The sequence below is a fragment of the Xiphophorus couchianus genome, chromosome 11 (genome assembly GCF_001444195.1).
Source record: "Xiphophorus couchianus chromosome 11, X_couchianus-1.0, whole genome shotgun sequence".
Lineage (NCBI taxonomy): Eukaryota > Metazoa > Chordata > Actinopteri > Cyprinodontiformes > Poeciliidae > Xiphophorus > Xiphophorus couchianus.
The window spans coordinates 27,364,711-27,436,799 of record NC_040238.1 but is presented as its reverse complement, the minus strand read 5'-3'; the positions used below and the strand labels follow the sequence as shown (position 1 = coordinate 27,436,799).

General features: G+C 40.0%; 1 protein-coding gene and 1 long non-coding RNA gene across 3 annotated transcripts; both read left to right on the top strand.

Moving 5' to 3' along the window:
- The first annotated feature begins 27,691 nt into the window (after window positions 1–27,691).
- LOC114153426 (uncharacterized) lies at window positions 27,692–32,168 on the top strand. The gene is made up of 3 exons (XR_003597323.1): window positions 27,692–27,735; window positions 30,192–30,388; window positions 31,876–32,168. It is a non-coding gene; the product is annotated as an uncharacterized LOC114153426 (long non-coding RNA).
- A 12,524-nt stretch (window positions 32,169–44,692) lies between these two features.
- On the top strand, window positions 44,693–69,104 carry wscd1b (WSC domain containing 1b). 2 transcript variants are annotated; one of them, XM_028031972.1, is made up of 9 exons: window positions 44,693–44,952; window positions 46,746–47,340; window positions 57,837–57,951; window positions 58,938–59,122; window positions 64,337–64,458; window positions 65,907–66,096; window positions 66,600–66,764; window positions 66,853–67,053; window positions 68,235–69,104. In XM_028031972.1, exons 2-9 carry the CDS (start codon window positions 46,950–46,952, stop codon window positions 68,585–68,587), a joined length of 1,722 nt encoding a protein of 573 aa, XP_027887773.1. In that variant the 5' UTR covers window positions 44,693–44,952; window positions 46,746–46,949; the 3' UTR covers window positions 68,588–69,104. The 2 variants fall into 2 exon arrangements, with proteins under 2 accessions (XP_027887773.1, XP_027887774.1); XM_028031973.1 differs by lacking the exon at window positions 44,693–44,952 and adding an exon at window positions 44,977–45,494.
- Window positions 69,105–72,089: the final 2,985 nt, after the last annotated feature.

The window sequence follows — 72,089 nt, the reverse complement described above, 5'->3', positions numbered from 1 at the left end:
CGTTTGACGGACTGGTTTTAATGGAAAGCTGGTTTCCTGTATATCCATCTCAGTTTGTATTGAAGCAGATTGATAACTCACTGTTTTCTGCTTTGGGCTATCTTGTGAATCTGTCTGAATTTGCACAGACACCATTGAATTCTTTCTTTGTCTTTTCTCTGCGAGTCCTTTCCTCATCAGATCTTTCTGCAGTTTAAGTTTAGCATTTAGTTTTTGATTTATATTGAACATCTCATCAAGCTGTTGCATTAAATATTTCTGTACTTCGATATATTCCAATTCAGACTCCTTAGATTTGGCAAGACACGTACACTTTGCTTGACTTTTTGTCTTTTCAGAAGAGTGGGGCAAGTTTTGAATTTCAGTTAAACTCTCTTCTTCAACATTTTCTGCTGTGTGATTATCAGGAACCTTAGTTAAGGTCTCTGTCTGGTAGTTGTCCTTGGGCTTACCCGTAGATGTACATTTCTCCCCTTTTTCATCCTTTTTGGTGGATAGCTGTGTTGTGGAAATCACATTGTTGTTGGAAAAACTTTCCTTTGCCAAGGAAGCTGCCTCATCACGTTCTTGTTCCGGCACTGAAACATTTTGAGTTTCAATATTCTCAGCAATAAAACTTATATCTATGCGAGGTTCTGAGTTGGGGAGCATTTTCCAAATCGTCTTCCCTCCGCTGACGGGCAAAGCTGCCTGATAATTTTGTTTCTCCGGCAGAGGACCATTATTGATGTCACTGTTTTCAGAAAAAAATGTAAGATCTATGCAAGCATCTGACTCTGGGAAAGATTTCCATAACAGCGGCATCTTCTTGATGCGCTTCGTCTTTGTTGTTTGTTTTTCCCGTTTTTGATCCACTTTCTCCTGTGATCTGGAGATGGATTTCTTTTCAGTGACCAGTTCTGTTGTAGAAATTGCAGGTTCCTCTTTGCAAATCTCCTTCTCTAAGGAATCTTCCTGATCACCTTCTTCTTCAAGCAGAAAAGTGTCCTGCTTTTTAACATTTTCAGCACCAGACTTAAAGGGCTGTTCCTTCTCTGGTGTCTCCTTCTGTACAGAAATCGATTCCTGTTTGGTATCCAGTGAAACATCTTCCATTCCAGTACTTTCATCTGAAATCCTAAGATCAGCAGGGGCATGTTTCTCTAACCACATTTGAAATGGTATCATTTTATTCTTTTTGCACCTCGTCTTTGGTGGCTGTTCATTAGACTTAGAGGGCTGTTCCTTCTCTGCTATGTTGATTGTCTCCTGCACTCCAGCAATGGACTCTTCTTCACTGATCAGCGAATCGTTCTGCTTTTCAATATTTCCTGCAGAAATCTCTTGGTCAATGGGGACGTGTTCCTCCGACCAGGTTTTAAATGGTACCTGGTTCTTCTCATTGGACTCAATCTCAGGTGGCTGGCTGTCCCCTTTTTGATCCACTTTCTCCTGTGAACTAGAGATGGATTTCTTTTCAGTGACCAGTTCTGTTGTAGAAATTGCAGGTTCCTCTTTGCAAATCTCCTTCTCTAAGGAATCTTCCTGATCACCTTCTTCTTCAAGCAGAAAAGTGTCCTGCTTTTTAACATTTTCAGCACCAGACTTAAAGGGCTGTTCCTTCTCTGGTGTCTCCTTCTGTACAGAGATCGATTCCTGTTTGGTATCCAGTGAAACATCTTCCATTCCAGTACTTTCATCTGAAATCCTAAGATCAGCAGGGGCATGTTTCTCTAACCAGATTTGAAATGGTATCATTTTAACCTTTTTGCGCCTCGTCTTTGGTGGCTGTTCATTAGACTTAGAGGGCTGTTCCTTCTCTGCTATGTTGATTGTCTCCTGCACTCCAGCAATGGACTCTTCTTCACTGATCAGCGAATCGTTCTGCTTTTCAATATTTCCTGCAGAAATCTCTTGGTCAATGGGGACGTGTTCCTCCGACCAGGTTTTAAATGGTACCTGGTTCTTCTCATTGGACTCAATCTCAGGTGGCTGGCTGTCCCCTTTTTGATCCACTTTCTCCAGTCCTTTGGCGATCGATTCATTTTGGATCACCAGTGAGGCGTCCTGCTGTTCGATATTTTCAGCAGACATTTTTTGCTCCTCAGTTGCGTGCAGCTCCCACCAGACTGCAAATGACACCTTCTTCTTTTTGCGTTTGGGTGTCTTGGGTGGCTCTATTTCCTTCTCGACAATGTTGTCGGATGTAACCTCTTCGACTGTAGGCTGGTTGGACTGCATTGTAAACTTTGCTTGTTTTAGGTTGTAAGCTAAAATCACTTATGTAGAAACTTAGTAAAGATTTCACGTCAAGTTTGATGTAAATCTGCAAAAGAAATGTGCACCAAACAAAGTTGAAAATCTTACTGTGTACTGCTAGATAAATTCTCAAGCGAAATGTATCAACAACGGCTGCTAAACGGCTGTGATGAAAGTAGAACGATGTGACGAGCTTATATAATCGCTGGTGATGTCAGAATTCTGCCTTTGGAGTTATATTGTGATGTCACATTGTGATATCACAGTTTTGTTTGATATTCAGAGCGGGCTTGTCTGGTGGATTTTGTAATCCATCAGCCCGGATGCGCGCGCAACCTGACCCCAGAAAGAGTCAGTGGGCTTTTAAACTGTCACTGGTTGCCATAGTAACAGTATAAAACCAATGTATATTTTACAGCACTAGTAGTTTCCGCTTCTTGTCTGCTGTTTCCTACCTAGGTTCAGAGTTCTGCATCACCTAATTTTAGGTCTCAACGTGGTTTCAGCCCCTAAAAGTCTTGGTGTTTTCTTGGTCTCGATACTCTCTGATCTTGACCTTGACTTGGGCTCAGGTTAGGTGGTCTTTACTGCAAAACTAACCAGAAGTATTTGCATGTTTCAGCTTGTTTAGTCAGAGTAGATTTTATATTGACTGTCCGTTTCAGTTTATAAGAAATTAGTCAAACACTTCAATAAGCCGAGGAAGACATGCCGAGGAAGTCTAAAGCAAACCTTCTCTAACCTGATTTTAGAGAAATAACAAATTTGAGAAAAAATTGGGAACAACTCAATCTCTCACTCCTCACATGCGGTTCTGGTTCCTGACTGCAAGAACTGACGTACATAATTAGAACAATAATTCCATCAATTGAGACAATGATGGAATAAATAATGAAAGTATTAGAAGGCAGAGCAACAATCAGTTTCTAGCAGAGAAAAATGGCATACACAGATTGTTATTGGGCATCGTTTTAGAGTCTTAAATGATGTGAACACAATTTAAAAAGGTAAGTTGAAATATAATAGAAAATCAAGAGAGCTTTTCACCGGTGTTGCTCCTTTAATTGATTACAGTTGCCTATTTAACGCCAAGATCACCCCGGGCAAATTCCTTTTCTTGGCGAATTATACTAAACAAAGCACAAGGCACTAATGAGGATGCTGCAGCCTCTGCAGATAATAGATTATCCATGACAATATAGTGCAAAACTGGCTCATTAAGACAAGGACAATTTACCGCGTTATCAGCCACAGCGAGCTTAAAATAGCACATTAACTCATGTCAGCCAAGTAAAGCACTTTGATACATTTCTTAGACAGGCGAGCGGAAACGCACCAAGGCAGGATGGTGTGGGGAAGGTCATCTGACAGCCTGAGGTATTTATCAAAAAGCCTGTCAAATTACAGGGGTTCGAAAAAAAAGGACCGATGTCGGGATCCGGCTGCGAACAGGCCGATGATCTGTAACGAGACAGGCTCTTAAATGATTCGGAGGGGGTTGTGGAGTGTGACTGAGATTATACAGGAAATTATTTTGTTTATCCAAATGGGTTCAGCCGGGGAGCCCAGAATTGATATGAGACGACGATGAATATTTCAGCGCGCATTAGAGGCCATTTCTATGCAAACATTCACCTGAGTTAAATGTGCCTGTGAAAGAATGACGAGATACTTCTTCTCTAGTCAGATCTGCAATGAGAGAAACGCAGAGAAATCCTCCACTTTGTCTTGTTATGTCATGTCATGTTATGTTGTGCTTAGAACTGTGTGTTTAAACCCATGAACTTTTCCACACTTTGTCCACATTTTCCACAATTATCATTTTACTGGAATTTTATGTTGCAGACCAACACAAGCTGGATATAAATGTGAAGCAGAAAGGAAATGTCTTGCCCGGCATCGACATGGGACGGGTGGAAGCCTTCCAACAACAGTGACCCTACTGTACTGAAGAAGTGAGAGTGAACATCACAGTCAGATTCATAAAGCCGAGGAAGGCTTTTATGAAGAAGACTGTCGCGGCTCAAGACTCTCAATAGAAAAAAATGACTCTCACAAGAATTTGAAATCTGCTGCATCCCTTCCGCTGCCTGCTTGTGGCCCACAAGAGGAGAACATAAAAAAAACATCAACCGACCTGCTCAGGTGTGTCGGCCAAAGCAAAGTCACCCTGAGAGCAGACCTTAAAATACTAAAAGAAGTCGCCAAAAAAGTGCTGAAACGTCACCTTAGCAGATATAAGTCTGATATAAAAGTGTATGTCTATAAAATCAAAACGGAGGTTGTAAAAGTTTTTCGAGGTTTGCAAGTTGGAAGCCAAACTAAAGTATGGAACAGAAACAAAACCCAGTGTGGTTTTCTTCTTGTGAGGCCCATCTGTTTCATGGTTTTATGTTTTTCACTCCGAGATAAGATTCTTCACCGCATTGAGGTGCTGTAATGTGATTGGACGATTAAACATTTGTATTAACAGGTGTGCCAAAAGTAACGGTATGTAAATGTGCTGTTTATTCCTCTTTTGGACTGCTTATGCTATTTCACTAAAGGTTTAAATGATTTGTTGTTAACTGCACAGCAGAAAGCAAGATGGAGGCTTTTAATCCCCTTTTCTAACGTCCTGTGAATGCAGCGATATTGGAAGTTTAATCAGGGGGAGATCAAGATAAAGTTAGGCGTGTGATGATCTGAAAGGCTCACTCAATAACAGAGAGACCCTGAGGAGTTTTTAAAGGTTTTCCAGACTTCACACATCAAATGCATACTGTACATTCCCTGCATTTGTTTCCTCTAAAAGGTGCATCTCAATTGTGCGACATTTTCTTCCAGGTGCTTATGAAACGAGCATACGAGTTCTTTGTTTGGGAACTGCAAATTTGAAAACAATTTCTGTTTACTTTATTCTGAACACAAATCTCAAGGTGATGTGGAAGCAAGACATTGTAATTTGGCAAATAAGATTTAGTTTTTTTATTTTCCTCCCTTTAGATTACAATTAGCTAAAGCATTATGAATAAATAATTAAACATAGTTCTTAAATGGAAGAGTGTCCTCTGATTTAACACATGAAAGCATTTCAATTTTTTTAGACAAACAGCTCTACAAGCTTTAGAGCTGCAGTTTTACCTTCAAACTGTGAACGGCTCTTACAATGCGGCAGTTTCAGAGAGGTCACTTGTAATATCCAGGCTCCATTTAATGGATAAATCCTCCAAACGTTGCCAGGACAGGAGTTGTAGGAGTGGAAAAAGAAGCTGTTGTCATTTTGGGCAGCTAAAATTCAGCCATCAAGCGGGCAACGGCTGCCAGAGGGAGACGCCGGCCTCCGTCAGTCCCAGCAGTGGGAGCAGCAGGAGCCAGTGACAGCCGAGCCGTGGATCTTAGAGAAGCTGCTCCAGAATAGCAGCAGGGAAAACGGCAGGTGCTGCTTCAAAGATGAATGCGAAACGCCTAAAAGGACTGTTAAGAGAGGCTCATCCAAACTCTACCAACTGCTGCCTAAAATGTAGACAGAAAACCTGCGGGGTGACACACCTGCCTACAGTTTGCCTACTGGGCGCAAATATATGCTAAATTAAAAACCACCGAGAAACCGTAACAAGTGTTTTGTGTTTTTTGGCTGCTGGATTGTAACAAGCTGAGGTTTAAACCAAAAAAAAGAAAGAAAAAAAGAAAGAAACAAGTGGAGTAAATGAGGTGGTATTTTAAAGCTGTTGCTGGACTGATTCCTATCTCACGACATTATGTTGATATATGGAGGAACATGTGTTACACTAAGACAGAAGAATGGAAACAAATTTCATAAAACAGCAACTCCTGTCACACCTTTGAAGTTCGGTCATATTGAATAAATTAGGATGTGCTGCTGATGTTTGTCTCAAAGATTCTTACATTAGAATAAATTGAAATGATTTATTTGTCATTTCAAATAAGTTAGAAAATGCAATCCAATAAGGCTTTTTTTGTCAGATTAGTACCATTTGAAGATACCATTAGTCTGTGCATAAGTAATTTATGTAATGTGTTTCACTTATCAAGTTGAGTTGCTGAAATAAACGAACTTTTCAATAATATTCTAAATAATTGAGTCTGTATATGTGTGTGTCCTAACACATTAGAATAATGGGTGTGTTATGGAAGAATGGAGTAAAGTGCAATTACCACTGACTAGAAGGGGGTGAACATTTATGCAATCATATTTTATGTCTCATAATTTTTTTCTAATTGTTATTATTTTTGAAGAATCAATTTTCATATTGGCATTGAAGGGTTTTTTTGGGGGTAATTTTTGTTGAAAAAAAGAAAAAATAATTTTGATGTTCATGATGGATTTGTGATAGCAGTAAGAAAAAAAGGTAACACATCTAAGGGGGATGAAAGCTTTTTATAGGCACTTTAATGTGGCAGGGGTTTAAGAAATAAAATATTACATTTAGTTCAGAAATAAAAACCAAAACGGCCGGGATGGACTTGGATGTGGTATTGGCTCTTTAGACCTTTTTTCTGGTCTCAGCTGAAAGAGCTGCTCCAGTCCAAACATAGTAAATGACTCAGCTTGCCAACAGCCATTGCAACTTTTAGTGTGAAAGCATAAATATTATTTTACAGCATTTAAAATGAGACAAGGATTCACCTCGTGAGTGACTTCTTGCTGAAAACACTTTGATTTTTTTATTTGTTTGTCCAACTTTAAGGGAAGCTGCCAAGAATCACATGCAGGTTCCTGACAACGCAACAACCTGAAGAAGTCAATATTTCTCTCTCTCTATTGAATGTCTGAGATTTAGACAATTCTGTCTTAGCTTAAGTACATTAGTGCTGGCAGATAAACCATTATATGAAATGCAACATACGCAAAACAATTTCCAATTAACCCAAAAGAGATTCCTGAGGAACCCCAAAATTAAGTCTTGCTGCAGAAAGGAGTATCCCCCTTAAACAGGTTATTTTGGAACATGCACTCTGTTTTGTCCAAGTGACATTTCAATTGATGCAAAAAGAAAAATGTTGCATAAAATTCATATTAAAAGTAGATGAATGTGTCTGTCGCAGTACGACAAGATTCAGACTTTAAATGCAGAACTCTGAATGAACCTTTTTGGGACCGGCGGAGACAAACTGTACCTTTTAGCAACAAAGTCTAACACTAAACTTCGGAAAAGTTTTTCTGTCTCTTGAGGGATGGCATGAATATCTGACGAATGTCCTCCAGACACGTCATTCGAATGTGCTTCCGATGAGTACGGATATGGTCTGAAAATGAAAAACTGGAGGCGGTTGGGGAGTTGGTCCATCTTGCGAGGCTCCTGAAGCTTTTCTGTTTAATGTAGACGCTGCAAGCAACTTGCATAAATTTATGAGCAATCGAGAGTTTTTGTCAAAAAAAAAAAAAAAAAAAAAGTATTACAAGAATTTGAAATAGATTGTCTGTTGTTGTCCTAAGAGAGCAGAGGTTTATAATGTAGCCCAAAGTTTTGTGTTTGCCATCATTAAATTTTAAGATTGCTTAATAATTGCATCATCTATTATGAAATATTGCACATTAAAAAGCAGAGGAAGATGGACTACAATGGTTTTCATTCTTAATGTCTGAAGCCAAATGAACCGCTCCACGAATAAAAAAAAAAACTGATTACAACTGATTAAAAGTAGCTTAAATGATTTGTGAAAGATAAAACAAGGGACAAAACATAAATTCAATAGTTTACTATGGATCCATTAAAGGTTATCACAATTCATAGGACAAAACTGGTTTAAATTCAAGATTTTAGGTCATCTGGTCTTGAATTTCTTTCAGTTTGTTGCTTTTTGACTCATTTTAGCTGACTTCAGGCTGTCAGACACATTGTGTTTAAGTTATGTTATGATTCAATTGCTAAATTTCTGTCAGTCGTGTGTGTAGCTATGGAAACCGAACTCAGCTTTCACAGGATCAGCTGCACCAAGTAGTGGAAAAATAGGTTTGATGAAAGACAAATATTTGCAATGGTACAAAACATCTCGCATTTGGAGATTTGATATCGTCAAGGTGTTTTCGAAGAAGGGCTTTTCATTTGAGCTCTTTCGAATCACACACTGTGTGTCTCATTGTTGCATTGTCTGCAGGAAAGCTTTTCGCTTTCGCTCAGAAATTTTAGCAAACCTTATTGGATTAAAATGTTCCAGGGTTCAGCAGCCTAAAAAACGCGAAACAAAGAAACAAGCGCTCTTTAATTAAAAGCATTAATTGGATTCATGTTGTTAGAAAACATCCATGATCCGTTTGTTGGTGGAATGAACGGAAAATGTTTTTACATTAATATGCAGTGTGAGCCCACACTAATATCACATTTCTGCATGCTGTAATGAAGAACGATTGACTGGAGTGTTCTGCACTGGTTCTGCCTCTCTTTACACACTAATGGGAAAGTCTATCACCATTTAGGATTTAATCACCCAAGATTTCCCTTTTCTACTGAGCTTTTGGATGTAATTATAAGAGACGAATTGCACAAGAATGAATTCTGGTTGCAATTATTGCATTTTATTTATGTAAAGCCAATGATAATTTTCTGTTTCTGTGCTCCTGCCAAGTTAATTTGTTGTGGAAATTAGTGTTACGTGGAGTTAGTAATTTTTAGTAACAGAAGTTGCAATCTGCTCAAAAACAGAAAAAACAAACACGACACATGGAAAGATTGTGGGGGGGAAATCCTTCTGGTATGAGGTACAACTTAAAGGTTAATTAATAAAGTTTAGAAGCAGATATGTCAAAATTAATCAGAAATAAATTAAAAGTTTTTTTAACCACTTCTGGTTTAATACACATTGTTAAATGCAAGAACATTGAGAATCACATTCAGAACAATTTAGAGATAACAATATGCAACAGCACCATCCCTGCATGTCGTTGTTAATGGCTGTAAAGAGAAATTAAGACGATAATTATTTTATTTTTCAAATGAAACAAGGTTCACAATAAACATTCTGCGTTTGCATCAGGCCACAACTTTTTGTCTCGACTCCAGACCTTTATAAAACTTTAGTTCCCGTAAAACGAGATGTGTTGTACTAAGCCCCGCCTCGGATCCATTACATTTGTCCAAGAGAAAACGACAACAAACAGAACCGAGTTTTCTTCTGTGGGCTTGACAGCGAGCTCTCCCCTCGCATGTACACTTACCCTGATGAGCAGACTGAGAGGCGGCCATAGATGAGATGATGGTCAATAGATGAGACGGCCTGAAAGCATATCCATTAACAGAATGTAAGCTCGGTTCCAACAAGAACCCTCATTAGAAGATAGGTTTCGGAATTGAAAGCCATCTCTCTTTCGTTATGCTATCTCCTGATTCTTATCGTGGAGGAGAAGCAGATCGGAGGCACGGCGCATCCAGGGGAGGAAACTCATCTCTAATCTATTTAATTTCTCTCTAATGCGCCCAACGACCTTCCCACTTACACTTTCACAGGCGCGGTGTGCACCGTTGACGGATATCTTTTTATTCGAGTCAGATATTTCGCACCCACGTGTCACAAAGACGCTCGAGCCAGACTGCAACTGTAAGCGAATTGATGTGAAATAACATTTCTGTACAAATGTCTCACGGCTTTCTAAAATGAATGCAACTGTTATACCTCAAACCGTTTACACGTTCTGTTCCGTTCTGCCTCCATTTTCTGTGCAAATAAACACCAGTCCCTGTGTAGAAAACAGCTCAATATCAGCATGAAGTTTGGAGAGCCACTGACTGTTATTATGTAACCTTTGAACCTCACTTCAAGGATCCTGAACTGTCCCCTGAAGGTTAGCTGTGGAGAGTGTTGTCTAAGAAGTTCCCTCTTTCCTTTCTGAAAGGTGCAAAGCTGCTTTTGTTGCCTTCTAGAAAGGTTTCGATTCACGTGGATGAATATATGTAACAGTGTTTAGGTTTAGGTTGTAGAATCCCACTTGCTTTATCTGCATCAGTGCAATGGGGAAATAGCGCCCCCTCTCTGTGTGGCTGGTTATATGTTGCTGGCTCCTGTACTCGGTGCCAGTCTGTGAAAGCTGCACGAGAAGTGAGTTGCATTCTTCAGCACACAGTAGAAAAGTTTTAGCAACACATAAAACATAATTTTTATTAACTCAGACAAATAGTGTGTAATGAATATTTACTAGATGGCACCAATTTTTGTACTTTTAGTTTTGCTAATATGAAACACTTCATGTGCTAAGTTAAAAGCTGACATGACGCTCTGTTGTAGTGTGCTGAGTGAAGCTGAGCCTTTTTTCCAATATGTTCTCATTCAGGAAATAAACTGATCACCCAGAAACTCCTTGTCTTCATTAAACACATCTACACAACGCAGAGTCGATGGGTTACTTGGTACAGTGGAGTGAAGCAGAACCCGGTTACATATACTTCTGAAAACAGTGAATACATTTTGGACGAAATGTATGAAAAAACCCCCCACAACTAGAATGTGTTGTGTTTTACTTTCAGTCTCATCACCTCTGTATTTATACGCCAACGTGGCGGAGACTATCCAACTATTTAATAGACGTCATTTTATTTGTTGTCAGTGATCATTTCGAATTGCTGCAACAAGAATTCACCTTCATGCACTACGATAGCTTATGATTTATTTATTCATTTCAAACACGATAGCTGTGAAATCCCACACATGAACAAGGAATGCAACAGACACATATTTGTTGTACCACTATAATCTTATCTTGATTGAAAAGGAGTAGGAAGAAGTAAGAAACTTATGAACTCCTATCTCGTAAACTCATCCCATATCTTCAGATGGACCCTCATTAAAAAATAACAATATTAAAAATAAAATAGGTTAATTAATTTTCCATCTTATCTGGGTTTACATGTCTAAATATATGCATCCATACCCACACACACTCATATGCGTCAGCCTCAATTTATATACACACATTAGTGCTAACTCTCACCCATATTTCTATATCTCGTGAAAATGACCTCCTTATATTTGCTTTTAAATTGTATTAAATTTTGACTTTGGTTTAGCTCTTCATTTAACTTGTTCCATAATTTTACACCACAAATTGAAATACAAAAGTAGTTCCTGTGACATTGTGTCACTTGGGTTCAGATCGCTGTCGTTACAAATTAAGTCGTGAAGCCATCAATTTGCGCTTTTAGTTGGTTCTCCTTCTGCCCTTAAACATTTGCACAAAAGCTAAATTTGTCTTCTCTTGTACTTAACAGTCAGAAATAACTCACTGAACGTCACCGTGATTATTTGCCTCCCAGTAGATTGCCGTCACTTAGCTCGCCATTTATCACTTCACAAATTAGCTTGGCCTCCTGTCATTTCGTTGAACTCCTGAAAGGTAATCAATCCATAGGCAATGCCCAAGCTAAACAACCAGCGAGTGATTGATGCCGGATTCAGACAAAATGTTAGAAAAGGGGGAAAACAAAAAGAACCAACTGAGCTAAACCGGTCCAAATGAGGAAAATGTTTGCGTTTCTCATGTGACAGTACAAAGAAATACAACACAGACTCCTTTGGCTGTCTCCTAGTAGAGCACAGAAGGCAGAGAGAGAGACGGTGGGAGAGATGAGCTAATTGTGGGATTTGGGAGTGAAAGCAGCCATGCAGATAGCTGTCGACCCAGTGTGTTTCCAGAAGGGTTTCTCTGGGACAAGAAACCCGTCGTTAAAGCTCGCAGGTGGAACGTCAGCTCACTGAAGGCAAACTGAATCACCGTAGCAATAAGTGTGAGGTTTCACAAAGTGCTACGCCTTGTTGACTCTCCCATTTATTTTAAAAAATGTGTCAATTTATTCAAATATATGCTATTATATACACGTTTTGACCTCACTGTCGGTGAGTCACTGCTGACTTAGTGACAGCAAAGTGTTCAGGTCCTGAGGTTGCAGAGGAAGCCCACACCATCATGTTTCCGCCACCGTCCTCGAAAGTTACCAAAAGGTGTGATGATGCGCTATGAATTATATCTGATGGCTCTACTTCTGCTGCACATTGTCTGTTAAACAACGACGCCAGAGTGCTTGAGTTTCCACTCTCATACGTTTGTGTTCTCTTATTGTCGCTCAGCAGGTCTTGCCATATTCAGTTCACAAATGTTTAAAGGTCTTTCTGTATCTGTTTGTATTTAGATACAGTAATATTATTGTATTTATATTTAGTAATATTATTTATTTGTTCATTATGTTTTATTGGATTAGTGTTAATCTTTTCCCCAATGGGTTATTGTTCAGCCTCTGTTTATTATTCACCTTCCCTCAGTCTACCTGTCCCATTTCCCTTCCACAGCTGTTCTGAATCACCTAAAGTCCCCACCTGCGTTCAATCCTCAGTGTATATAGCTCCGCTTTTTTTTTTTTTTTTTTTTTTAAATCATTCCTCATTGCTTTTTTTGTGATCTGGTTTCTCTGCCATCTTATTGCCTTTACGTAGACCTGTGAGATATTATTATTTTACTAAAGAAATTCCAGCGATAAGCCTACAAAACCTAACAAACAAAGTTTTAGTCGGAGTTCTGAGTTCACTGAGAGGAAACTTTATACACCCCATGCTGTAGTAATCTTTTATGAGACGAGAGGTTGTCCCCCTTCTCATGTCCAATCAAGCAAAACTAGTCAGATTTCGTCAGTCATTTCCCAATTGCAAATTTATGAACTTTGACATCAAACATGCATTGAAGATTGTGTCAGGGATGGAGAGCTTTATTTTTATTTGTATTATTTATTGATTTTTTAAATATCTTTTTACAATTTTTCTGTGCTTTACAATGTCTGAATTTTAGTATTTTTTTTCTGGAATTAGCAGTCTCAAAAGTTTTTCACTCAAGAACAATAATTCTCACTAAGTTCAGGATTTTGAGGTCCCTGCTGATTAAATCGAACTGCTCTTTGAGTAATTCCTTTTTTTTTTCTTTGTTGATCGCTACTGCTGATCACTTAATCAAGCAGCACCTGGTTGCATCCTTCCCTCACATTGAAAAAGCAAATATCTACTTAAATTTCCCATCATTAATTGTCACAGAAGGGACAGCTTTTTAAAAATATTTAGACCTAAATAATTATCTTAGATGTATGCTTCCTATATGGGCAATATCTTAAAAATCCAATGTAGCAGAGAATGTAAATTATATAGTAAATATTTCATTGTATGTGTTGTCACTTTAAACCTGCATCAAAGTGTGTACTGAAAGAATCAACTTGAGTTGCTACTTTGAGCAACATTCTTCATCGCTGGCTGTGCAGAGTCAAAGCAAATGGTCAAATAGAAAGTAATTGCTTTTGTTTGGGGTAGAGGGGGTGCTTTTCAAAATAAAAGCTTGAATGCAACAGCTGCCCTACCCTCAGCCTGATCAGACATCGGTCCTGTTTAACAGCTTTTATGCCCAGTAATGTGGTGTCTGTCACTGGACTGGAAAGCACATTTCTATTTCACTCTACTAAATACAAAGATGAACTTTAGCTGTCGTCCTCTCACACTTGGGGTGAAATAGTATCCTTAAACGTGTCCTTGAGCAAGACACGGCGCTCTTCTCGAGCACGTGCAGCAAATGACAAAATGCGCCGCAGCATTACCATATCTCTTTAAAGGCACCTGTGAGAGCAGCCGTGCCGTATTTCTCCACGGCCTTTGTATTCTGCTGCGTGAGGGCGACGACCTTTGATGGAGCCTGGAGGAGCAGTGGATGGTGAGTCATTATGCTCGTGAATGACGACTAATCCACTGAGTGGGCAAAGGCAGCTTCAACCCAAGGTTGAAGACAGAAAGCATCCTGTCAAAAGATAAAAGGACTTTGTGCAAATTATAGCAAGTCCCCTTCTTGAGGCTTGACAAGAGATGGTATTTGAAATGGAATCTATCAGCCGCCACATTCAGAGAGCAAACCTTCGCAAACAAGTTTATCTCTCATAACCTGAGAAAAAAGAAAAGTATAATAGAAAGCCTCTTTCTTTGTGTTTGTTGGGCTGTTTGTGCTCTGGAACCTGACAGATTAATTGAAATGTCCAAAGAGGTGGAAAGCTGCTGTGGTTTAAGATCACATGGTCTGATAAAATTTAGACCATATTATGAAAGTCCAGAATAAAAGTCTTCATCTAGGCTTGTGATTCCTAATGAGATCAATCCTTGCTGTTTTTGTTCCTCCTTGTTTTTTTGGATTTGTCTCTTCAGCAGAATGAGGAACTAACAATGTTTCCTTTCTATGACTCATCCACTCCAGGTCTGTTTTGTCCGTTTTAGTCGAACTCCAGTTTGTTTGCCAAGGTGTCTCCAGCTTTTCCTCCTCTCTCTTCATCATCGCCATTGTCTCTAAACCAGGGGTCTCAAACTCCAGTCCTCGAGGGCCGCAGTCCTGCAACTTTTAGATGTGCCTCTGCTGCTCCACACCTGAATAGAATAATTACAGTAGGTCATTAAGGCTCTGGAGAACTGATCTACACAAGGAGGAGGTAATTAAGCCATTTCATTCCAGCGTTTTGTACTTGTGGCACATCTAAAAGCTGCAGGACACCGGCCCTCGAGGACTGGAGTTTGAGACTAAACCAATCACCTCTAAACCAATCAGCATTGCTGGCCTCACCGCCGTCTAGCACATGGATCTGACTCCGCTCAGATCCAGCTGAGAATCTGATGCCACTCCATTTTATACTTTGTGACGAAGGAAGTTGCGCTCCTCAAATTTTTGCAAATTAAGTACTCCCAGGATCTTTCAATTACTTCTTTATTAGCTGTAAATAAAAATAATGGATGTGTGAAACTGTAAAGGTGAATTATCTAGAGTAAAACACAACCTAAAGATGGTGGGACAGGGTGACTTTTATCATCTGTCTAAGGACTGAGGGTGACAAATACCCTTCAGGCTAACGCAGGCGTTTTGACAGAAATGTTAATAGAAATAAAATACATAAAATCAAAATAGAAAGTCAAAGTTATGACTCATGCCCATAGCTCCACAGGTCTGCATCTCATTGGTACTTCAGTCCCACCTGACCTCTCTCCAACCTCTCTCTTTTTATGTAATAATAATGATCCTTCAGTGGATAGAGAAGGAGTTTGTCCTTCAGGCAGTTTTCTTGCTAGACTACAGGACTACTGCCTTTTTAGGTCTGCCATTCATTACTCCTACTTAGTCCTGGAACACATTTAGAGATCACGACTTTTAAAACCACATTTCCTGTTGAAATTAACCCAAAGCAAATAGGTTAAAAGCATGCTTTGTATGTTTTTGTGTAAATCCATTTACAGATGAAGATTTTTGACTCAGGCATCTTAAGAGCCTCCGCTCTTAAGATGCCTTGTAGGTTTCACTTTAATCCAAACAGTAAATCCGTCGCTCATTGGTTGTAAATCACTGGTTGCATCATTTACGACCAATCAGAAGTATTGCGTTGATCAGTCCTGCAAATGCACATGAGGAAATCACTGTATCTTACAGGCATAGCTCTCTAGCAAAAACAACTAATACCTTGAAAACATACAGATCAAACGTTGTTCCCTGTGGCGCAGAGCAAAAACTGACACAGAAATAAGCGTTGTGAGATCAGCAGAAAATCCTTTTCTGATAAATGTTGAACAAACCGTTGAGTTTTTAAGCTGAACTACTAATAAAAATGCCCTTTGAGCTGCTTTTATCTTTTTAATTGGTTTACAACTTTATCTGTTCCAAAATGTCAATGATACAATAACATGAAAATAGACAAAAAAATCTGGTAACATCTAACATGTAAAGCAAATATCCATCTTGGCATTTATTAACTTGTACTAATAAATACAAAAACAATTTATCTCTTCGCCAATTCGAGATATAAATTGTATTTATCCTTTATTCGAGGGATAAAGGATAATGAGGCAAAGGATGTTTTTCAATAAAACTATTTTCTCTCAAAAAATCTACTAATCATTTAACAAAACTAGAGAAACGGAGTTAAATTTTAGTTCTACTCTTGAAAACAAGAGTAGTAAATTGTACAGCACAAGTTATAATATGCTGGATCTTTCTCTAAGGTAAACCAAAGTCTACTTTTAATAAACACAAGCATGTATACAAAACATGATTAAATCAGCTCCCATAGAATCTAGTCTAACATTGAGGAAAGATTTGGCCGCCAGCCAAAGTCTCTGAGCATCTCTGATTAAATCACATTCTCTCACGTTTTACTGTAGCCAGTAAAAATGCCTTTTCTGATGGATGTAGAGCTCCTTACAGATGTCTTTGCTTTTTGCTGTTTTGTCACATTAAAATTTTCTAGATCATTTAAAAAAAGAAAAGAAAGAAACTTTTCAAGTGGAAAAAAAAATCGATTCAAACCAAGCTGGCCTTATGGAAAAATATATTATAACTGCCTCCTCTGATGAACCTCGAAACAAATGTGATTAATCACAATTTCACTAGCCACACCTAAGGCAGATTACTCCGCGTCTTGTAAAATCAACACATTTCTTAAACAGGAGCTGTCTGACGAGGCTGAAATGTGGCTTTGGAACTCCGGAAAACCACAGCAGGAGAAAACAAACAGGAAGGCCTAACTCGGGTTTCCAACCCTCACTTCTGGGAAAATAATCTGTTGACTGATACAATAAAATGGGAACTGAAGTAGGCCAAAAAAATAAAAATAAAAATCTGAACCAGCAATAAAAGATCATAAAGGAAAATAACAATTTCCTGGGACTACAGTGAACCACAGAGAACCATTATCCACAAATGAAGAAAACATGGAGCAGCGGGGAGCTTTCCCAGGACTGGCAGATCGACCAAAATTACTCACTGCAGGCCTCAGTTAAGGTCAGAGTTCATGACTGAACAACGACAAAGAGAGAGGGGGGCTGGATCCAGGGCAGAGAGCCAAGGTGAAAACCATTGCTGACCAAGAAGAGCTGAGGGACAATCATGTGTTAGCTTTAAGGGGCAAATGTGTTCCCACATATAGGGCTGTGTCGGTTGGGGTAATGTTTTTTATTATGAATTAAAAAAAAACAACATTATCTTTTCTATCTGTCTCTCTAAAACAAAAACAGGAGCAATCTGTAAGCATTTAGTAACTTCATTGCACTGCATCTCTGTATGTTAATGGATTACAGTTGATCTTTTAGGAAGATATGGGTTTAATCAGAAATGTGGAGAAATTTGCTGGTGACCAGATTTGGCTGATATTTGACTTTATCAGTAATTAGCTGGTAAAAAAAAAAAAAAAAAAAGACTTTTTTTCCCCAGTCATTACAGAAATTAGCTTGATTATCTGAAACTTAGAAACTTAGATTTGAAATAAATAAATAAACAAACAAAAAATACCCTGAGCTGGCCCTTTAATGTGAATAATATAAATGAAAAGCAGGCATTTTTGTAATTTCCGGGATTTGTTTGAAGTTCCATTTTGCTGTTGGATTTTACGATCACATCCATTTGGATCGGAACAGGACGCAAATGAACTTAAAGCTGTTTTCTTCCAGGAGGCTGAAAAATGAATCTCTTGTTTTTGATTGGCTAAATCTGCATCTGACCATGAAACTGCCGAGTCAGGCGATCTCGGTAACCTCTCACACGCTCCGGCTGTGTCTCCGTCCACGTTTATTTTATGCAGCCCCCCCATCAGGCAACCTGCAGGTAAAAAAAAAAAAACACAAAAAAAAACAATAAAATAAACCTTTAATTTGACGCCAGAGCCACACACACACACACACACCCACGCGGAAAGCGGATTGTGTGTGGCTAGATAATGGGAAAGCAGTGATGAAAGCGAGAGAAAAATGAAACACATTCCAAGCCCGGCTTCTCCGGGACGTCAGGGGAAATTTTGGACTTGGTTTATTTCTCAGCAGAGACGTACGAGGCTATCATCAGACTGACAGAAGCAGATCTTACAGGGTGGTGGGTTTTTCTGAAAATGCTCAGGAAATGAGACACTGGAACAAATATTCCTCCCTGCTTTACAACGTTTTGGTTGTAAAGCTTTATCAAACGCAACTCACTGCCACTGCTGCTGCGGCACGGGCCTCTGGAACTGCACAAGTAAATCTGCTTTTGAGTTGTAAATAAGACAGTCATGTGGAAAAAACATGGCTGTATTTTTCCACATGTAGAAACATTCATTCCTTCACAAAGATGAATTAACATATTGCAGTTGAATCTTCTTCTATATGCCTCTGGAAAACAAAAGTGACTAAATTTTGCTCAAACAACATAAATCAACTTGGTTTAACCTCTTAAGGAAAATATGTGTACATCACAAAAGAGAGCGGCACAACTTCAACATGTTTTCACTCAAGTAAAAGTAAAAAGAAGCCAAAACATTACAGAAGGAAGGGTTTAAAAAAAGGTATCTGGTGAAAAGGCTACTTGAGTATTGAGTAACGGATCATTACTGATCATTTAATGTTTAAAAGTGATGCAATCAGACAGAAAATATCAAATTAGAAATAAATGTTGGTATTTTAAGGACTAACATGGAAAAAAAAAGCAACACAAATTCCTAACAAAAACACAACGCAGCACATTTGAAGCAGAAGGAACACTTTTCTGAATCAATATTTTTCAATGCAAAGCAAATGAAATCAATACTTAATGTTTGAAGTCAGTACCTGGGCTTTGACAGGACCACGGACTTTTCGATTCTTAATCCACAGCCAGTGGTGAGAGTTTGCAGCTTTAGTTTTTTTACAGACAGTCATGTTTTCTTGTGGACCCCTCTTAATTTGTGGCAGATAGATCTTTGCAAAAACTTTTCCGTCTGTTCTGGTGTTAAAATAATCCAGTTATAGACTCATCTCTCAGACCGATATTATCATTATTATTATTATTATTATTATTATTATTATTATTATTGTCAAATGAACATTATTCCTGGTCTTTGTCTACATCCTCAGCCTGGCCTTCACATTTTTCTCAGACATTTTAGCTATGAAGACTACCGGTACTTGTAGCACTCTGCTCTCAGGATGAACTTGCTTAGACAACGAGAGAAGAACGAGTTGTTCTTATTGTCCTCCACTTGTGGAATATCTTCTCATTAAAACTCTTTTGAGACCTCTTTAAAACCCTTTCCAGACTTTAAGCAGCCATCTTAAAGTTTTTTTTCTTCTCTATTCTCTTTGTTATTTATTAAAAGCATCAGATCCGTTTCACTATGGATAAAATAGATATTAACTTTCCATATGTTCAAATACCTTCATTGGTCGTAGTGTGGGGTCACCTCACTGATATTATACCCAGCTTTAAAACATTTGCATCTTTTCACACCTCCACAGTCTATTTAATGGAGGCTATGATGCCATTAGGAGCAGAGTAACAACGTGCCGAGGAGCGCTGAGAAACAACAGATTAATTGCTTTGTGAGTGGTCTCATTAGCTGACATGGCTGATGAAAACCTAGAGCTGTGCTCTGTCACTATAGTGACAGCCTTGGATTTTACCTGATATTTTCCTACGAGAGAAACAAGAATTACTCTTAAGTCTCTGTGAGAAAAGGGTTGGAAGGAGGCAGACGAAGCTGCTGGACAGCGGAGATTTGGTCCGTGTGATTTCCCCCACAGTGCTTCGTCTTCCTGGCCTTCCCTCTCCGTCTGTAATGAATATAAACAACATCTGATTCGGAAACATTACACCATTTAAAATCGATTATTACAATAATTACTAAATTTTTTGGTAACACGTGGGAGTTAAAAGACTGTGATGTCTCCTGCGGAGCATTACTAATTTTTCCCCATCAGAGGACTCATTAAACCCTTTGCAAGGCGATCCGCAATTAATCACAGCATGTTTCTGGTAAACAAATATGTCAGATTGTGCAGATCTGCCCCCCTGCCAAAAAAAGATTAATAACTATTATCTTGCCTTTTTCTCATCCTAAGAACTGCATCAAAATGGCTTATTTGTTGAAATTAGCTCCAGATTCTGATGCCATGTTCTGTAATTGCCTCTCAGTGTTTTGTTTGATAAGTGCAAATTCTAACGAGATGATTTTTCTCTCAACAACCTTGATGTTTATGTTGAATACAGAAAGACAAAGAGTTCTTTGCTAAATATTTTATACCACTTTAACTGACTCAAAACAAAAACACTTCTACATTTAAGTAAACGGATGCCTGTGTCTGGAAAAGTTCACCGTAAACATGGAGTAACTGAGTTCTGGCTGCTCTCTCTCCAAAAGGAAGGCCGAGTCAGATAAAATCTCTCTGAGGCGTGATACAGATCCAGTTAGTGTACAAACACGCCGCCGCGTAAGATTAGATTGGAATCTACGTAATGAATTGTTGATTTGAAAAATGGATCCTCTTAATGATCCTTGTGGCGGATAATTTTCTAAATGCACTCCTCATAAATTGTCTGAAGTGTCCTCCAAAGGAGGCGGGTGAGACAGAAGACTCATTTCGCAACATAACGGCAGTCTGTCGAAGGATGACGCAGTGAAGTCAATCTGACAGAGAGGAGAAGCAGAGCTGTAACACCGGGGCAGTGCGGTCTTTAATTTGCGAGGTTTTAGATATTAATTAAGATAGTCATCTTTTTATATTTAAAGGCTACTTTTAAGTTAGATTTATTTTCTCTCATCAGTCCTCAGCTTCTTTGACAAAATAACTGAGGAGAAGCATTTAGAAGCGTTTTGCCATGTTTGTGTTTTCTGAAAGGACTGCTGTGACATGTGGGGTTAAACTCAGTTTCAGTTCCAGTCAATTTATTAATGTAGCGTCAATTCACAACACGTATCGTCTAATGGAGGTTTACAAAAAGTTATCGTAGTCCAATCATTCAGACATGCTGACTGAACTTAGATATCAAACAGTTCAGTCAAGTCCGGTTTATTATGAAAATTGGTCAAAATCGTTTTCTATCTAAGGAAACACAACAGATCGCTTTAGGTGAACAGACATCTGAAGTAATCACAGCCTCTTATCACTGACTTATTTAAAGGGGTAGTATTACTATTGTGTGTTTTCCAGGCACATGGCGCCATTTTCTGACATAAATCAACCTTTTAGCAGCATTTTCACCAGCTTTGCACTGAGAAATGACTCAGCAGATGAGCAGTTTCACCAGGTGTTTGCTAATTGCTGCTGGCTAGTCTGAAGGAACTGGGTGGAGAAGTCACGGAGGAGGGGTGATCTGTGGGGTAGAAGTTTATCGTAGTCCATTCATTCAGACATACTGACTGAACTTAGGTATCAAACAGTTCAGTCAAGTCCGGTTTATTATTCAACATAATCTGTCAAACATCTCAACAAGTTTATTAACTGCAAGAAGGCAATCGAAAGCACGTGCAGACACCACGGGATCCTCCATGTACGTCGAGCTGATACCAGAGACTCTGACATGATGAAAAGGTTGGTAGAGATCCAGCAGCTCTACAGACAGTGAAGAGCCAGGCTTTCTGAGTGAGAATAAAGAGAAGACTCTTCATGTTTTAGTCATGCAGCATGACACAAAGACACTGGAGGCTACTGCCACATCTAGGGAGAGCGTGAGTGATGGGCTGGGGAGAAGGACGGAAGAGCAAAGGCCTCGCAGAATGTGATGTAACTGTTCACATCACAACATGTCATCCTGCTTTCATCCCAAGAGGTCAAAACGTGTGACTCCAAAAGCCAAACAGGTGTCTCTGTCTCCAAGACTCAAAACTTTGAAATCGTAGGCACCTTTAATTCCAGATGCTGCCAAATTCTACAGAGGAAATGTGTTCCTGTGTGATATTATAGGGATAGAACAAAACCTGTGGCGTTTCGGAAACGTCCTGCATATGACAATTTGGGATGAATGGAAAAATAAAGAAACTGCGTCAAGCTTCACCTCAAATCTGGCACAAAATGCCAGAAAACTGTAAAACTGCTGAAATATTGAGTTCTTTCCAATCAAGACTAAAATCCCACATGTTTAGAGTTGCTTTTGAACCACAATAACTGGAACATTGACCAACATATTTGATTGATTTGATCATTTTACTGATGACACTTAACAAAATGCAACGTGTGTTACTGGTTTTCACATACGATGTGTTTATGATGTGTTTACGTTTTCATGATGTAAAGCACTTTGAACTGCATTGTTGCTGAAATGTGCAATGCAAATAAACTTGGTTAATTGATTGAAAATATTAATTTTTAGGGACTCTGTACTGGCCCCTTCAAGATTCCTTTTGTTTTTACATTTTGATTCACACCTAAGGGTTTCAAATTATCAGGAGACAAAAAAAAAACAAAATGCATTTTTACATAATGATTAATTGAGAGAAAACATTATCTGCACCAACTGGACCACATTCCTTTTTGATTTTAATTTGACTTTGGTTCCATTTGCTGACGAGTTGATTTTCATCCATCCCAATCAATTGCAAGAATCTGGCTAAATTCAATGACCTTACCTAAAGGTCAATCAATACGCCTTTGTTTGTTTTTCGCAATAGCTGACACTGATATTTAAGACTTTATTACAGCCAAATGATTTTTTATTTATTTATTTATTCTCAACCTTTTTGACCTTGGTTAAATATTTTCATTTTCTTTCACATGGAACCTGCGAAAGCAGCCAACAGCTGTTGGTTGCCTGGATTTCATCTTAAATTAGAGACGGGTGATCTAATTTACCAGTCATAACATAAACTTCTTATTTTTTTCTGTAATTCTGTCTATCAACCAAGTGAAAGAGACAACTAAGCCAGTTTCAGATTGTATTTTTTGAGCTTGCATCTTCAGAGATGTCCTGTCAAATACAAAATGTTGCGCATTAACATCAAACATGTTTCTTTGCCTGTCAAAGTACGTCTGTATGCATATGTATTGATTTTCACTGAAATTTGCACTATGCACATTATAAGGAAAATATAACAGGGTGTTATACTGATTTTTGACTTAAATAAATCTGAATGAATATAGCTCAGTTCTCAGACTTATTTAGCAAAATATGTTTGCAGTTAAAACATATTCCTCTTTCTCTACATGAACAATGAGCTGGCTTTATGGGCTCCACTTTGAGCATTAACTTTGCTGCAGTGGGATCAACTTTTACATGTCCATAGGACTGTGCTGTGAGTGTGCAAAGCATGTGCAAGAGCACATCTCCGTATATAATATTAATGGGTTTTTCTTTATTTCCTGCAAACAAAACAGTCACTTTTAAGAGTTTTTATGATTAAAAAGTGAGTTTTGCGTAAGCATATAGTGTCATGAAAGATTGGCGTCAGTTCTCATCTGTACTTCAGTCTGCCTCTAGCCGACGTCACATTGACCTTCAGAGTGCCGATGTATTGACGGCGCACATGACCTGGAGTCTGAAACATGTTTGAAATGACCAGAAATTTGAGAACAACAGAGAGGGGAAAAAATAGCTCAGTGGTACAATAAATAATAATAAAAAAGCTCTTAGCACACACAAAGATGGATGAATGAGTCATGGGAGTGTCTGCTGTTTGCATGAGCATACTTCTGCTCTTTTGATGAGTTGGTGGGCAAAGATACAAACACTTACGCTTAGAGACACAGGATGGAACACAAAGTAATGACACTGAGAGGAGCTGAATAAGTGAAGCTGGTTTGAATGAGAAGATTCTGTCGTCTCTCTAATCCCGCGGTGCTGGTGCAGTTACAAAGAAATATAGAAATGAAGAAAATGTCAACCTAAAGTAAAACCACCTAAATTCACTCACCGACCACTTTATTAGGCAGAGTTTTCTGCAGGTTTCTGAAAAACAAAGTGCAAAGTAAATCATTTTATTTCACTTTTTCAAATATTAAATCTGTTCAAATCTGATCAGAACAGTACAAGTTGCATGGCTAAAAATGCTGAAGAACTAACTAGTGTTTTTTTAATATAAATATAATCACAAAGGTACATTTTATCATTTAACAGAAGAATTACAATGAATTTCCTCAACAGAATCATAACAGAAGTACCAATAGTGTATTTTTAAATCTATTTTTCTTGTAATTGGGTTGAAAAGCAAATGTTTTTCTTTTAACTCCCTTTCCCACAAGTATCAACATCCCAAAGACAAAATCCCATGCACTCTTTGTTTTATATGCCAGTTTTAGGTTCTTTGTTTATTTTAAATCCCAAAATAGAAATGAAATGCTGATTGTTTAATAGTGACAATGGATTCCCTATAGTAGATCAACATTACCTGTAATGTAATATTTGGGACTCTTAAAAAGTGTTTTGACTCGAGGGAAAAATGGCTCTTTGCAATGTAAAGAGCCCTGAAGTAAACTAAAAAAAATCTCTTCAAGGGATACGTTATGCTTCAAATTAAGTAAATCCCAGAACAGATGAGAAGCAAAACTCACTCTGAAAAAAAGATAGAAAAAGTTCTTTCAAAGGCTTTGGGACTCCAGTGGTTTAGAGTTAGATGGAGAGCCATTATTCACCACTGGAGAAAACATGGTGACCCTTCTCAGGAGTGTCCGCCCTGCCAGTATTACCAATATTACGCAAGAACAACATCTAAAGCACTGCAGACCTCACTTGCCTGAGCTAATGTCAGAGCTTGATAAAGGGATAAGAACAGAACAAAATGGCGTCCATGGGAGAGTTCCATGGCCAAAACCATTGCTCATTAAAAAGCAAATGTCTGCATAACAGTTGCTAAAACCCCTTCAATAAACATCTTAATGATACCAAGACTTTTTGGAAAATATGTGTGCATCTTATTACTGGAAGTAAAAATAACAGCTTTTATCACAAAACGAATTTCATACCCATCAGCCAAACAGTGACAGTGTGCTGGCAGGGAGCTGCTGTGCTGCTCCAGGGCTCAGATAACTTCCAGCAGAGGTAGTGGATGAAACTATGGATTACAAGCTAGTAGAAAATCTCGTAGAGGAATGTCGGGCCATCAATTGAAGCTCAAGTTCACTTGGGTTATGTTGCAAGATAATGACCCAGTCACACCAGCAAGTCCACCTGTGTACTGGGATGCTGTTGCGTGACCTTAAACATGGTGTTCATGTTCAAAAACCCTCCAATGTGGCCTAGTTAAAACAATTCTCCAATAAAGTGTAGGCCAACATTTTTCCACAGAGATGTAAACAACTTATTGCCAACAATTACAAACACTTGCTGGCAGCAACAGCTGCCACAATCAGAAAATAGGTTTATGGGATAACAACTTTTTCACATAAGGCCAGTTGGTTTAGTTGGTTTATTTTTTCATTGAATAAATTAAATCATGGTTGGAAGACTTCACTCTTCCTCTGATATTAAATTAGTTTGATGATCTGAAACATTTACACATGAAAATGCAAAAACCGATTGAATACTTTTTCGTATTATAATGCACACAGTCATGAATATATATATATATATATATATATGTATATATATATATAAAGGGTGTACCTATCCTGCCATGTGGAAGATTGAAAGAAGGGTGGCATGTAGAGACATGCTGATTGAGTGTGCAATCTCTAAAGCCTTAACAGTCCAGCTCTCCCCAATACTTTAATCCAGTTTATCCCTTTGAGGCAAAAACAGCAAGCCTGCTCATCGTCAATCTCTTGATTGTTCAGTGACCTTGAGCTGGCAAATAATGAGATTGCCTGGGTTACACTGGCTATCCTACTACGGAGCTACATCGACAAGACGGACACCTAAAAAAAAACCTCATTAAAAGTAAAACCTACTGATTACATCATTGAGCACAAGCCTGAGCAGCTGAAGGCGGAAAAGACCAGAGGGATTAGAGATTCAAAGTAGCAGAAAGATCTCATTTTTAGATTATTTTTGCTTCTTAGTTTATTATCAGTTCATGTGGGTATACTTTTTCAGGCGTTTTTGGTGATTCTGGTGTGGCCAGCTAACTGATTAATTGTCAGCTAAACATTTCCAAAAGAAAATCCAGTCCTTTTTTATTTTTTTTTTATCAATTTATGGTAACAATAAATAGTTGTTGGGCATAGCGAGATTATTTTTATAGCTTAATTTATACACTAAACAACACAGAAAAAAAACAAAAACATTATCTATCCTGTTCTATTCAACATCCATTCTGGTGAATGGCTTAAACCAAACTGATCACATCAAAATGTTCCACTGGACCCGCTTTAAATTATGTGTTAAATACAGTGTGTTTATTTACACCCTGGAAACATTTCACTTGATTTGATCATGAATTCCAATGACAGACAAACAAAAAGTAACATGTAACTGAAGTAAATTCAAAGAATGTATGATTTAATCATGATTCACAAATCTGGCACGCAAAGTCAATACCTTTTGTCTTCATTTGCAGCTGAAAGTTTCGGCTTTAGCATTGCTATCTTTGCACAGCTGGAGATTGAAACATTTCTAACTGTTCTTATTTGCAAAGTAGCTGCTGTCGGATTGAATTGACAGCATCTGGGAACATCAGCGTTCAGGTTTTACTACAGAACATAAACAACATCCAGGGCTGGGTTTTAGCGAAGTCATTCCAACAAGGATGCTTTGATCTAAGCTCTGGCTTGTTGGGGTCCTTTGATCTTTTTTGTAAGATGAACTTCTGATCGATCTTTAACTTCCTCTAACAGGTGTTTGCTCCGGATTGCCTTGTATTTGGCTCAATTTACCTTTCCATCAATCCCAATCAGCTTCCCTGTTCCTGTTGTAAAACATCCCCGCGGCATAAAGCTGCCACCAGCATATTTTATGGATTTGATGGTCTGCTCAGGGTGATGGGTGCTTTTTTAAAATTTTTTATCCTCCATGTCCACTTAGTGCAGTTTTCTCTTATCTGACTGGAGGTCCACCTCTACCACCCCACATAATATAAATATGACAAGGTTGGATGAAATAGAACCACTAGGTGGTCAAAATATGGTACCAATCAACCAAAATCACAAAACAAAATGGTTGTATTTAAGAAAACATGCAACCAACACAAAACACTTGATTATAGCGTCAGAATATTCAGCTAACCATACCTATGTATATTGTGCATTTCAGATATGTCTATATTAAAAATTTAACAGAAGAGTTTTAGAGGGTGACCCGGTCAAGGTAGCTCACAGTTCGACCCGTCTACTCACATCCCCCACAGTTTTGAAAAGCTTGCTACGCCACTGCCTGCAAGCACACAGAGGCAAAAAAAAGTTGCCACCTCATGTTGATTTGAGCACATTTTAAATGATAAGCACCTGGACAGGTCAGTCCTGTAGGTTAGAACCAAAACAATCTGCAAGCATTCTGGCGAAACATCAAATTGGAGAGGTTGCAGGTAATTAAAAGTACGCAATTTACTATCGACACACACAAAAAGCTTGTTTTGTTGCTGTAATGTTGCGGGTGTAGAGGGGTGAAAAACAAGTTGTTAGTAAACGAAACCAAGAAGTAAGAAACTAGGCACCCCAACATAATTTTCTATTTTGTATCTTTAATTTCTCATCGTAATAAGTTTTTTAGTGTTATTTCAGTTAGTCCGTGCAATTCTACACATGGCCGCTAGGGGCGCTGACGCGTTAATGACCAAGAATAGATTGAGCACACCAGAAGAAAGAATCTTCCCGTTGAAGGTAAAAGGAGCTCAACGTTTGTGTCTCGTCTTTTCTATATCGCAGGTCAGTAAAAATGTATGTTGATGCATAAATGTGGTGTCCAAGAATTAAGAGGTTATAGACTCGAGAGTCAACTGGTGGGCCACTTTGTACAGCTTTGGATGGACATTGTGTAGAAAACGGGACGTATTTCGGGAGGCTAACTAATGCTAATGCTAGCGAACATTGTACACGTTGAGATGAGAAACAGTTGAAGGACTAGAGATTGAGTTAATTTTGAACCTATTGCATTTTTCACTTTTGAAATGGTAAAAGATATTTTTCTGGTGTCTTTTCTTTATGGGTTATTTCAGTAACACAGAAACAATGTTGTCAAACTCAATGAGTAAATGTTGTGCAGAATAAAAATTGTAAAAGCTATTAAAATAGTTAAAAGCACATTCATATATTTTTGTTTTGACAGTTAAAAATATAAAAGGTCTGAGGAAAAGGGACAAGATATTTGAGTTAAAACAAAGCTAATTGGTTTGGAGAATTAAAAGCTATCTAAAATATTTTGTCATTCAATAAAATTCATGATGGAGCATGTTAAAATAATTCTCGTTCGGTTTAAAGGGATATTGCAGTCATTTCTAATGTAATGAATCGAAGAGTTATTTGTTGAAGTTACACAGTGATACCTGAAGTATTTGATATGAAGTATTGCATATGTAGTATTGTATATGGGGTATGGTCATCACCAGAAGAATAAATCTTCCTGTTGAAGTTAAAAAGAGCTCAACGTGTGTGTCTTGTCTTTTCCATATCGCAGCATCACACGTTGAGGGAAGATCACCTGCTATATTACCCTCAGCTATCCGAGGTTGCAGGGTAACACGGGTCACAAAATCATGAACCAGATCCCGTTTTTCAGCTGTTTCAAATGCACTCTGACTCACGAGTAGAAAAAGAACGACGGTATTCACAGGCAAGAAAATTCGGACATGTTTATTTTTCATCTAGTAGCACAGTTTGAATTGTAAAAGTGTGGTCAAACGTTGGGTAATAGGCTGGCTTCTAAAAATAAATCCCAAATTGTGTTCTTTGAAAAAGCGAACTTAGAATAACCGCAATAAAGGGCAAACGTAGTTGCTGAGCGCATTTACAAGGCCGCGAGTACAGGAGGAGGCGACGACTGCACCGCTACTGATGAAACCTCGCATTTTATTTGCATTTTTTATTTTCTGACTACAGAGAAAAACTGACAGATTTCCTGTTTTAGACTCCATGTTTTAGACCTCTTACGCACTGTTGGAGCTCCTGATCAGGAAGGAATCAAAAGGCAAAAACTAAAACGTCACTTTTGCATGCAACAACAGTTCAGTTGCCGCCCAAAGGTATCTGCTATTGATTTCACTGTCAGGGATAGTTTAAGGCCAATTAGAGTAAAGCTTATTAAGACGAGCTCAGCCCTGTCAGAACTACGGGAGTTTAGAGCTGGTGAGTAGGCACCAGGTTAACAAGGCAGCACGGTGTGATGGTGTGAGGAGACAGATAAATAGACAAAGTATTTCAACAGTGTTATAGCTGGCTAACGCATAAGGAAGTATTTACACCCCACTTTTTCATATATTGTGACAATACAATCATAAGCTTTTTTCTACTTTATGAGGGGGGGAGATTACAAATAAAAATGAGAACAGTGTGGTATGTTTTTGTCTTTAGCAAGACAAAGGTGGAGACTCGAGTTTGAAACTTCCATCTCGACTCAGACTGGTTCCCTAAAGACTTGAGATTTAACCTGGATCTGAGATTTGAGTCTTATTACTAGTTTTTATCTCAAGTAATGCAGAATAAAAGGAAACAGTTATGTGAGCTACAGACTGCTGCTGCACGTTTTACTGTGAAAGGATCGTCTTTATTATTAGCCAGTGACTTTGAGGGATTATGGGTATCAATAGCTGTAATCCATCTGTTCATGTTAGCTATGGCATCATAATGTTGCCCATATGAAAAGGAGAAAATATTATGTCGCGTAAGGTTGACTTTGCCTTTCAATATGGCCGCTCCTCGCATCAACAACAGCAAGCTGTGGTGGAAACATGTTTATTTTACAAGACGCACTTTCGGAGTATATAATGAATGAGTGAACAATATGAAAACTGAGTCATTCCAAAGACTAAAATGCACAATTGATTCATTCAGAAATTCAGTATAAACAGGTTTTATTATTTTTCAATCATTTTTCCAGGAATTTTAATGTTACAAATATTGTGTGTGAATAATTTTCAAAATAATGTAACTCCTTTTCTAGAAGATAGACAGATGATGAATTAAATTTTATGTAATTAAAAGAAAACTGCAACCAAATGTAAAACGATTGAAAAATGCTTTAGAAGGCACGCTTTAATTTAGGATGAATAAGAAAAAGGGAGTAAAATCCCAAACTGATATCAGGACGCTGAAATAGTAGAAAGAAAATGTAGTGGCTGTGGAAGCACAGATCGAAACCATTTTGTTCATCCTTCATGTGATTTTAGGTCTAAAGAAAGGACTGTTCTTGGCAGAGTTATTAACTTGCTGAACAGTGGAAAGATAGAGCAGCCATCTGCGGGAAGATCTTGCCAGTGACGGTTTTAGCTTTGCAGACACACACTCTGCCCACAAACTGGAACGTCAATCCAAGACGGGACGGGAAGGCTCACAGTGAGCTGCTGGCACCGGCGAAAACAAAAAGGTAGGATTCATAAAGCCAGCGGCGATGCCAAGAGTTTCATCTCCTCTGTCTCAAACTCTGCGCCATTTGGCATCCTGAAATCTTTTCTTAGATTTTTTTTTTACTTCATCTGACTGCATGTATTTTGCATGTTGCGGCTCTGCTGAGGATAATAACTGTCCAATTAGTCATTAGTGATGCATCATTTTGATTCTGTTAATAATCCAAGCATCACAAACTTTATCTCCTTGCCACAGTCTTCGTTGTGCCACTTCCTGTTCACTTCGTTCTGCTCTCACTGCTTCACCAGAACTCATTGACTGTTATTAAGAAGTACACTTTGTTAGTTTAAAGTTTTTAGGAACACCTGCACGTTCAAATACAGTGTGATGAAAACATATCGCAGGAGTCTTCATTGTTTTACCAAAATTCCCTTAAATGTTTCAGATCATAAAACACGTTTTAGTATCAGCATTCCAGTGATTATTTCCTTTAAATAAGAGATCAAGGATTTCTAAATCAGTTTAGACAAGCATTTGAAATGTGTGGAAATTAATGTTTTACATCCACCAAGACTTTTCTTCTTGCAAAACTGTTTTTAATTTGGTCGATACTGGAGAGTTTTCACACAAGGACAGCATGTTCAGACTTTCACAAGGCTGTTTTCAAAACCTTCCTTTAGTTTATGTTTGGGGCCATTGAGAGTTGGACATGCTACTTTGGATCATTCTACTGCTGTATAACCAATAAGATCTTGAGTGTAATCGCAAACTGATGCCGGGACATTGTCCTTCCAGATTTTATAGTAGGGAGCAGAACTCAGGGTTCTGTCAATTCCACCATGAAGGCCAGAACCATAAATCAGTTCAGCAATGGATTTGGACCTCTGCCATAAAGCCATTTATCCAAAGACTCTTTGTTGGTATTGACTATTGAACATATTATCCTTATATTATTCTTGTTTCTTTCTAACCTTCTGAATGAGTCCACTCAGCTGTTGAAGAAATTTGTGAGAGTTCACCACTGTTCATGTTTCCTCCATTGGTAGATAATGGTGGTCAGTAGATTCATCTGGTTTTCTGGACTCCTTTAAAACCTCAGAAATGGCTTTGTTATTGTTTCCAGACTGGTTTTGTGCTGCTGTGTTCCAGAGCAAAGTTTTTTTTTTTAGTTTTCTACTTACCTCTCCCGAACCCTTTAGGGACAAGGGTGTACAGAAAATGGATGGATGGATAGCTTTCTACTTGAAAACTGTTTCTTGTTTTTACTCACATTATATTTGTCTGCTATTAAAATTAGATTGATCCAAACCTCTAACTGATTGTCAGTAAAGAACTGGGCAACATAAAGAGAAGCTGGTCTCTGTTGGTGTACCTTTGTCCAGCAACTATGAGCCATACCACTGGCTTCGTGCCTCTCAGGATCATTGCAAATTTTATAGCAGAGGGGGTTATCGACTTGGTGTTTGGGGTAACAGAAGGTTTGCCAACTTGAGTTATCTCTTCCAGGTTGTGGTGCGTTTGAGAACATTTGCAGAAGCCAAAGATGACCTCCAGCTCTGGTCATGACTACTTCTATATCCACTGTTACTGTCAAGAAGACAATCTCTGCCAGCAAACGCATAAAAACATGCCAGGAATATGACAGGACAGAGGCGACTTGAGGCCTTGACATCCGTGTCCAGAGATGAGGACTTGTGGATGGAAATGAAACAAAGAGATCAGCTCTCTGACAGAGTCATCGAAGTCTTTCTGTGTAAAGACAGGAAGATGGATTTGGTTCTGTAAAAAATAATCAGCAACTGAGCGTATGTGTGTATTTTATTTTGTGTAGAGGTTTGGAATTGCCTTCTTGTTTTAATAGCAATAGGATTTGCTCTCAAAAGGCGAAACGCCCCTCAAGATTAATTATCAGTAGCCTTATTGTGAATAAACAGTGCTGCGTACCTCACGCCCTCACCTCCCTCCCTCTCTCTGCATGCCTCATAAACATCCTGCTGCTGCATAATGATGATTATATTTATTAAAAGAATATCAGAGGGAAACCTCCATTAGAAAGCCTGATAGGAGTCTTCTCCATGTCTTTATTTGCAGACAGCATACAGCATAGTGAGATCAGTATCCATGTGTCCACTTTACTAACCCGAATGCTGCATAGTGAAGTTGATGTCCGGGCTGTAGTGCCAGGACATGTTATATTGGGTGGTAGTAATGCTTGGTGGCTTGTATAATTGTAATGTCATAGTGTTTGATTGAATCAGCAAACCTCCATCGAAGGCCCAGGTCCAAGTCCCCATGTAAACTCTGGGCCAGTAGTAAAATCCATGGGATGAACAGAGAACAGTAATTAGCAGGAAAAGCATCTTTAGTTTAGTGTTAAATACGGAAAGACACGGATGAGTCTATAAACTGTTGGAGGAAAACATTAATTTGTTAGCGGCAGTAGATCGATCCCGTCCAGCTAAACAGGTGTTACTTCAAGGATACATCTTTAAAATTTTAAGAAATACTTCCAAATTACGAGTTAATGTCTACAGTGTTTATCCCTCTTCCTCAAAACTCTCTGACACGATGTTCCACATCATCTTAACTGATGGTGTCTTCTTAGTGTTTGGTGTTGATCCCAGCTTGTTGGCTTTTGTTTCTCCGTTTGCTCTTTGAAAACTACCCGCAGGTTCTCAGTACAAAAGCTACTGGTTTGCGTTTTTGCTCATTCATACTAAAAATGTTGCAGCTAATTACCGAATGATGCTTTCATTGCTGGAAGAAGAAGCTCTTGGAGGACATGCTGATTCCAATCTTTATTCATGGCAGCATGTTTGGTCAGGATTGTGTGGCGGGCCAAGATCCAACAGTACACAGGATGTCTGGCTCACAGACACAAAATGGGAGTTGGTTCCACAGGAAGGGAACTTGATAAGTTTCTTCTTTTTTTTCCATTTATCAGGCTTGTCTCCCAAGTTGGGCATGAAGACTGGAAGTATGCCTGAACATTCAGCCCACCTGCAAGCAAACCAACCTGTCTGTAAATACAGTCTGAAGCAATGTGTTTGTTTGCTTAGTAGGTTCAGAAGATTTCTCTGTTTGGATCATTTCTTAGTAGAAAACTGCGTCCTGTTTCTGTAACAATGTGACACGCGAATGTTTTTTAAATAAATAATCTAAAAATACATTGACTTGCCCTCTGACATAACTGAAAATGTCCAAACTATTGTGTCAAACTGCAAAATTTTATATTATTCAAGTATGAATACTTAGTGAGCTTCTTGTTATTATGACTATTTAAAATTAATATTTTTTATGACTGAATCAGCTGTCAATATGCTTTAACATAAACATTGTGGTTAGATTGTATTTGATATTACCAATATTTAATTCCCATAGAAGCTGAAAATTCCCTGCAACATATTTGCTTCTGATTTTCTCACAATAAAGAATGAGTATATCTGATCTCTAAACGTTTTATTATGTGACATGCTAATATTTCTTCCAAAATTGCTTTCTGCCTGAGCACACAAAGTAATTATGTCTTATTGAGATATAAATCCGTTTCTTATTTCTTTTTGAAATACACAAACTAATAAAATCATGAAAACCAGTCCCTGAGTTTTCAAAAACTAAAGATGAGCCCAAAGGTGAACGATCTCATTTCTGCTCACCGCTAACTGTGATCTTTCATAAAGGCCAATAACGATTAGGTGCCTTCAACAGATATTGAAGCTTATCTCAGAAACACAAAGATTAAATCATGGGCGTATGGCATGGACATAACAACAAGAGCAAAGTGGCTGGCCAACACGTCATTCGGTTTGTAGATGAGGAGCAACGCTTTGCGTGACTCACATGATTTCACATGAATACTGTGGTGCCACTTTTTCAACACCAATGAGAGAAATTGAAAAGTTTAAAAATTTAATTGCTGTGAGCTTTTTCTGTTAGTGGTTTGCTCTCTCTCTGTGTGTGTTGACTTTAATTGTTTGGTTTACAATAATTGTGTCTATTTACACTTGAAGATATCTGGAGTGCCTATAAAAAATATTCACCCCTTGAATGTTTTACCTTTTTTATTGCTTGGTCATCAGTCATGATCAACAAAGTTTGTCTTCTTTTACAAAAATAGAAAAAAGAAACACAACAAAAATATGTCTAATGATCTAACAGCTGGATGTTACTACTGGTGAAAATGACAAAGAGTATGACAGGAAGTAAAAGGGGAATGATGGTTTGTTCTTTCTTTTTTGGGGGGACAACATCCAGCTGGCACCAATTGACTGGACCAATTTGAATTAGGGCAGTCACTTTAAAGGGGGTAAATATTTATTCAATCATTTATTAAATGTCATAGTCGACATGCTTAGAGCCCCAGCAATCCCAGAGGCTGACAGGATGTATGTAAGAGAGAGGACTTGCTGGGTTGGGCTTGGAACCAGTTGAAACTGCTTGCAGTTCTAGTTATATTTGTCATTATTTTTGTAGAGATCAGTTTTCATTTTGACACGAAAGGGTTTTGAGTAAAACAAACAAACAAAAAAGTCATATTTTGATCAATATAAAGATGAGCTGACTGCCTGTTTGAATTTCAAAGGGGAGAATACTTTTTATAGCCACTGAATCCTCAGAGCAAATAATTTGAGTCAGATTATTGTGTCAGGTAAACTGAGCTGAGAGAAAACAAGAAACCAATCTCTAGTTGTTTGAAAACATCTCTGTATCTTCTGAACCTTTTAACTTGCCATTGCGTATATTTTAGTGGGATTCAACGTGACACATCAACACAGAGTATCCCACCAGTTTAATAAACGTTCTCAGAAGTCACTTAATTAGTATACATGCCTACATAATTTAATCTCAGCATGAATGCAGCTGTGCTGTGAAAGCCTGAGAGGTTTGCGGAAGAATATTAGAGAGCAAACAGCATCATGGAGACAAAAATAAACACAGCAGACTGGTCAGGGAGAAAGTTTTAACAGCGTTAGTTTAGAAAACAATATCCACAGCTTTGAACATCCCACAGAGCTCTGATCGTCATGGAAAGAGGACGGACCAACTGCAGACCTACAAAGACATGGCCGCCCACCTACACTGACTGGCTTGCCAAAGAGAGCATTCATCTACATTTATGCACTCTATACCCAGCTGGTTATTATGGAAAAGTGGCAAGAAAAAAGCAATAATTTGAAAGAAGCCATGCAGAGTTCTGTCTGCAGTTTGTTTGCCACAGTCCATGGGTAGAAGACACAGCAAACATGAGGCAGAAGGTTTTCGTGTCAGATGAGGTCAAGATTTAACTCTTTGGCCTACATGCTAAAAAAACAGTACACGTTAGAAGACCAATACTGCATATTATCCAAAACAAACCATCCACTGCTGAAGCATGAGAATGACATCATGCTGGTTTATGTCATGTGATTGACAGGCCCAGTTAAAAATCCAGACCTAAATGTGACAAAGATTCTGCACTGCATTGTGTTTTCTTACAATAATCTGAAGTTACAATTACAAAACCTAAAAACAAAATTACTGAAATACTTTTATAACACTCTGAATATATGAAAATCTTAGTTCTTAATGCTGTTTTACAGAATTGTGTAAAAAGGGATCGAACACTAACATTTTGTCCCTCAGCAGAAAAGATTGACCAGCTCATTGACTTGGCCTTAAAGACATCCTGAGCCTTCATTTCAGATTTATTCTTTATCAAGACAGAAGACATACTGACTTTGCAAGTTTTTCATTTTCTCCTTAGGCATGACAAAATTATGATTTTAAAAACTTTATTAGTGTGGAATCGTAAATAACACCAAACTGAGTGATATCACCGACATAAAACGAGAGAGGGTTGGGTCCCCCCCCCCCCCCCCCCCCCCCCCCCCCCCCCCCCAAGTTGGTGGATCTACTATCTGCAACAGTCTCTGGTTAAAGAACTGAACATATTTAGCACAACCCCGTTCTTCTCTATCCATAAAAAGTTTCTGCTCCCAGCTCCTGGTTTAAGTGTAATGGAGTTAACTGAGACTGTGACCGAGGCTTCTGAAAGCAGAAGGTCAAGTACTGGGCAGAGATTAAGTCATGGGTGTTGGATAATGGTGCTTTGACTTGGGACGTTGCAATCCCTTCCAAATCTAAACCACTCCCTCACATTTTCAGCCATAAGCAGCTTAAAGCAAAGGAAAAGGGTTGAAATGACTTAGTTTTTTTTTTTTTTTTTTTAATCTGTACTCTTTCCAGACACTGAGAAATTGCTTGGAAAAAAAACAAACCAAATACAAAAAAATAAAAAATCTTTCAAACATTATGAATGTTTGAATTATTGGACTAACGCTGGTGCAGTTTGCAAAACTTGTCTTTCTCCAAGTCCTGAGTTTAGATCCAAGCTGTTCCGCTGTTCCTTTATTAGATTTCATGATGTTCACTTCTGGAGTTGACATGTTTTTCTTGTGTGCACTTTCAGGGTTGAACCTCTAACTATATGCTTCACGGGTTTTTGGCCCAAAGTGGGCAGAGTTACAGCAGATATGAGAATCATATTTTTGGCTGTCATATTTCAGTTCCGAAATTGAAAGGCGAGGTGAATGAGTTTAAGTACCCGCGATCTCCTGGCAGTGCACCATAGACGAGAGTGCAGAGAGTGCTGGGTGTAGAAGGGGGATTTGTGAGAGAAGCATAGCTGCAGGAGTGGCAGGTGAAAGTGAGAACCGACATGATGTGCAGTTTAAAGAAAGATAGAAGAAGAAGAAGTTACTTAGCTGGAGTGACTGTAATGAGTAAGATTGAAAAGTTACAAAGTCACAAAGATAGAGAAGATTGGCTGAGGTAGTTTGGACATGTGTAGAGAAGGGATAGTGGACAAGTTGGACACAGGACGTTGAGAATGTCTTATCTGGCTGCCGATTAAATAAATCTCATTTCGCTACAGCACAGCAACACCACCTGCAGCAGTGTGAATGACGTAACCCAAGGTAACATGTAGGTACAATGAAAAGCCAACATCGTCTCGCTGCTCATTATAGGTGCAGGATTGTTCCTTCAAAGGCGAGTTCAAAGTTCTTCCAAGAAAATTACATTGCGTGAGGGAATATCCATCCTTTCATCCAGATGGCAGACAATGAGGCAAAGACGGTCTCTCAGGTTGGGTAGAGCTCACGACACAAAGCAGAAGAAACATCACAAGCAGTGCTTTGGGCTTTTAGTTTGATCCTGCCGTCAGGTACACCTCTGAACAATGTCTTGGGATCAGGAAAGAAATTACAGACATTCATATTCTATGTTTTGACAAGGCGGTTACTTGAGCTTCTAAATGCCAAATAAAAAAAAAGGAAGAAACACGAGCTAGAATCAAAATAACCAGGAGGTAAATTATTGAAAACTGCGTTTAAGCTCAAACAGGCTGTCAGCTCATCAAGCATTTAGAACTTTTAGCCTTAAAAATTAAAACTTTGGAAAGAAGGTTTATTTGTCTTGCTAGGCCTGCTGAGCTGCACAAACAAGGCATCTTGCAGCCTCTGCTCTGATTGGATGCGGTAACCCCCTTCATTTTAAATGAATTAATTCATTTCTCAAAAGACCTGGAAGGATTTGATACAGGCAGAACCTCGACTACAGCTAAGGTTCAATAGCTGATGCTAACTGCACATCCACATTTTCCTCAACTAAATCTTATTTAAAACATTTAAAAGACAACAACAAAGGTTTCAAAAATAGTATCAGCTATGGTGGCGCCACTTAATAGTGAATCCATTAAATTTGCACTCTAACTTTATACTGAACATTATTAGTTTTTTTCTTGCTTTAGTGTAAAATAATAAATCCTATGTGTTAGTGATTACTAAAACAACTCTGATTGGGTTATCTGATTAGCTAAAACCACCCAGTTTGCTGATTTTGCCAATCGAATGTTGTACTGATCTTTGCCAAGGTTTTTCCCCGACAGAGTTGGGTTATGGGTTTGACCCAGCATGCTGGATTTGGTTTTTCCTCCCCAAAATAACACCAACATGACTAATGTCTAATGTGAAGGTCAACAAAGAGTGGGCTGTGAATAAAATCCCATAACCCGGATCTCAAAGTGATATTTGAGATCAAAAAGAAATAAATCCAATGCCAATCTACTTCAGTGGTCAGTGAAAGGGACCGTAGGTCCTGAACAGGTCACCAGTGCGTCACACGGCAACGTAGAGATACAAAGGACAGATCAGACATAAATGCAACCCACTGACATTAACCTTATTATGCAGCAACCTGTTACCGTCTGATCGTTTCTTATTTCTTTGTGAAACGGGTTTAGTTTGATCGGATTGCTGTGCAGCTCGACTGAGAAGAATGATGAGGCTCCTGCTAGTCTGTTCTCTGACCAACAAGGTCAGTTACAGTTTCTGACCCGATGTTTGGTAAACAAAAATAATGGAAAGCAAGAAGAAAAAAACACAGAGAACAGCAGGAACCTTGATGGGTTAAAGAAAAAAAAGAAGTAGCAGTCTTTGGTGCTTCTTGTTTGAGCTGATGCAGTCACTTTACCTACCTGTGTGCAGCACTGTATCTATTAGTGCCCCAGATGCATACCTAATGTGAACATTCCTTATAATGTGTCTAAAAATACTGCAGCTTTTCTGTGCGAAAGCTTTGTATCAATTCTTTATGTCAGAGAGCTTGATGTGATGATTTGTGTGTTAAAACATTGATTCCTGCCGTCGTGCCATGCTTTCACTTCTTTTGCTCTGTTGCTTCATATTGCACCTTACTCTTCATGCATATCTCATCTCGCTTTAGGCTGTGATCTGCTTCGGCGTAGCAGCTCTTCTGTAGAGTAGAGTGTGCTGAATATATTGGCAAGTCAATAATTGATTCGGCTTCCAGCAGGGCAGCCAGGCAGCTTAAACTGTATCCAGCGCCGTGTTTCATGTATCCGGATGCTCCTGCTGAGCTAATCATTTAAAAACAGAAAACAAAAAATTAGGATCAGACGAGATAAATCTGCCGGGCGTTTTCAGACTTTCTTCAGATTAGGAGGGCGTTAACCGGCTTCTCTCGTTAGCATGTCTCGTGGTGCAGAAACTGCAGAAATCATGTCACCATGGCAGCCGCATCCTAAATGGCTTCATGTCAATGTCAGTGGAAACTGTCCAATATGGGATTAATAAAAAAGGGTCTTTGATGGGATTTACAGACTTTTTTCATGACACAACCACAAACTTTATTGTGTTTTATCCGAGTGGCTCATGAATGTAAAGTGGAAAAGGTGGAAGGAAAAGGAGACATGGTTTCAACTACTTTTACTTTGATACTGAAACCCAGTCCAAACCAATTACCTTCAGAAGTTAATAGAGCCCATCTGTTTGTAATTTAATCTGATTATGACTAGAAATTGTTCTCAAGCCACACAGAGATTAAGAGAGGAGGCACCAAAGCAAACGAGATGAATTAGCAACAATTGATGGTGTCGTTCAGGACATGTTAGCATAGGATATCTTTTCTGCTGCCTGGAAGCTGAGCCTTCAGCATGTCATGATAGCCATTAGACTCTCATACAGAATCCTCTTCTCCCTAAATATCCCATTGCCTTAGAATAAGTTTGTTTGGAAATGTGAGGAAAATGAAATTTGCCTTCCATGTATCACTTCAGGCAAAAACAGACGGGAGGCCAAAGTGCACAGGAAAGGAGGAAGGGAAAGTGGGCATAAAATGTTTCAGCTGGGCAGAATTTTCACCTTCACACTGGAGATATGGTGCAGGTGTGCAGTCTGTCGGGAGGGGGTCAGAGGTCATTGTACGACTGGCAACACAGGAAGAAGAGAATTCCATATGAAGAGCTGCAAAGGGAGTGAGAAATGAGAGAATTTAGGCTGCACTTGGAGCCTGGAAGATCATGCAAGAAAGGTGGGCCAGAGCCCGACCAGAGGAGAGACGTACCACCGCAGTGACTGCAGCTCGGACGGCGCCAGAGCCGGGAGAGACTCCGAGTTAAGCTGTGTGTCAGTACAAAGCCGCCGCGGAGGAGGAGTTTCAATGGAAACTTTCTCAAAAAAGAAACAGGAAGAAAAGGAATCTGTCAGCAGAGGCAGAGTGAGTCCAAACGTGAGTCCAGAGGAGGCGAGTTTCATGTTGTCAGCACTAACAATGGTGCACTTATGTGACAGCAGAGCTGAGGAAAAGAGAAGCAGTGGTGGCACTGCAGCCCAGGGGAACGACAGCAGAGATCCCAGAGAGTACAGGAACGTGTATCTGTGAGGACATGGGTCACAGGGAGTCTTTGGTAAGCAGAAGTGACGGGAGCTTCCATTTGGTTTAAAACAGATTGTGATGGGACCGTTGCTGGAAATGTTACTCACTAACAGGCAGTTGTTTTCATAGAGGTGAGACTTCTTTTTGGTGTTTCATCACCTCCGAGGTCCTGATCGCTGAAAATGTGTTCACACTTTTCTTTTTTACATGACGTTACAGAAACCTTGACGTATTTCATTGGGATTTTATGCACACAAAGACATGCATAGCTCTGAAGCGAGACGGGAAGGATACATTGTTTTCAAAAACGTTAAAAATGAACATCTGGACTGCATACTGCACATAATTATATTTCCTTTTTGTGTAAAAAAGAAAAAACCTAGTAAAAAACTCATGTTTAATTTTCTTTTCCCTTTATTTCTGTATTTCGGTTTCGCTTCACGCCTAAGCACTACTTTGTGTTGGTCACATAAAGGCTCTATAAAACACATTGAAGTTTTTGATTGTAAAGTAAAAAAAAAAATAGTTCAAAGGATATGAATGCATTTGCAAGGCATTGACTGTATATCTAAGGTTTATTATAGCTTTGGAAAAGGGGAGCGAATGTACGTTTTTCAAAAGCAAATTGATTTCAGATGCGTGCGTGTGTCAGGGTGTGTGTGTGTTTCTTGAGTTTTCAGCTGAGGATTGCGTTTTCTCCCTAAACACTATCTGTCAGCAGCAGCAGGGTGGGTTGCACACATTTTGCAAAGCTTTAGCATGGAAATCCTACAGTAATAGAAAATATCAAAAGAAAAACAGAGCAAAGCTCATAAATAATATTTCCGCAGTTTATGAAGAAATACTAGAATAAGCGGAATCTGCTAAGGAGGTATAATGTCCCATTAAGAGAAGATGGAGAAATAGAGCCACACCAGACAAATCCATTCCAGTTGCCTTCAAGACGTTAGCACAAAAAGGAGGAAATAATAACTTCTTGGTCTTAGTGAGGATTATGGCTCTTTACATGTACACTGGGGTAAAAGTAAGGAGAAGCAAAATAAGCAGCTGATCTCGTCATGTTCATGTGTTTGAATGGCCCAGTCAAAGTCCAAGGCTGAGCAAAATTGAGAATGTTGAAAGCTGATGTTCAAACTGATGCCTGCTATTCAGTCTGATAGACTTGGGACTGGGAGGTATTTAGCAAAAAAGTCTGTCTGTCTGCCTTTAGATGTGTAAAGCTGGTGGAAACATAACATGAAAGACTTCAATTAGTTTCTGATTGCTTCTCCCCAGTCGGCCATGAACTCATGTTTGGTCTCAAGAGGTTGTTTGAGATTTTCTGTCTGCAATGTGAATGTTGATGAGTAAAATTAGTCTGTTTGTGATGTGCAGCTTGACACCAAACCTGTTATGACTAAGATTTTGTATTATTTTTCTTTTACTGACGTGTGCGATCTCTCAGGTTTGAAAATCTGCTGAATTTTGCCACGTGAGCCATAAGGAGGCTGAATGTACACTCCACACTTTTTGGAGATTTTTACTTGTGAAAAAAAAAAATCATCTTCCTTCCACTTCACACTTGTGCAACTCTTTGTTTGGGTATATTGCCTAAAAAAAAATCTGTGAAGCCTTTAGTTGCAGCGTGACAAAACACAACAACAAAAATAGATTTCTGTAGTTCCGCAAAAATCTAAATGCAACTTCAATATTTTTTCTCTCTCTACAGCGTATACCCTCAGCTTGAAATGAATACAATTTGGCTCTGCGAGGAGCTGCATTGAGATGATGCTTTCCAAGTCCATTGAGCTTCCACTTCAAATAACAACTCGCCGTTTCAGGAGGGAGAGCGCTGCCGCAGAACAGAGGAGGAGAAGGAATACAGGACGGAGGAGTCAGTGAGGTGGCTGTGCTGCAGACAGACAACAGCAAGTGTTTCTGTCTTGTCAGAGGTGATCAATGTCTGTGAGCTGGCACGGAAAGGCAGAGAGAGAGAGAGAAGGCTGGAGCTCTATTGTCTAGACTGCAGACTGACAGCTCAGGCCTCCTGCCTGAGCAAAAAGGGTCTGAGCGCCGGCCGATCTAAAGGGCTGAATAGGGTTAAATTGACTGCGACACAGGGGACAGATGGCCCTGTCCTCTGGAGAAGCCGGCATGGGGCAGAGAGGAGAGACACATGAGGAAAATATAATAGGGGGGAGAAAAAGAAAAGAAAGAAAAAAACTAGGCATACTGTTGGGGATTTTGCTTCATCCTTTTCCAATGAACTCCTGCAGATAAGCTCCTCTTGCAGCTGTTCATGCAAAGAGGTCGAGTTAGAAAAGGTTGCAACTCCACAGCGTAGCCACGGGGCAAAATGTCAAGCTCCAGCAGTATGAAGGCTGATTGGAATAATAACAGTTTCGGTACGCTCGGCGTGGGAGGCCGTGTCGCTCCTCGTACACCGGATGTGCAGCAAGCCCCGAGACCCGGCTGACACCCACCGGGGGTTACAGCGAGGTAACAGTTTACTCCGGCTCACGCCCACTGGGCAACATAACCAACCCAGACAGGCTTACACAATGCGCTGTGGTTATGAGGCAAGGTAATGGCATTTTAGTCGCTGCGGGGCATTTCGGTTTGCTCGACCTCCAGGTTGTTTCGCAAGCTTGAAAACCAGAGCCTTTTTCAGCTATTTTTTTCCCTACTTACAAAAAGTAGTGGAGCGTAACTCCCCAGTGTATTTACAGCCACAGTTCCAGTGCCTGTTCTTGGTATTTCGTGTGGTAATCTGACATCAAGTAGTGCGTAATGATAAAATGGAAGGAAAAAGACACATTGCTTTCAAACATAATATAAAAAAAAATTAAAAACCCATCTATTTGCAGTCAACCTCTCTCATGCCTCTTTCTGAGCCATAGGCTATTTCTGTAGCTATAGGCTATTTCTGTAGCTATAGGCTATCTCTGTAGCTATAGGCTATCTCTGTAGCTATAGGCTATCTCTGTAGCCATAGGCTATCTCTGCAGCCATAGGCTATCTCTGTAGCTATAGGCTACAGGTATCTCTGTAGTTATCTCTATAGGCTACAGATAGCCAACTGACCCTGCTCTTCTTCTACTGCCCTCCAATTTGCATTATTTGCTCTTGAGTATGTTCTCTCTGAGTGTTTTTCTAGAAGCTGTATCTGCTAATGAACCATAATTTGATTCAGGTTTGATGAACCAGTAAAGAACTAAAGCCTGCAGGACTGACTTTGGACATTAGTGCTCTAACCCACTAGCTCTCATGTTCCCCACTATTCATTCTACTTGACATCCATCCTCCCTCTAATCAACTTTTCAGTCTGCCACCACCTTGTTTCACTTGGAGGATGGTGCGTTCAAAAAGTTGGTCTATCACATACATTTCCAACAAATTATATCGACGTTTTTGGTTGACAAATGTGAAAAGTTCCAGCGGCGTCAATGTTTCTTAAAGGTGCAGTACACAAAATGAAACTGGCTAATAGATCCGTAAAGATGGTAGAGTTCCCGAATGACAGTCTCCTCAGGAAAATCTCATTAATTGTTCTGGTACAAGGCTTATTTAAATGAAATCACATTTTGAAGAAAATTCCCAGCATGACTCATGAGGGTCTAATGATTATTGTAATGGTTCCCCATGATTCTGTGGAACATCTCTATTTTTTTTATTGTTATAGTATAGTATGGTTGGACTTGAACGTCGCAGACACCTGTGAGTGCATCAGTAAGAGTCCTGTCTGTTGGGCAGGCGGCAGGTAGACGGTGCGCTGTTCTTGGTGCTGAAACGCGCTTCGAACGCAACGCGGACGTCACGCATAATAATAACTGACGGAAAATGTATGAAGCGCATTAAGTGAAGACGACCATATATGATCATAGGCCATGAATAAGGCGACCAGTCAAACGACAAAAAAAAAAACTTTATTTTGCAGGAATAAGGAGGCTCAGCAGGTTTCACGGTGGAGCTGCAGGCTGCAGGCTGCTGGACTCGGTTCTCCGGTCTGCACAGTGGAGGAGCTGTGACGCGTTTACATCACCAATGTAAATGAGCCTGAGCTCCAACAACCCCCCTTCCCACCCCCCGTCCTCCTCCTCCCTTTTCCCCTCCTGTTCCTCTTCCTCCTCCTCTTCCTCCACAGCAGACACACAAAACACACACACACTCCCTCTCGCATTCTGCCTGCCGTGGCAGCCTTTTCAGGGCGACAGAGAGCAGCGCTGGCTCGTCCGCTCTCAGAGTCCCTGTGTGTTTGTGTGTGTGTGTGTGTGAGAGAGAGAGAAAGAGATGGAGACCTTACATAACAGCGGCTGTGGGAAATACTAAACAGCCCAGCGGACCTTCACATGCAGGACAACAAAGCCGTGCGAGAGGAGCGATCGGAAGGTAAGCTGAGCCTTAATGGTGGAGGGGGAGAGAGAAAGTGACAGAGAGGGGCTTAAAATGGAAGACCTTGGCTTCTTCAACGACTGATGCGTGCTCACTCCCTCAAGTGATCTGTCTGTCCTCCTGCGCCATGTGCCATCAAACCTTAATCTAATTCTCTCTCTCTTTCTTTTTTTTTTTTCTTTTTTTTGCATGAGTTCGGTCTGTTTTATTAGCGAATTAAAACAAGAGTTGAGCACAACTTGGACATCCGGACTCGATCGTCGTGCAAACTGTTGCTTCTGTTAGGGGCTGTTATTCTCGGGAGCACCGCCGCACCCCCTCTCTCACCTCTCCTCCCTCCTCTTTCTGTCGGGAGAGCCCCGGTTGGATGTGATGTGAAGTGGATGAAGTGGATGTGAAGGACATAATGACTTGTGACGGCCACCAGCCCGACCAGCGGGGGTTCACCTCACCGCTCCCCTCCTCACAGTGCCAGGATGCACGAAACGCTGCCTGCTGCGATCACCGGTTCTGATCGAGCATCGGCGCCGCTTCTCCATGTGTGTATCTGTGTGTGTGTCGCTCATCGCATTTATATTTATCGCTGTCAGGATGAGAGTTGATCTGCGCGCTCCGTCCTTCCCCCCCCTTCATAAGCGCCCACAGCTTTTATCACTACAGGGGTTTTTATATTTTGGGGTTTTTTTTCATTGTGCGGGGAACATCACGCATATATTCTTGCAGCCATTGTAGGAAAGTGACATCTCTCACCACAGAAACGCATATTATGACGTTTCGGTGAAGGGATTTTATTTGGAAGCTGAATAATCATGGAGCACAAGTTGATTTTTTTCCCCCTTTCTATTTCAAGAACAATTGGAAAAATCTAAATCACCTGGATGTTGATACATGTGTCAACAACACTGATATACAGGGATCAGGCATAACTCTGTGACCCCTGATGGTCCACTGTGATGTCAGGTACCAATATTTGTACCATCCTTCAAGGGGATGGTTCGCTGTAACTGAGCTGAGGTTCTGTTAGCAGTAGATGACCGTTTTGTCCTCAGTCCAGCTACATCAATTTCATTTAGAATGTAACATAACCATTTGAATAAAGACGGCTTTTGATAAACATCTGCTACAGGACAATTGTCATTTTAAAAAAATATTTTACTGCTGTTCTGTGAGTTTTAAGATAAAGACGAACATAAACATTTTGGAAAAATAAGATGGATGCATTATTTTCTTTAAGGGATGCTTCTATTTGTGGAAAATTATGCAAAGAAAATGACAAAAAAAAATAGATCTAAAAGAGTATCATTGGTTCTTTTGTTGTTATTCATTTGTGAAAATGCAGTAGAGTTACTGTCTTTGGGGGGAAAAGAACTGCTTGCTTGTTTATATCAATGTTCTCTGAGACTAAAGTGGATCTCTGCCATTTTAAACCAATTCTATAGTCTCAAACATGTTATAAATGTTTATATAAAAAACATTTTATGAATATTTAATGTTTGTATGAATCTGCCATGATACTGACCAATGCAGACAAGAAACCCCAAACAGAGCTGCAGCTTTGAAAACCCAACAGTCAAAACATCAGCAACAATCATGGTTGTTGCTAAACCTGTGCAAATGCCTCTACTTGCTAAGCTTTGTGCTTCTATCATAACATTGACTTCTTGCTAATAAGGGCCTCAATAAAGAGACAGTGACTTTACCTAAAACGTTCAGAATGTTATCCTTCACGTGTGTTTTTCCCATTTTCAGTCTATCGCCCTAATTTGTGTCATTCTCTCCATCATTTTCAGGATCTTTCTGGATTCATAAATCACACCTTTTTTATTTCAACACATCCATTCTCCCACTGCTTCTGCTGCTGTTGGCAACAACATGGACCAACATAGACACACAAGCTCCAACGCTCTGCAACATTTTGGAGTCCTCCTCCGGATCTTCTCGGTCAACCATTTAATGGCCTTTGACTGAAGTGGGAGGCAGTGAACTGAGCAGGTATGGTGGTGCCCCTCAGCAAGCTGCACTGCCTCTTGAAGAGAGCCCAGATGCTGCTGCTCTGCCTGGGCATCGCCTACCTGATGGCAGGCAGCATCCTCCTCCTGCAGCGTTCCACCATCCGGGCGGCTCAGCCCAACCCCCCCAGCCTGCCGCCCCTGCTGTCTCTCGTCGCGCCTCCCGCTGCCCTTGGGACGGCGGGCATGGGCATGAGGGCGCGTTCCAGATGGGCCGTCGTTCAGGCCGTATCCAGCGGGGGAGTCAAAGCGTCGCGAACCTGGCCCGGCTCCCGCGGCCTGGGGGTCCAACACTTACACCGCCGCTGGTTTCACAGTCTGCTGCCAGAGAGTCCAGAGCAGAAAGTGCCTCTGCACAGGAGCAGCAGACACAAAGGTAAGGGGGAAGGGCGGAATATGCTGCCAGAGTTATGCCTGGAAACAGCGTATCTCCGTGTGAAAACTGTCCTTTCTGGGGTTTTTCTGGTGTGTCATTAAACGTCACTGGTTGTGTGGGCTGCTGAAAAGCTGCGGATGAACTTTGGCCAACAGGCAACAACTTAGCTGATTGAAGTTTAGCAGTAACATCACGGTCAACATCATGACACCCATCTAGCTCTGCCAATTTCAGTTGAAATCCATCCTAATAGGTTTAGGGTATTTGGTTGCATCTGATCTGAATCAAATGCTAAAAATGGAAAAGTAGAAATGCACCAATCAGAGTTTGTAATTGCCTTTTTTTAAGCACAAACATTCTAATACCAATTTTAGTTGATTCAAACCTTGACCTGGTTGCACTACCATGTGGTGTATTCCCTGGTCATCCATTCATTATCAATACTCACTTGTCCAATAAGGGTTATGGGGGGACTGGTGCCTATCTCTAAGGGTCATTGCATTGTCATAGGACAACTCCGAGACCCACATGACAAACAACTATATACACACACACACACCCACCCCAACTTGAAGCCAAGGGCAATTTGAGAGACCAGCTACCTTAGAAACACATAGAGAAAGGGTTTTGTTTTGTCTCATTCTGGTCACCGGTTCATTTCTCAGGTTCATTCCCACCTCTTGAAGGCATGAATGAGACAGACTATGTGTTTAGAGAAAATGAGTGAAGAGCTGACCCAATTTTGCTGCAGAAGCAGACATCAAGTGTTCAATGGGGGGAAAAACATATTGTCTCCAAAACGTTTAACTGACTGTCCAGCTTTACTGAATTGGCAATATGTATTGCCATTTCAGTTATTTTCTGATTCTCTTCTGTTCTTAAATCCTGCCCCGTTGTGTATGTGTGGCTTTCAGTGCCTTTGTGTGAGTCAACTCAAGCGCATTTCTTTTTTTCTTTTTTTTAATTTAAACTCAGAGAAAGAAAGCGCAGCACGTCTGCTGTCTGACATACAGCTGCAGAAGGCTGACGATCTGGGCTGGTGTTTTCACCTGTGAATTATGTATGAATAAAGGGACACATACAAGTGTTTTATATATTCGGTAATGTACCTTCTTATCTCAGATAGCCAGGAGCTGAGGAATTATACTCAGTACAATGCTCACAGAGCACTCACAGCAGATTTCATTCAACATGTATGAAAGAGATGAGCGTGACCCCAGAACAGTCAGAAGAGCCTCATTATAGATTCATGTGACATTTTACGTGTGGTGCCCCAGATCTCGTAGACGACAGAAAGAGCTCAACGGCCCTCTCAGAACCAGAGGAGGAAAAGCCTCGGCGAGCCAAAGTAATACACAGAAAAAATGGATACCAGTGAGGATTAAAGCAATAGAATCCAAGCATGTGCTCTTTGCTAAGTAGACTTAAAATATTTTGCCATGCTCTTTCAAATTTCCTCCAATCCATTACAGTGCTTATCACTGCTTGTACCATTTTGTTCAATGTTAAGAGCAAAAAGAGTTTGCTCTGGTGGAACATTTGCCTTTCTGTCTCATTCTTTAAAAGAGGCACACTTAATCCTTTCTTAAAACGGAATGTGATTGCTCAATCGCTAAGCGAGTTAATACTGATGACAAATGTTGCAGCTGGGAATTGTTTCAGTTTCAAAGGCGGCTGTCCGGCAAAGGCTCTGTTTTGGATGCATAGAGAACAGTAGAGGTGGGTGAGTCGATACAAAATATTGATAATATCGATCCCAATTTGGTATCAGAATCAAATCAATACTAGCGTGGTAAAATTGATGCTTAAGTTTCAGATTTCCTTTGGAAATGTATTTTATTGTTGTATTGCAGTTTCTCTAATATTTCTAAAAGATGTTGTTTTGATTTGCTCTCAAATGCAAGATGATTAGGTGTATTAAGGAAAAAATGCAAAACACACAAATTGGTTATGATTTTCTATTTTTTATCTCGCTGATATGTTATCAAAGTATTTTTTTTAGACATCTACCAACTTCGTACAAATTCTGTCCTGGGTTTTAACTAAACAATTCAAAGGAAAAACCACAAAACCACCTGACAGTTAGATTTCTGATGATCAAACTTCGATAATAAAAAGTATTGGTATCAGTATCGGTATTGTCAATACTGGCCCACTTTATAGCTGGTATCAGACAAATTTGATTTTTTATTTAATGTTTATTTTACCAGCATAAACACCCATTTCTTTTCAAAGGAGTCTCGCTAAGAGGCAGCAGCAAAAACATCACAAAAATTGCAATCAGTCAATACCAAACTCTGCAGTTTCGTACGCCTCTGGTGAGCAGAGAAGGAACTAATGAAGGTCTGTGGTGCCAACGGCCCTGCAAGGTTTCAGCCTGAAGCCGAGGAGCAATCATTTGTGATGTTGCAAAATAAAGTATGCAACAGCAACAAACGGTGTATTTAATCAGTTTTTCCTGGAAACTTAGAATCCGTGGCTGAGAAAATGAATTGCTTTTTTGAGAGAGATGTGACAAAGGTATGTGTGACCATCTTTTTGCAAAATAAAAATAACGGCTGGAAGCCTCAGTAAGAATAAAACACAGCATGTATAGTGAGTCAGCAACCTCACAGTCGAGGTGTTGTTTGTTAGCATAAAGTTGTTCTCTTGAAAATGTTTTCTACCCTGGTTTTTACATTTGTGTGCTCTTTCTTAATACAACACATGTACTCACATCCACTTTATATGATGAAGTTAAATCAATAACTACTCCTCCTTTGTTACTTGCAGTTTCCTCAGTCTCTAATCAAAATAAACAACGTTTTGCATATCTGTTATGTTCATTGCACCCACTTTGATCGTTTGCTACGTTCTTAGAGCTAACAGAATAAAGCTTAGAATTGTTAGTATGAAATAGGGAAGAACCATTTCTTTTCCCAATCAACTTCTTTCATTCTTTAGAAAATTTGGCAGATTAAATAATTGTACCTTGCCTTTATTGCTGGCGAAGAACAAAGCTGCTCTATTTATTGTTTTTCAGAAACATCTCCCTCTTTGTCAAGTTATTTGTGCTTAATGGATGAAAATGGTGCAGCTCTGCTCTTGTTTTATGTTGAGGGTCTGATTTTCTTTGGCTAGCTTAATTAAAATAAGTCACAGCTGCCTATTCATCATGCTGCAGACAGTGTAGCTGCTTTGTAGCTTTATAAGCCTATTGCACCCAAGTTGATTTTATAAGTCCACAATCTCAGCTAATAATTGATGATATGTTATAATTTATATTGAACACATAAAGCAATCTTTATGTTTTGCTGTTCAACAACATGTAAAGCTACTCTATGGGACATTTTTGTCACTTCTATCCACTCATGATTGCTCTAGAAGTCAATTTTTACTTTACAATATTTACTTTACTTCCACATTTCTTTTCATATGCCAACAAGTAATGTCTCCACCAAAACAGGTGTAGAAAAAGAACAAATCAGAACCAACATGACAGAGTTTCTCCGACATGCTGCCATGATAAGCGGCGCAATTCTAGATCACCTACGAAACAAATTGAAGCTCACCTTCCTAATTAAACCTTGCACACGATGTTAACATTTTCTCACCTACGGCTCCAAAAAGGCTCTTGGTCATGCTGTAAGGACACGCAGTGAGGTGAATACATGAGATAAGATTGTTTGGGACAACACTTATGAGCAGGTGTGAGCAGCAATTCATAAATCTGTCCAACTGCATTTGAATCAGCCAGTGTAGATCATGAGAAATAGATTTACAAGTCATTTGCAAACCAACATGAACTTAAAAATTGCAGACCATTTTCCATATGCTGGAGATTAAACTGTAACTTGTCTCTACCAAGTGAGCTCAGCCCTTAGGCTTACAGAGCCTGCTCTGTTTGACCCAAAATAGTAACATAGTTTTGCAAAATTAGTATTATTTATTATTATTTGGTTTGTTTTGAAGGAGACTAAAACAGCCTGAGCGCTTGAACAATTTCATTCAGTTCAGTTTATATGTATAGCGCCAAGTCACAAAAAATGTTGCCTCAAGGCACTTTACAGAAGAAAATAATAAATTCTATTACACATATATTCCAGTTGATCCTAGTCATTAAACAGTACAGTATTAATTATTCAAAATAGATTAAAACAACTTTTTTTTTTCAAATATTTATACTTAGAAGTCTAAAAGTGTCTGAAAATGTAGTGATCAAAAATCTTATGTACAGTCAAGGTAAAATGGAGGCATCGCTATGTGCAGACTACAGATCTTCCATTAGTTCTCAGTATTTCAAATGCCAATCAGGCTAAACTACAAGCAAAAACAGGAAACTACTCCCAGTTTGTTAAATATTAAGATATGTAGCTTCGGGCTCTGACAGCTAAGATTTGACGTTAAGGACGACTTGCTCGAGCTAAAACACAAAATGACAAGAATGACTTCCAGTTTTACATACGTTGTGTTGCAGCATCAAAGTTGTGTAATTAAGCTTTTCCTCACTTAGTGCTCATAATTCTCAGAGAAATAATTAGATGCAAAACCAGGAGGTTCATGAGGCACCCAGCCAAGCCTTAGCTGTCATTTAACAGCCCTCATCCATCCAACACAAATCTAGTTTTCCAAATCTCACATCTCGGGTTTCTGGACAAAAGCCCAAATGTTTGAGCCTGCATAGATTTTTCAAGTGCTGTAAAAAAAAATCCAGTTGAACCAAATTGTCCAAAAGCTTGATTTGACTCCATGACAATGACATTTAACCTAAAAATACTAGCTGAATGCCAGGTGAGGCAGTGGCATCATGTTGCAAGCTGTTTTACTTACTCCTGTTCCTCATACTTACTAGATGGAATAATGAGTAAGTTTTCTATCTTTTCAACACAGTTTACGGATATTGTATTGAGATTAAAAATCTCTTTTGCAAGACAGTCGTGGCCTAGGTCTTATGGGGATCAGCTTTGAACAGCTCTTTTCAGGTCCTGCCCAGGTCTGGGCTTTGACTGGACCGCTCCAAATCATTCACCTTGTCGTCTTCAAACAATTTCTGTGTAGCATTAGCTATAACAGTCTCATTAAAGTTTTTTTTCTGTAATTCTTTTTTTCAAAGTCAAATTATGTTGATCATGCATGATTTTTAAAAGCAGTAAAATATTCATTTTCAAAATGACATTTTCTAAAAAAAAATTTAAAAAAAGAGTAAATAAAAAAAACATTCAATGGCTAGAGATTTTACATTATTTTGAAAGATGCATGTCATGTCACATTTCTTACCAGAAACAAACTTCATTGTCGAATGAAAGTATTGTTAAAGCTAAATATGCCCAAGGTGAATAACGGTAGGCAATATATAAAACATCTGATCACAACTGTGGGCTCTTGAAGCACAGAAATGCTCCTTTCTCCTTTAGGTGGCACAGATTCAGTCTTCCTCCAAGGTCCATTAGTTGATGCTAAATGTCCAGCGTGTACAGGAGGAAACTTTGTGCCTTCCAAGGATGATTCTCAAACTATGGAACGTAAACAACGTATCAGAAGTTTAATACAGCTAAACATACACGTGTATCGCCTTCTACAGCTGTAGCAAAACAGAAACGGATATATGATCACATTTTAGCAAAGCTGTTACAAATTGTTTAGTTCTTGGGTGAGATAGCAGCTACTTAACAATAGTCTCATTCGATTTGATGACCTCTCACAGTTGGCAGAGGCATGTGTCTTTTTCCTCTGTCCTCCCATCATTAGCTCCCTCCATCCAGTCCTGCAGGGACCGACTCAGCATAGTCATCTGTCTGAGTGTTTAAAAAGGCCGAGCAATGTCAGTCCTCCATGCAGTCATTTCTATCATGTCTATGAATTCAGGCTGCTTCCCTTCATTAGCCCTGAGCCCCCTACGCCTGGGGCTTCTCCCTCACTTTGATTAAAGAACTAACCTTCCCTTCTGTGCAGCTGAAGGGGATAGAAGGGGCTCTCACCTTGGGCAATGCCTCAAAACGCTCTTCGTTCGACTGATTCTGGTAGCTCCTTCCGTTTAATGTTGTCACACAGCGCTTCCTGACGGTCTCCACTGGTACTCTCCAGGGCCCACAGGCGGCCGGTGACTCAGCTTTGCTCCAGCAGCCCCCCAGCAGAATGTGCTTTAAAGAATGTCGGGCCCTGATTGAATCACTTATTCGATACGCCGACGGTTGACAGCCAGAGATTTCACGGCCCATAGCTTCCTCCCATCTTGTCTGCAAGCCCTGCTGCATGTAGTGCATTTCCAACACATTCTAAAAGAGCAGTATTATGTATTTTCCAGGCATACAGTGACATTTCATAGCACTATCAGCCAACTTTGTTACCTTCAGTTGTTATAAAAATGCTGTATTTATCAAATATGACTTAAAAGAAATTTGATTTTGTAATTTAACGACTTGAAATTGGGCCTTTGTCTCTTTAAAAACTCCTGCTCTTTCTGAAACTCCGCCTTCAGGAAGTCATCATAACATTGCTCCTCTATTTACCCTTTAACAACGTTTTTACTAGCTGTGCACTGAGAAGTAGCAGATCAGTTCCACCAAGTGTTTGCTAATTGCTTCTGGCTAGTCTAAAGGAGCTGAGTGGGGGAGTTAAAGGGGAGTCGCTGTGCATTAAAGGCGGTGCTTGGTCCATCCAGGTGTTTTCCACAGCTGAATGGTTGCCACAGGCAATTAAAGGATTTCTCAGTTATTCATAACAGAATCAAGGCGACGCTCCAAGTATGTTGCTTTGAGAGAATAACATTATAACATGATACAAAGCTGAAAAAAGATGATTTTTACCGAATATTGCCCTTTAAATCCACCTTGAAGCATTCGGTGACAGTCTAGTCTGTGCTGAAAGAAAACTTCAACAGGAAGCCTCAGTTTCACTGAAACCCGTAAACTGTTGTTCTATGCAAGCTACATTCAGGAATTGTAATTTAAAGCAAAGAGCTCACCTGGAGGGTATGTTTCCATGCACTATTCAACAGAAACTCAATACAAATCCCTTCAGAATATACGGTTTGTGAAATAACTTTTAGCACAGAACTTAAAAATATACCAGTTGTAGTCCTCGGGGAAAAATGTAATTGAAGTCTGAAGACAAAGCAATGCATATGCTGCTCTGGTGACAGGAGCTGTTTTTTTTCTTTCTTTTTCCCAAAGAGTGCTTTTATGTGTCAGCCGAGTGGCGGATGATGCAGCAAAGATAACATCAAAGACCAAATTCAGGCGACGTTTTATACGCTGCCTTAATCTTGTCGGCGCATCGTATTAGCCTGACAAAGAGCGTTATTTGTTGCTGCTTTCTTTCTGCATGGGCAGCTTCTGTTCCAGGAAAAGTGTGCAGCTTCAAAATAATTTGAATTAAGAATAACTGGAATACTGATTACCTCTTGTCAGTCATACATGACACAGATAATGCCAGTATTAGGGCTGACAGTACATGCTGGACAGTTATTATGATTGAGTGGAAACACAAAGGCTGCATCGGCCTCACAGCTCTGCAGTGCAGCTAACTGTGTGTTTTAGAGTGTGTGACAGAGATAGGGGCTCGACTCTTAACTCAGGGGTCTGGGACTGAAGCATTTTATAGCACAGTCAGGAAACTATGTTGCCTTCAGTTGGTACAAAAATGCTGTGTGTGGAACTCTTGAAAACAAAATAACAAGCCACTTAAAATGATCAGTTTGTCTGATTTGACTTTTTATAGGTTTATGTTTGAGTAAAATGAACATTGTTCTTTTATTCTATGAACTACTGACAACACGTCTCTGAAATTCCAAGCAACAATTAAGTATTTATTTACAAAAAATTAGAAATGCTCAAAATGACAAAAAAAGATGCAGTGCTTTCAGACCTCAAATAATGCAAAGAAAAAGCAAGTTCATATTCATATAGAAACAACAACACTGATGTTTTAACTCAGGAAGAATTCAGAAATCAACATTTGGCGGAATAACCGTGAGGCTCTCAATGGGGATCAGTGCAGTGGGCTCTTCGTTTCTTCTATAGCTGTTTATCAATATTGATTTGACGCCTTGAAATTGGGCCTCTGTCTCTTTAAGAAGCTACTGCTCTTTCTGAAACTCCGCCTTCAGCCGATTATCACGTGCAATGCTCATGTGATGTGATGCAACAATGCTCCCCATCCATCCATCCATCCATCCATCCATTAATCCATTCTGTGTTTTCCTCTATCTCTTTTATCCTCTTTTATCTGCTTACATGCAGATAAAAGAGGTTTATATGGTTATATCATATAACCATGATATAACATGGTTATATCAGCTGCAGCTGATATAACCATGTTTATGTGTGACTGCTGCCACAGATTAGGCTACACTTTAGGGAGGCTACAGATGGCAGAGAAGAATAAAAGCTAAACTCGCTACAGTCTTTGCCTCACTTGGTTGCGTCCATAAGGTGAGCTAAATTTGGCCCCAGCGCTGAACAGCGAATGTAACCCTGTATCTGCTCCATTTGTATGACATGTATGGCTTGTAACATTTGATAATTTTTCGGCATTAAATCCTGTTTTTATATTTAACCAAATCTCATTATTTCTCAAGGTAATTTACACTGAGGGGTTCTGGTCGGGTCCTGAAACTGGTCAACGGACAAGGGTGATGCACAAATGTTATTAATTTTTGAAGACAAAAATGAATGAAATCCAACACAACCATCTATCCATGTATGATTGGATTGCCAAAGCAACAGGTCCAGGACACTGATCTCTCTAAAAAACATTCTGGAAGATTCTGATGTGTTTCAAGGTAACAGAGGATATAAAATTGTTGATGAAAGACTTGAGCCAAAGCTCTGAACAAGAGCAAAAGAGAATATTAAAATGAAAAATAATGTAACCACTACTGCTTCCAATAGAAACTCAGTACTGGTTCATCTGGGGTTACACACGTTATATTTAGGTTCTTTTTACTCAGAATGCACATATTAAGCTTGTTGAAATGCAGTGGCTCTGTGTAGGTTTGCTCTAGTAGAGCTTCAGTAATGAGCAAATTAAACGTGTTTCTAAACTCTCGCATTATTAGTTTCCAGCAACAACCCTGAAAATGCACAGAAGCCATCATGTATGATTTCTCATGAAAATACGATAAAGCAACTATGCCTTATTTTAGCAAGCTAATGAAAAAAACATACATTTAAGTAAAGGTTTGGAATTCATGGTACAACACACTCGATCGAAAGATAAATCCCATAATGAGTGAAAATGGAGGAGAGATGTTTCCTAATCGATGCTGCCTTCAGTCCATGTCTCTTCCTTCAGTCACACACGCTTAAAATACACAGAAATACACAGGTGTGTTTGTTCTTCAGCTCCTCACTAAGCAACACATGCAACAAGAGAACACCACCTATTAGCCCATTTATTGAGCAACCTGCTGCCTTCAGCTTTTGAACAGCAGGGGGCATTGCTGAGCAGCCAAAGCATTGAGAATTAAACCACTTTCCAACACAGCTGGAAAAAAAGAGAAATGAATAGGTGAAGTCTCACTCGTTTTCACCATTAAATCTTCCCAGGTTCTCACCTGTCTTCCTTTAAATGGAATAAGATTACCCTAAAATAAAAAGACATAAACTTTGGGACAACGGGACGTTAAAAACTGAATGATGACTCCGGTTGACTTTACAGATATCAGAGACTACAGAGATCTGGTGGACCAATTGGTGCGGGAAAAATCATCTTATCTTGAATGTGGGCAAAGCAAAGGAGATGAATCTGCAGGTGGTGGAGGCAGAGAGCGATACAAAGAGAAGCAGCAAAAACAAATGGGTCTCTAGCTACAACTGATGATGTCATGCAGGATGTGCTCCAGTGAAATATCATCTTTGCTCTTAGCATGTCATGACAGTCATAAAGCTGTCATACTGCAAGAGTCAGAGGGGTCTTCAGATTCGTTGAAAGACTGACTGCTAGTGGAGATCCTGCTTTCCGCAGGGTCAACATCCACCGAGTTTTCCACTTGGATTTGAGTAAATCAAAAAATAAAATAAAGTATTTTTGAAATTAAATTAAATATAATACAATATAATTGAGTTGAATTATATATAGAAAAGTTTTGAATGCATCTCTAATCATTTTATTCTGTGTTTACAGTACTGACGATTTCTGTATTAACCTTTTACTCCTCTTCATGTAACTGAGCTGAACTAAATGCTTGTGTCATCAACCGTCACTCGGACTCACAAGTCGGCTCTGCGGCCTTTTTGTGGTTTGGAAACCAAATCATCTGGGGATAAATCTACAAATTGTTTTAACTTATTTCAACTCAACTCAGTTCAGTTCTGCCCGGAGCATTTCTGTACTTTATAGTGGCTATTAGATTCCATTGCATGTTGAATTTAGGCTTTAGTTGTGAGGATGTGCAGGGAACCAAATGAAAATGGAGTAAAAAAGAAAACAAACACAAAACAACACCAATATACTCTGACTGCTCAGTCAGTTCCTTCTGACTGAGCTTTGTTTGCTTTTATTTTTGACCCATGCAGGAACCTACATGGGCTGCTTCCTGCATAACGCCAGCGATCGAGCCCTGGGCGGAACCATGCTTTATGACCTGCGCAAAATGACCAGCTCCCTGTGTCAGGACACCTGCTCGGAAAGGTAATCCCTGTGGAGGGGCCCACAGAGGGCCCGTTGTGTAAGGAAAGCTTTAGGATCCCTGTCTCCACCATGAATGGCCCCTGTGTTTCCAGCCAGGTGTCTGGGGGAATTTAAAAAGAAAAAAACGAGAGGGGTTGGGGATGTTGGGCCTGCGGTTCGGTCTGTTACTGTGGGAAGCCTAATGAGCCGACCACTGCGGTTAGAGAGAACATATCAGTCTTTAGAAATGCTTTTTCTGAAGCTCTGCTACTTTGACAATGAGGCGGAGTGGGGTCAGCACGCGTGGCGCCGCATGACCTTCAAACAAACCTGGAGCCACTTTCAAGGGCAAAGTCGAGTAATGACCTCTATGAGGTCATTACTCGACTAATCACATATGCGCCCCCATATGTGAGGAGGTGAGCAGGTTTTTCTAAGGGTTTGGTTTTAAGCTGCACCAGCTGAACAAATGTAATCAGTCTACCTGATTATCAGGTGTGAAAACACACATCGAGCCGGTCGTCACGTTTCTGCCAACCAACCCGGAGTCCGCAAAGGGAGCGGTCAGGCTGTGTGTACCTGAGCGGGCCAATTACAGAGATGAACTAAAGTAAAAAAAAAAATGGCAAGGCAATTTACGAGGAAGCTTTAAAGGAAGCAGATGAAAAGGTCAGTTTTCATGAGGGCTCTGCTTTCCCAAAGAGGAAGGATGAAAGTAGACCAAGGAGGATGAGTCACGGGCCGCAGATCAGAGGTGACTGCAGCTCATGCAGAAGAGGACATTACGCAGTCAGATGAGAACATGAGCAGAAACACTGACAACCATGTCAGGGGATGTGATATATTTATTACAGGGACGTCTGAATTAAATGATAAGTGTGAAATCTTACCTAATGTTCTCCTGCGGGATGACTTAGCCTGAGGGGAAGAGTCTGAGGTTATGAAATGCCTTTGGCTAGGGAAATAACTGTGCTTTCGTGTGTGTGTGTGTGTGTGTGTGTGATTAGTGGATACCAGTTTGCAGGCCTGGAATACGGCGCTGAATGTCACTGTGGGAACCGGATCAGCAGCCCGCAGGCTCCGGAGGAGGACTGCAGCCTGGTGTGCCGGGGCGAGAGGGGGTCTCCCTGTGGCGGCGTGGGCCGTCTCTCCATTTACAAGGTGGAGGAGCAGCTGCCAGGTCACAGAAAATGTGAGTCCACTCCCCTCAGGGAGCACAGCGCTCTGCTATTAATGCGGGCGAGAGCAGCAATAACAGGACCAGCTCCATTCTGAAGCTATAGGAAGGGATGCAAGCTGTTGACATGGAAACATATGCAGCACATCTGGTCTGAGAAATTCTGTTGGCTAGCAATTCCTCAGACATGCACAGCACAATATCTTGATTTTATTTCTCTATTTGTGTCTATTGAGTCTCATATATTTATTGCAATCCTCATATTTCAAACTGTGTTAGTTTAAAATATATATTCTTCCATGCATGTTTGAGAAATTATTTCCTCCTGAGCACCTAATTCATACAAACCAGAACTGAATCTATAAACCTTTTCTGATTTGGAGATGTTTGGAATCATTTTCCTGTTGTTCTACCCCATGATTACCAATTTCCAGTTCTTCAGCAGTTCTTGCATTTGAAGGAGAATCAAGCCCACAGCATCACAGGTTCTCCACCATGCTCCATAGTGTGCCATAGCAGACAGTTCCAGTCCCAGTAGAAGACTACAAGATGGTAAAATAGGTGAATAGATCCTGGAACTAAACTTTTAAACATTTAAATTTGCCAGTTGTTGCACCACCAGTGATTTTGTCATGTATTCTTTTAAGCAATATGTTATATTTTCCCACACTAAGTTAATGTACGCACATTAATTGTTGGATTTCTTTCTGAATTTCTCAGTATGACATTATGCTGCTGCTGCAGTAAAGGAGGAATTTATTTTACGGCTTTCAGACATCTTTACCAGTGGGGCCAAGAAATTGGTGTGTGTGTGCAGGCGTGTGCGTGTGTGCGCTCTTTTTCAATTTTAATGTGTGTGTTTTTGATGTAGAGCTGGCACCATGACACAGGGTTTTGACGTCATGATGATTTTGTTTGTAGGGATTAAATCTGATTTAATTTCCCTGAGTTATGTCACACTGTTGCACAGGCAGCCAAGCATAAAAACCGATAATCTGACCTGGCATTTAAGCACGTGTTAAAGTCTTAGAGTGTGAGGGCTTAACTCAGTATATGCCACTATCTGCACAATAATTAGCAATTTTACAACATCAAACACAGTTTGAAGTCAGCAATCATAACAAAAGGGAAATATCGTAGCTACAGACTCAAAGAAAGACTATTTTTCTCAAAGAACACAGTCATAGCTGTGATTAAGTTGAAACTGTTAAAAAATATATTTGCATTTTGCAATTTAGATTAAAAAGAACCTTTGCCTGTAAATATGCTCTACCCAAAATTGATCAAGTAGCAGAGTTTTAGCATGTTTTGGTTCAAATTCTGTAAAAATAAATAAGAAAAAGGGGGGGAAAAGCATCTATAAAGTCCAATGAGACATTTGCCACAGAAACTAGATCAAAAATACTTTTAAATACTAAGATTTTGTGTTTTTGCAGTAAAGTCTTCATTGTAGTGTTTTACGACCGAATGGAAGATACAAATTTTGAAACAATGGATGTTAATTTGCAAGCCACACTAAAAAGATTTGTATTACAGCACAAAAAACCGAGTGACGATACTGTGAGCCGATAAGGATGGTCAAAAGCTGTCTGTAGAAGAGCTGGGACGCTCAAAACATACCTGCCTTCTGCAGCTTAAAATCATAATCTTTTAAAACATATATATTTTCAATCTGTTTTTCTAACATCCCAGCCTGCACTGAGGCTGAAAATGTCCGCATTAAAAAAATTTTTTTTACCCTGGCGGATAGGTGACAGGACCCTCCATCACTGCTCTGACAGTCATTATATGTGTCTGACGCACACCTGGGAGAGCCACATTCCAGAAAGCTCTCCGTATTAGTGAGACGGCCGTCGGGGAGCTGTCATCAGCCCTCTCAGCTGCGGCTACAAATGCAGAAAGCATCAAGCTGCTGCCGTCTCTTTCCGAGCCACATTTGTAAGCGCGGTCATTGTAAATGCTAACTGCTTTTTCACAGTGATGTTCAAGAAACGCACCGAAAACCTAAAAGTAAGACATCTGCGTGTGTGGCGCAGCCTGAGGACAAGATTAGAAATGGTCTGAGGTTCAAGTTTTTAAACCAACATTCTGTTTATTCGGGTGAGCCGCTGCTGATGATTTCTGTTTGCAGATAAATGAAAACAAATAGCTTGGCTCCCATCATTAGGCTTTCAAGTCATTTCTTCTTGTACCATTTACTTAAAAACAACATATGTAATAGTACAGACCAAAAGTTTGGACAGACCTTTTAATTCAATGAGTTTCCTTTATTTTCATGACTATTGACATTGTAGATTCACACTGAAGGCATCAAATCTATGAATAACACATGTGGAAATATGCACTAAACAAAAAAGTGTAAAACAACTGAAAATATCCCTTATATTCTAGTTTCTTCAAAGTAGCAACCTTTTGCTGTGATTACTGCTTTGCACACACTCTGCATTTTCTTGATGAGCTTCAAGAGGTAGTCACCTGAAATGGTTTTCACTTCATAGGTGTGCCCTGTCAGGTTAATAAGTGGGATTTCTTGCCTTATAAATAGTCATGAAAATAAAGAAAACCCATTGAATTAGAAAGGTGTGTCCAAACTTTTGGTCTGTACTGTATTTAAAAATAAAATAAAACAAATTGCAAAACGGTGTTTGTCTCCCAGAGACTGGCAACTTCCCATGGATGAATAAAGAAGTCTTTCAAACTGACTTCATGCTATCTGAGTTGCATGTTCACTCAACAAAATGACTCTGCCTTTATTTCAGCTCAGTTCAAAGTTTATTTTTGAAGGGGCTTGCTGTGGTGGCGTAGGGGGTAGTGCGACCCATGCTTGGAAGCCTTGAGTCCTGCCGTCATGGGTTTAACTCCCAGACCCGGCGACATTTGCCGCATGTCTTCCTTCCCCCTTTCCTGTCAGCCTATTTTCAAAAGATAAGGGACACTAGAGCCCACAAAAAGACCCCCTGGTGGGGTACTATATATATATAAATGTATATATATAAAAAAACGTTTATTATTGAAGCACATTAACAACAAACTCAGCAAATCAAAGTTCTTCACGGCATCACAGATAGAAACAGGTTTATGAGAAAAATAAGTTTTGATAATGAAATCGTCAATAAAACAACAAAGTGACAACCGAGATGTTCTCCTTTTTCACTTTCATTTCAGTTACAGCGGATTCTCAATACCATTATAAAGTACAACATTTATGTTGAAGCCCATTTTGAACGCTCTGTAAACGATGCAGGTAAAACTCTACACTGTAAAACATTTGAAGATGATTTAACTTGAAAATGAAGGTTCACCCGCTGCCAGTGCAAGTAAAGTCAACTAGAAATTTGTTTTGGTTTTAATTCAGAATTAAAGTTCAATTTGATTTAACATCAACAGAGGAGTTGTCTAAACATTTTGTTTGTTTGTTTGTTTTTTTTAGCTCCCATGACTGATAAATCTTGAATTAAGAGTTGTATTAACACTGCAACTTAAGACAAATAATTATTTCACATTGTGCAAGTAAACTATCCTCACCTAGTTAAAAAAGCACATATTTCCATATTATTTTTGCAGTATCAAGTTAATATAAATGAAGTTAAAAGAAATGATGGCACAGACAAAATCTCTGATGAAACATTAAAAAAAACTCACTGAATGCAGCTCAGAAATCAGAAGTCAAGCAATATGTGAAGAGTTTATCCTCAACCATTGCAAACTGATTATTGTTTTAAATGAATATTCACTGTCATTGAACACAAGAGCCCTGTAACACACTTCCATCTCGCTCACGTTGCAACACAAGATAGAAAAATCTGCTGCTAAGCACCCTGGGAAATAGTTCCCACCCCTGCTTTTTTCTTCTTTCAGTTTTTTTAAGCGCTAACTTAAAAAACCTCGTTTACTCAACTCTTGGAAATATGACAAAGCTAATAAAACGTGCTGTACGTTTATGTTTCCGAAACTCACACATTTAAGTTCAAAATCTAAACTTTGCAAGTTGTGTTTGACTTAAACAGAAGTTGGTAGACGCAAATAAATGTGGCACAAATGTTTCACAGGGAGCACAAAGACGCTATGAATAGAGAAGATGCTCTACGGAGGCAGGTACAGATAAATAAAGGGTTCTAGTTTCACTGGCAGATTATTTCACATATAACACGGGAAAAATAGCTTGTTATAAATAAAACAATCTGCCGGTGGAACTAGCAGATTGACTTAAAACAATTAAGGAATCACTGGCTTAAAACAGGCTCTTATGTATCGCTGAAAAGTTACCAGTATGGTAGTTTTGTCTCATTTCAAGTGTACCGAGATATTTGGACTAGAAACCAGACCAAAAAAAAATATTTGGTAAGATTTTGTGTGTATGTTTTTTTTTGTTGCTTTTTTGCAGTGCATCCATCCTGCCACCATCTTTGAGGAGCTAACCTGTTCACCACAGCATGATACTGCCATCACCGTTTTTCATGGTAGAGATGATTTGCTCAGAAGCATCTCTACCATTATTATTTATACCAGAATGGTGTATTATTTATTTATTTATTTTTCATTTTCATGGAATATGTTTCTTCTATGAAGGCTCAAAACGTCAATATTGAGCCTTTTTATCATTTTAAAGAGTATGTAGTTTTTCTTCCTCTTCATGATTGTTTGGTACTTTATCCTTTTTACGTATAAAAAAAAGCATAAAGGACATAGAACAAAACATCCAATATGAATCTTTTATCATATTGGATGATAAAAGTAGTAAAAACCTTCATGTTTTTACTACGGATATAATCGTAGTAAAAACATGAAGGTTTGTGGAGGTTTATTGTGAGAAAATAGGGAAGAGTTTTTGAGGTGTGTGCTACTTCATGCCCCATGATTTAATCTTGCAATATTAGTTCCATAAAGACGTGCACTTCCTTCCTGACCCGGGCAAGGGCAACCGCTGTAAATAATCATAATCATAAACAGCGTTAGCATTTCCAATCGGAAGCTTCATTCTCTCCGGAGATCAGCAGCCGAGCTGTGAATGTGTTACACAGTCTGCAGAGATTCAGCCGACAGATTAGAGTCTCCACTTCTTGTTTCTGAACGTCTACTCATGGAATCTTGTCAGAGCGAGAGAAAAAAAACCCAACAAATTACCCTGTGAAGAGAAATTTCTATTTCAGCTTGTTGTTATTCAGCAACTCGTACACACAGCTATTCATTCCCTCCCCCCTCTTGTCGTGTGTTTCTGCTTCCCTCCAGTCAGAAACGTTCACCACCGCGGCTGCTTCAAGCTGACGAACAGCACCGTCGGCGCCTTCCCGATCCACTCCGTTCAGCCCAACCTCACCACTCAGTCCTGCATCGAGACGTGCACCGATAAGGTTGGCTTCCCTGCTCAGAAAGAGGGATAGGCTTGATGATTAATTTAGCGCACCCAGCAGTGGAACAGAGGCCGGCTCAGAGGGCTGCCGGATCACATGTGGGAGAACACGGCTCTTTGAATTCTGCTGAATATTAAAGCTTTAATGTGCTTTTAATGAGAATTCTCGGAGTTCTGCTCTAAAGGCTTAGCGGCTGCAGCTCTGCTGAAAAAAAAGGGGGAGAGGGTAGGGGGAGAGAAAAGCAGCATGCTGTTGACAGCAACGTGATTAATTCTCGTCGCATAGTCTGAGTGCAGGCATGCATAACCGGAGTGAGAAGAAGATCCCCGCAGCATCTCCGAGCCCCGGCACTGGAAGTTCTCACCTTCTGGAGCTGGAAGAGTGAGAAAACGTCACGAGGAAAAATGAAGGGTGGATTGGAGATGTGATGAAACCGACTGGAACAGAAAGAGTCAGAGGACACAGCGTGGGGAATTCAGTGCCTCGTATAAATAGCGTCTCACTTTTTTACCAAATATCTGTTTGGGTGTCAACCAGCTGTAAACATTATTCCATGCAGCGTCGGTCACGCTCTGATTAGATGGAGAATATCAGCATCCAAATTTTGCCAAAGATGTTCTTTTGGATTTAGCTGTAGACTTTGATTGGGCCGTTCCAACAAATAAATCTGACCCTGTTGCTAGTTAAGCCTCCTGTCTGCTATTCTATGTTGAGCTCTCTCCATCCTCCAATCAGCTGCCAGCATCCCTACTGAACAAAAGCTTCATTCTGCCATCATGTTTCACTGTGATGATGGAGTTGTTGAGGTGATGTGCCACACAAAGAATCCTGTTTTTTGACGAACAAATTCAGCATCTGACCTCCGCTGTGGATCTCTGCTGCTAATCCAGAGTGACCAGATTATTGCTCTCTTTGACCGACCTGTCGGTTCAGGTGGCTGCGCTTTGGTAGGTTGAGATATTGCTTTCAAACCCAACTCTGCTTAACGTTTCTCCACCGCTCCCTACTACTATACAGAAGTATGTGGGAATTTGCAGTTTGTGTTTGTTGCCTATTGAGCAACGTGCGTTTATGATTTTACTGTGATGTTTTTATTGACTTTCATTGTTTGTAGTGTAAATTATAAATGCTGCTTTGCTTAGCGTACAATGTCCAAGACAAATTTTCCCTTGGGGACAATAAATTACACATCTATCTATCGATCAATCGATCGATCGCCTTTATACCAGTTTAAAGTCATTCGCTTCTCTGGGCCTCCAGGCAGGTTCAGTTCAAATCCAAGCCGTACTTTTCAGATTTTCAACTGTAAAAATGTTTAAATGTTTGTTTATTTTTCATCCACTCTCACAACATTAAAAAAAGCCTGTAACATGACAGAATGTGGGAGAGAAAAAAATCATCAAGGTTTAAAAATTTGACAAGTCATTTGTAATTGTGAATGTTTTCAGGAGCTCCCCCTGGCTGTGTTTAAGAGACCCCACTGTTTCTGCACGTGGACGTCGTCTCTCTTCAACATCAACCAGCAGGCGGACAAGCAGCAGTGCGCCGACAGCGGCGCCCTGAACCGCACGGCAACATCCGGGTCCATGGCACCGCCAGAGAGCGGCCACTACCAGGTGTATCACACTCCCGTCCTCGGTGAGAATCTCTCTTCCACACATGTCGGGCAGCTGTAGGTGAGCAGAGAAAGAAACTAAAACGTTCCTGCAGCGTAATAAATAGCCGAATGTTTTCTGGCCCCAGCCGTCTGCGTCGTCAGGGCTTTTTGCTAATCACGCCGCTCAGTGAAAGCTTAACACTCTGTTTTATCTGAGGAGAATAGCCTGTGATAAAAGCAGTCCATACCATGACACTGTGTCTGAACCCTGTGTTGGTTTCTCTGGGGAACGCCACTTAGTGAATGACAGAGTAGGAAATTGCACTTGAAAGCCCCTTTTCCCTCTCCATATTTCCTGAAATCTCGACTCGGATCCATTTCAGAGCTCTCACAGTCACGCTGCAGTTAGTGTCACACCAGCTTTTGTGTCTAAGTTGTCCTGGAAATGACTCCATTTTGGGCTCTCAGCTTCCTCAATGACGCTCATCTGCTGGGAACACAGCTGACAGTTCGCAGAATAAAAGAAAATAACGTTTTCTTGCAGATTCCAGGTGCAAAGAGAGAATGTTTCTGCCTCAGAGATCCTCCTCCCTGGTGGCGCTCTCCAGTTTTCCGGGCGCGGGCAACACCTGGGTCCGACACCTGATTGAACTCGTGACCGGCTACTACACCGGCAGCTTCTATTTCGATGGCAGTCTCTACAACAGAGGTAGGAAAGAGCGCGGCTGAGGGAAACCGCGCGGCTGAAATGTTTCTCAGTCACATTTTGTCTGATCGATTTTCTTCTCCGGTCCCAGGCTTCAAAGGGGAGAAGGATTACTGGAAGAGCGGCCGCAGCATCTGTGTGAAGACGCACGAAAGTGGCCAGAAAGAAATCGAGATGTTCGATTCTGCAATCTTGCTGATTCGAAATCCTTACCGCTCTCTAATAGCTGAATTCAACCGCAAGTGTGCCGGACATCTGGGCCACGCCACCGAGGCGCAGTGGGACAGCAAAGGTAACGGTGTGCCTCAAGGTCGAGTGCTTTACGGCTCTGCTGAAGGATTCTATTGTCACGCATTCGCTTTATTTACAGTGAGGCAAGCTTTCACGGTCACACACACACACACACCCCATTTTGTTACCTTCTTAAGACCACCAAAAAACACCACCCTTTCTAGACATGATATGTATGAAAAGCTGTTCTAAAATAGAAAACAAATCCTTTTTTTTTACTATTACTAAAAAGGTTTGTCACTACAATAGCCTGCTAGAGAAATCAGTATATTATTTGGTTTACACTATTAGTTTACTTTTAATAAAAAGGTGGAAACGATTTCACAGTCACACACGTCTTCTCTGAAGGGTACTTTGCTCAGAAGGTCAAGGACTTTGCTTTCTCAAAGAGTTCAAACTGAAGGTTTCTTCATCGTGTGAAACAGAAAGTCCTCCTCAGCAATATTTCAGAAGTGCACAGACATTCAGAACCACTGAACACGGACCAACTACACACAACCGGTGTGCAGGAGCGGGCTGGACAGGTCAAAATTTGTCAGATAAAACAGCTAAAGCTAAACTGATGAGTTTGGGACTTCAAATATTTTCATTTTCCTGTCTGTCTTAAACTATAGAACAATAAACAACTTATGTTTTAAGAACTTTTATCAGCAGGTCTTAAAATGAACTTATGAACCAAGTCCTGAATGATGTTGGCTCATTCTAGTCTGCTTAGTGCTTTCAGTTTACGCTTTGAAATCTCACAGCAGTCTTCTGCATGACCTGAGCCATGAGTGTGTGTGTGCATGGTTGACATTCATATTATTCTCCGCCTGCTAGGCTGAATCATTTTTATCTTTATAGACCGTTTAGTCCCCAAAAAAAAGAGTTGAAATTGATATTAGGAGGAGTGATGATTTAATAACATGGTTGCTATTGATTAAAGTATTTTTGTGCATTAGCCAGCTTGTGTTCTGCTTCCTTTCTGCCTCTTCAAACAAACTGAAACTCAAACACACACCCACTTAGTTCTGTCCACTCTCCAGGATAATGGATAATTATCAAAGTCTGGATAATCACCAGACTTTGAGCTGTTTGTCTTTAAACATTAATGTAAGAAGATCTTTTTGATGAAGGCACATTAAAATATAATCTAGTAATTACCAGGAAATAACCATCTATCCTCTCTGCTTCTATCTGCAGAGTGGCCAGAATTTGTCTCCAGCTACGCCCCCTGGTGGGCCTCCCACGCTCTGAGCTGGCTGAAGTTTGGACAGCGCCTCCTGGTGGTGCACTACGAGGAGCTGCAGAGAGCCCTGTTCCCCCAGCTGCGACTGGTCGCTGCTTTTCTAAACGTCTCCATCACCGAGGAGAGGCTACTGTGCGCGCAGAGCAACCAGGACGGACACTTCAAGCGTCCCGGGGCCCAGAGGCCCTCCTTTGACCCGTTCACTCCTGACATGAGGCGCATGATCGACTCCTTCATTCTCACGGTTGACCAGGCGCTTCAGAGCAGGAACTTTAGTGGTCTTCCACAGGAGTACCTCCCCAGATGATGGTGGGTAGACTCTGGAATGACTACGTCACACTTGGTCTGAGGGGACGAAGGTTTGCAGCTCGTTCTCAGCAGGAAGCAGGACTGGATCGGCTGATGAAAGTGGACCGAGTGACTCTTTGACAAGCCGGGTCACAAAACAAAACAAACAAAAAAACATGACAGCTCACTGAGAAATCCAACGGAGAGTAGTTGTTGAAAAGTACAAGGCCTTGGCCTTTTCACTCGAGAGAAGATTCGACATGAACTGTTGACCTGAAGAAGGGTCAGGGTAAGCATTGTTCCCCACTGCCAGACTATGGATGTGCTCATGCAGGTTCAGCCCACATCCCCGCATTCGCCAGCATATACAGATATACTAACACACAAACAGACAGAAAGACTGAATTTCCAGACAGAGGAAAATGCCTCAGAAATGCCACATGTGATTGTACAGACTCTCTGAGGGAGACGAGATCGGCCGATCACAAACTGTGAATTTCTATGGAGATGTGATGTCATTAAAGATCTGAAGCGAGCGCGACTGTGTACGCTGGCATGTTTTAATCTAACAATGCGACTAGGGAAGTTGCCGCTTTATTTGCAGCTGCCACTTCTGATGTTGAAGCTGATAGTAGGAAGGTTTTGTCCACAGAACACAAAATATAACCACAAAGAAAGAAAACAGCACTGTTCACTGTAGAATCCTCTACTATTGTGGAATATATCGTGGGATGACAGTGCCACCTGCTGGCTGTGAGGTACTGCAACGGTAGAGGTATTCTTCCAAAAAATAAAATGTAGTTAAATTAAAGGCATAAAGGGACTAAGCAAATCCAAATTTCTGCATAATACTTTTGGCATATTTGGGCTGATTAGGGAGCCAACAAATATAGAGCTTAACAGTTACAAACTAGCTCCATTCAGTCTGCAAACTGTGCACTGTCAGGAAAATGAATTATTAAAACGAGCTAAAACATTTGAAAGGTTGCTCAGGGATGACATGTTGCATTTCTGGCTGTAGTTTTATTTACTCGCTACATAATGAACACAACCATTCACTAACTCCCACAGAGCAGAGCCAAAAGCACCACTAGGAGATTAAAAATCCTCCATTGTTCAGAATGGAAACCTACAATGTTAGTGAATATAAAGAACATCTGTGGGCCACACATCCATAATGTTCCGCCACATCCCACAGGTGCTCTGTTGGATGAAATCTGATTGGTTGAGGCTGTTGAAGTACCTTGAACTCATTGAAAGCAGATGGAGAAGATTTATCCTGTGTGACATGGTCCATTATCCTGCTGGAAGTTGGCATCAGAAGTAGTGGGGAGCTGGAACTGAAGATAAATCCGAATTGAGGCTCTTCAGACCGCGCTGTATTCTCCCAATCTGTTAGCCGAGGCTCACCAAACCTGGACCTTAAGATGGATGGAGCTAAATATCCGACAGTCCTGGAAGGAAACCTGCTAGAGGCTGCAGAAGACTTGAGACTGTAGTGGAGCTTCACCTTGCAGCAGGACAACGAGGACAACCACCTTAAACATACCATCAGAGAGCATAAAGGTGGAATAACAGCAAACTGCAGAATTGGAGAGCAGTAGGAGAATGTAACAGGAGGAGAAGTTCTCAATTTGTCCTCCAGAAGCATAAGCCTATAGCAGCATGACCACAGAAATAGCTCAGGATAGCCTAAGCCAGCTTGATCAATAAGGAAAGTTTTAAGCCTAATTCTGCCTTGTGGATGAAAACTGGGAGCTAAAATGTGAGAAGTACGATCTCTCTTTTTCCTTACAACATTTGTTTCATTACTTGGAATCAGCTGAAGGTTTTAAGCTGCACGTTATGGACGTCTTGGAGAAGAATTACGGTAGTCCAGCTTTGAAGTAACAAATGCAGGAACTAGTTTTTCAGCTTCTCTCATGGACAGGATACTTCTAGTTTTGCATTCTGACCTTTCTGTCTGAAAACTAATAAATCTCCTCCTGATCATCAGTTCCAAGAGAACTAGATCCACAGCACCTGATTTCTACTTCCTCCATCATTTGCTCTGCCTGCTGTATAGGTGGATTTTATATGCCAAACAATGCTTCTGCATTTTGGTAAGTAAATATTCTGAGTGTTTGCACCATGCATTGCTCTTTATGTGGGGCTATTAATGTAAAACCCTTTAGCTTTTAGGGGCTTATTTACGTTTTACTGTGACTGGACTGTAAATGAGACCACAGATCCCTCTGATGAGCACTTCATTAGCTGAAAGCTGACTCTGCATTTCCTCTGAGCTCCAATAACATCTGTTTGGACTCATTTCATCTATTTCACATCTCCAGATTTGCTCTGTCTGATCACAGAGCTGGTAGTTCAACACAGTCAAATATGGCTATAGAAATTAGCTTAATGTGACCAAAAATGTGACTTAGAAGTAGAAGTCGTATTTAATCATTCAAGCCAAGACTGCTGTACTTCACACGGTCGAGGTCTGGCGCCGAACATTTGATGAGTTGTTACTTATATGAAGGCTGACTGACTAGGCTCATCATGCTGACAGTCTTGTGTGTGTTCTGACAGTCTTGAACACACACACCCAGGTCTTCTGGGTGTGTGTGACCTAGTAGACCTAGTAGGTTTGAAAGTAAACTTAATTAGTGAAGCAGTGCCAGAAGGCTTCACAGTCAGCTGTCTGTCAGATTTACAGCAAATAAAGACACGCAGCTCCATCTGCTGCGACAGCATGCGTAGTCGGGGGGGATTATTTTTCCACTGTACTGTTGTGAATGCAAACATATTGGGAGTGTTGTACAATATATTTCAGAAAGTGCTGATCTATATCAGGTTTACAGAAAACAGTCCAAAAAAAGGAGAAAATGTCCAGTGAGCAGCCGTTGTCAGGTCAGGTCAGAGGTCAGAGGAGGCTGGACAGAGAAATGAAAGACAACAGTATCTCAAACCACCATATGCTACAAGCAAGTTATGCAGAATACCATCTCTAAATGGACAACATGTCAAACTTTGAAGAAGAATTTAAGGGTGAGCTGTACACTGGGTGGATCCATTCTGCTTTGTATTATTGGTTCATGCTTCGTGGTGGTGTAATGATATGGGACGGATAGTTCCCACAACGTCTGACGCCAACTCCTAGAGGTTCTTTTTCTGCAACACTCTTGAATTAAAAAAGCAGATCATTGGCAGGACTCTGTAGAACTTCTTTGGATGCTGAGAAGATAATTCAGGCATTTGGTTCCGGTGTGTTGGACCCTAACCTGGTTTTACAGGAAGATTTGTTGCAAGTATGGATTAAGGGTTCCCCAGTCAAAGTGGGCAGCACTGGTAATAGTGGTGGAAATATAAGGCTAAGACAATTTCCAGATCCAGACCCATTAAAAGTTGTTGGGGAACCAGTCAGATATTGTGGTGGTAGACAAAGCTGAAAGTAGAGCATTAGTTATAGATCAGGCAATCCCAAGCGACAGCAACCTAAAGAAAAAGGAACACAAGAAAGTCAATTTAATACCAAGAGATCA

Excerpts from the sequence above, each read along its gene's own strand:
- wscd1b (XM_028031972.1), top strand. The coding sequence starts at position 46,950 with ATGGTGGTGCCCCTCAGCAAGCTGCACTGCCTCTTGAAGAGAGCCCAG. Across the intron at positions 66,097-66,599 it reads GTATCACACTCCCGTCCTCG|ATTCCAGGTGCAAAGAGAGA; the intron begins GTGAGAATCTCT and ends GTTTTCTTGCAG. Across the intron at positions 66,765-66,852 it reads TGGCAGTCTCTACAACAGAG|GCTTCAAAGGGGAGAAGGAT; the intron begins GTAGGAAAGAGC and ends CTCCGGTCCCAG.